The sequence below is a fragment of the Strongylocentrotus purpuratus genome, unplaced genomic scaffold (genome assembly GCF_000002235.5).
Source record: "Strongylocentrotus purpuratus isolate Spur 01 unplaced genomic scaffold, Spur_5.0 spur5_scaffold_8, whole genome shotgun sequence".
Classification (NCBI taxonomy): Eukaryota; Metazoa; Echinodermata; class Echinoidea; order Camarodonta; family Strongylocentrotidae; genus Strongylocentrotus; species Strongylocentrotus purpuratus.
Genome location: NW_022145614.1, coordinates 728,068 through 800,156, shown reverse-complemented (window position 1 = coordinate 800,156; position 72,089 = coordinate 728,068). Strand labels below are relative to the sequence as shown.

Here is a 72,089-nt window from a genome sequence, read left to right as displayed (position 1 = left end):
TACTTACTTCAGTCTGAAAACCTGTTCTTTAGTACATCTATGCACTGAAATGATATACAGTACACAAATTATAATACAAGCAAAAGATAACAGAATAGTCAGTGATAAATGATTAGGTTCAAGAAAGTAGTTCTACTAATGTGGACATTAACATTATGTTTTAATACTTTAAATTTTAAGGTACCATTGAACTTTTAGTGTGTGTGGATCATATGACACAAATTGATAAAAAGTAAGTGATATATTAGTAGGCAGGAACATACCCTAAGCAAACACAAAGCCCAATATTTCTCAAAAAAACATAGGAATTTTCTGCACACAACGATTGATGTTATATAACATGTAAATTATCAAATATCAAGAAGAAAGTATCAAATATATTGCACTTTTTATTACAATGGAAGCCAGATTCTGGAATAATAATACTTCAATTTGATATTAATGCTAAAAAAAAAAACTATTTCATGGCTACTAGGGGATCCTTTGGTCACGATAAAACAAGTGCATAAACAAACACATCAAATATTGACAACAACTGAATGCATCATACTCTCATAATTTATGAATAGTTACATTGTATATATCCTAACAATGTACACAAAACAAAGACATGAAAGAAGACTTATTAAAATATTCAAAATGGCTTGATTTCCATTCAAGAGGCACAAATGACAAATACACATGATTTGGATGGATAATGTGATATTACATTTGCTGAACAGCTGTGGGGGTTTTATTCTCCCAAAGGGATAATATCTTAATGCTATGTACATTGTTCAAGAAATGAAAATGTAGAAATGTATTCTTTAAAATTCAGTCATGATTCATACAAAAACATTAAAAGTGGAATCAAGAATTCAAGATTCAAGATTCAAGATAATTTATTGTCTGATTTAAAAAAAAATACAGAAATTTGTCCTCCACTGGCGAGTGACGTACATACATGAATACAAATACAAACAACATAAACAATATATAAATACATTCGAGGATACCGATACAAAGAAAATACAACAATAATAATAATAACAATAATAATAGCAATAATAGCATTAACAAAGCTGACACATAAATTTAAAACTGACATTTAAAAATGAATCTTGATAAAGCACAGAATGCATTGAATAAATTAATTTAAAAGTGCTCTGAGACATTCACCCCTTCGAAACATCGATCAACAACATTCTTCCTAAAACAATTGTCTTACATGTTGCACATTTTAAATCACTTTAGTGAAAAGAGGTTGATTATTTAAAAAATAAAATACATTTGCAAAAACCTTGACAACCTTCAAAACCCTCAGGATTGAGACAAAGACTGTCTTTGGTTCATGTCTGATTGTATTATCCCTTCATACGCATTCATGTAGCTATATGATCATTAAGTATTCTTAACCACATAAAAAAATCACTTCTTATAAATAACAAAGACTACAATGTAGTGAATTGTTAGCCCTGCATACATGTACATGTCGATTATCAATTTCGTGACACAAGAACAAAAATGATTTACAAAACATTTGATATCTATATGATTTCTGTCAAAATACTATATTTCCGAGGTACTTTCTTGGGTAGAAGCAAACTACTAAACTGTTTTGTTCTTGTTATCTTTTATAGACCCGGACAGCGGTCTCTGATTTAGATTGTCTGAGAGTTCTTGAATTATTAGAATCAGCAGAGAGGTAGCCATCAGGACTTGGTCCTTTCAGACTTGGTAATGACTTGGGTTTCTTCCTACTCTGCTTCAACCAATCATTCTCATCTTTAAGAATGTTCAACTCTCGTCTCATCCCGACAAACTCCCTGAATCCGACTCTCTCCTGAGTAGCTTGCCTATCTGGTTGTCTTGAAGCAAGCTCTTCCTTGAGTCTCCTGCATTCCTCCTGTAACTGCTGCAGGAAGATCAACAACTTCTCCTTGGTAGAGGTCTCTTGATCCCGTTGATTGGTCCTGTCTTGAAGCTCCTTCTTTAGATCACTCACCAACTCTTCTAGTTCCATGATCTGTTGTTGGTAGCTTATGATCTCCTTGCTAACCTGTTCAAGTTGTTGCCTCAGTTTGGACTTAGCAGAATGTCTCTCTTTGGTTTGTTGACCTACAGCACTCAATGCTTCCTCTAAGACCTTTACCCGTAGCTCAAACTCGTGCAGTCTTTGCTGGACTTCCTGAAGCTCTAGTTCCAACATCTCCTTCTCACCCTCTACCTGGTGGATCCTCTCCTGGTATGTTGCAGCATGATTGTTCTCAACTTCTTGGAGCTGCTCTATCTGAAGGTTCAGCTGCTTATTTGTTTCTTTCAGCTCTACCATCTCCTTCAGAGACTGATCAAGGCGTTGATTAACCACCTGATAGAAAAGAAAAGTGAAAAAGATGACATGTTACAAAAATAAACACCACATGGTCACCATCTCTGCATTCTGATTGATGTGGAAATAGAATGTTGTTCATATAGTAATAATAATCCGTTCTTGTACATTATATAACGTCCCTATGCGCAAATGTAGAATGTCTTGCCACAAGACTCAAACCTTCCCAACCAATTTCTTAAAGCTCCTCCAAGATGTGATGTAAATGCAGAAAATAAATGCAAGAACCCTCGAGCTCCAACCCCCCAAAAAGATATCCAAGAACCGCTCCTACCTCAATGGCATGGATGGCAAATACTGCCAAATAATGTTTTAAAGTACAATTTGTTGGGAATAAGAATGTCTAGTTTAAATTTTTTTAAAAACAATATTGCTAATGTACTATTTTATTTCATGCCAAATTTAGCAGTGAAACAATGAATGAAAACTCAAAATATGGGTCTAGCAAGTTCATTAATGAAATTTGTTGACACATATTTAGAAGTTTGAATGGAACAGAATGGTCTCCTTGAATGGACTTACATCTATTTTCAGGTCATGTTTCTTGAGGGCTTCTAGTTGGTCAGTTAAAATCGCATTCTGTTTCTCATGTTGATCCAAAAGCTGCTGCAACTGTATATTGAAAATACAATGAATAAGTACCGTAATGAAAGAAAAGCAAAATTCCAGTTGGTGCAACATTCAAAGCAGGTCATTGTGATGTTTTCTCTTAAATTTCTGTTAAATAATGTGTCATTTATAACCGATACATTTCTGTGTTTCTTTCATCCTAAATTGTGGATAATCACAATTTGTGTGCATTTTCTTTGTCATAGTTCACAATACAAACTGAACTCTGTGTGTGCCTAATACTCCTGCAGGCATGTTTGTTGCTGGAAACAAAAAGGTGGTAATTTCTGGGGGAAATGAACTATTTTATTACTCATACATGTAGATGGTTCTGTTTTGCATTAAAATGCCTATTCACTTGGTAGAAACCGAAAGTAACAAATCAACAGCGCTGATGAAAAGTTACAATGATGAATTATAGAGAAAAAGAGACAAATTCCCAATTTTCGCGACTGGAAATGAAGAACAATTTGATTCTTTTAAAAGAAAACATGGAATGGGGTGAATAAAAGTGCTTCCTCTCATTAGTGTCATTTTTTCCTCCAGGTTTACTGGTGCGGATGAGCGAGAGTCACCTGTGCGTGGGTTTGAACTCTAACAAAGATTGCCAACGCATTTAGACAATTAGGAGAGGAAAGAACATATGTCACTAGGAGAAGTTTCAAAAGTAGACAACTATCCCATGTTTGTTATCTTGACTTCTGATCATATCACGGTGAGTATCGGGATAGACCAAGGCTTAACGTATGCTGCAGGGTTAGAAGGAGTGCCTTATATCTTCTCACTCAAACTGCAATTACAAGATTTCCAATTTTGATGAAGTCCATTTTGATAAATGAAAACATGAGTTAAGAAGCAAGATGCAACTGATTTAATTTGAAATAAACCCAGTTACCCACACGCCATGTGTTCAGACAGGTTGGTTATCCAGACAGATGAATTCAAACGGGAATATGAAGAAGTGGACAAGCATTATTTCATAAACAATTTAAGACGTATGTTGGACCATATCATAAAGGACAAATATTTTATTTGATGCATATATTGTGTTAACTCTAAAGATAAAAGAGAGGGCTAAATTTGTATAAGCTTCTGGACACAAAACCCACATCATACTGAAAGTACAAAACTAGGATTCATTAGGAATGGAAAAATAATTGTGCAATTGTTATGACTAAAAACAATATCTTGAAAGTAAAGTAACCCTTTCTCTCTCTCTCTCTCTCTCTCTCTCTCTCTCTCTCTCTCTCTCTCCCCTCTCTCTCTCTCTCTCTCTTTCCCTTTCTTCCTCTCTTTCTATCTCTTCGGTCTGTCCCTTCCATGAGCAAACTTCCATTGTGTCACACACAATTTTATATACACATTTGAATTGCCATATTAAATCATAAACATTTTCTTTTGTATGTACATATAGGCCTAAATTTCATTGTGTTGAAAGATGAAATGCCTGATATGTCTAACCTTATGAAAATATACATGAATATATTGATATGACTGCAATCGTCATAGTAATACAAATAAGAACATTAATCAATTGTCTCCCTCCATGCTATTTGAGGGCATTCTATAGGGCTAAATGTCTAAGGATGCTTTTTGATTAATATTACTTTATTCTAGATAGTCTTTGCTGAACATGTTTCTTGCACATTGTTTTGAGTCACCTTACTAGGGAATATTTGAAAATATGAAATAAGGTTTGCATCCCTTGGTACCTCCAGAGACCAAGATGGATTAGGAATGATTACAATCTATGATCGTATCATGTAGGAAAAGGTATGTTAACCGAAAGCTAACAAACATCAACTCTGTCACAGATCATGTTTCTGAGTATGTGAGTATCAACAAGATCAATACTGTGACTGAAATTGAAAGCAGACTTTCAAACATGTGCAGAATACATTTGACCATGGAGTTAACACATAATAAGCATTAGATGAAAGTCTTTAAAAATATATGTTGTTTGCAACATTGCCATTTGAGATTTATCTGAAGACTGTGAATTACCATTGAACAGGGCTTGACACTAACAGACGCCTGGGACACATGGGCACCCAAAGTTTCAGTCTGGATCCCAAAATTTCAAAATATTTACATAAGGATCAAGTTTTTAAAAAAACCCATAAACACTGACTTCATGCCCTGAATTAAAAATCTACAAATGTTTTTTTATTTTGCTTAGAATTTCAGTCTCAAATAAACCAATACTTAGTTTAAAATTCCTCATACAAAAGTCTCCCATCTAGTTTTTACTAATCCTCATCAACAATTCTAAAATCTCATGTTACTGTCCAGAGCAAGTAAGTGTGAAAGTTCGGCTTTAAAAAAAGAAGCCTCCTAAACTATTGTCTAGAGTGTCAGAATGTCTGAGATTCAGGCAAACAAAATACCTTTTGTCCCATACATCATTGTTCTCTACTTCTCAATGCAATTAATTATTTTAGGCCTACCTCGATGCTAATGCTCATTAAAAAGTAAGTCTATACCAAAGCAATTTTCACTGTTTTTTGTTTGTGGGGATTCTACCACTTTTGACCACATATCTGTTTTTCTTCTGTATACTGTTTCAAGGACTTTGGGTTCTAAAGAACTTCTTCAAAACACAGCTTAGGACTGATACAAATGAAATAATGGGTGGAGATTATAGCCATAGTACTAGAATGTTGATACAGATTGCATAGAAAGAAAATGGTTATCTATAAGAAAGGCAACTTACCAATTGCACACAAATACTTCACTGAATTGTTTCCCTTCTTGGTTTTAGTTTGAAGATGCCTGTCTGAATGAATATTTGCTTTGCCCAAAGGTACTATTTTGAATTGGGTGTGAAAGTTGGTGATTATTTATTATTTTAAGATTTAAAGCATGAAAACAACCCTGAGAGTTTTAAGAACTGTAATCTACATTTAGTATAAGGGAAGATAACAGTCGCCTATATGACTTATTTTCTACAGGAAATTTTGTTAAAGTTACATAATACCTTTAAAGGTAATCTGAATTTTCTGTTAATCAAACTGTAATTGCACAGACTGAAAAATGATTTTGAGTAGTTAAATTTAATTTCATACACAGAGTGAACAAGAATACCTGGTATTTCATGAAGTTAATACTTATATTATATACTGCATGATTCTATTGTATCAATATTTCTGCTGAGAAAGGAGTTCAATCAATCACTGAAGAGATGGCTGTTATTCTAAAGTCATTGATTTCAATCAATCTCAGGTGGTTTACTTTCAAATTTATGGGCATGTTTTCTATGATTTTAGCACTCACATGAGCCCAGTTTTAATGTTCACATTCTTAATGGTTCCTGGTTCATTAATTCTCATTATGTTCTAAATCCCTACCAATTTCCCAGGCATACTGTGTGGTCTATAGCCTCCAGACTCTTTTGTCACCTGTTACAGAATCCAGCAATAGTAAATTACCCTAAGCCATATGGAGGTCATTGTAATTAACATAGAGGAACATTGTTTCTCAAATATCCCTCTGACCTCCAGTCTCCTCTCATACTATGATAATGTGCTCTCATGAATGCTTAATGGACAAAAATTATAAGAAATCAAAAGAGGGGAAAAGAGAAAAGAATGAATTAACATGTGGAAGTCTCACAATTCAGGCAGTTTTTTGACTGCCTTACTTTTAGTGTTAAGATGGATTATATTTAAAAGAGGAAAAAGGCGGAAAAACATTCAAACAAAAACTAAAAGAATCAAGCAAAGATAAATGAACTTCACGTAACCATCACTCAGATTATTAGATGAACATTCTACAAAGATAAATATGAATGTATGTCTTGCTAAAAATGCATTGTGAGAGAAGATTTGAGAGTTTTAAAATAAAGAAGATAACTTAATTTGTTAAAACATGGATCTATGGTGTAGTACTCTCTAAAAAAAATCGAGTGATCACGGACGTCACTCCTCTGGAGAGTGGAAATGTAGTGAAAATAGAGTGAACATTCACTCTTTTTTTCTTAGAGAGCACTCTAAAATCAATCGATTTTCACTCCTAAACAAGTGATCACGGACGTCACTCCCAAGAAAGTGAAAATAGAGTGGAAATTCACTCTTCTTTTTTTAAGAGAGTAGAGCCACAAAAATGTGTAGAGACTCATTAATAACAAGTGGAATGAATAATAAGAATTACTCACTCGTTCTCTTTCTTCTAGCCATTCAGTTTCTGCCTGTAGCTTGGAACTTATGAGAGACATCATCTATTAGACAAAAGATAAATCAAAATTACATTAAATGTATGTAAGTTATGTGTATTATCAATTATGTACCATTATTTCTGACATACGCTTTATTCCATTTTTCATTTTGTTGAATGTATAATTTACTCAACATTCATATAGATCTCCTAATAACAGATTTTTACACTTCTTAATTATATTCATATACATGTATGTACATGTAATATTCATTACTGAACACAAGATGGCAGCAATTTACAAATGATAGAGCCTTCGATACACACACTCAAACTGTACAGACACACACAAAAAAAAGATTTTTGCTGAGGTAACCTGTACATCTTTCACATACTGGGCATCAGCAAAGATACAGAGGAGTAATTAAGATTAGAAAGTACAATTATTATTTTTTACCCTATCTTTTTTTCCAGTATGATTCCAGATTCTTTTGAAAAAATTCAAACATTCAGCCATAACCAAAGCTTAGAGTAAGATTTTGCTTCCTGTGGTCTAGTCTAATTCCTACAATATTCTTGTTTGAACACAAGATGGCAGCAGTCTACATGTATGTACAGCCTTCTACACACTTACACACAAAAAGAAACGTCATTCAAAGTAGACCTACATATTACTCTCTTGTTGAGTGATGAAAAGTTGAAGTTTGGTGGTTTTTGTTTTTGCTATAGTTCAATAAAGCCAGTCAAACTTAAGAAACACATATTTTATTATCTTCCATTTATTTTCATGAATTTTTTCTATTTTTCTGGAATCTATAAGCAGTTTTGTAGAGAGTGGTATAAAACTGATGTTATTACATTACAGAGTGATGAAAAGCTCTTGATATGCAAATCAATAATGACACTTGAGTCATGAATATAAATGAGGTATACCTCATCAATAAACCCTAGCGTGTGGAAGGTGAGCGAGGGCGCATGGTAGAGTAACATGAGATGAGTTCTTGAGTACCGACTAAAACGTGTGCATCAGCCATGATGCCCACAAGAAGGTTGCCTCCATATTGCTTCTTCAATGGAATACATAAATTCACTTCATAACTCGGTTGGGAAGGAGAGGATTGTCGATGGGTAGCGTGTGAGCGTAATTATGCATTACAGTTAATTGACTCACAAATTAGCTTGGCTATAGAGTAAACACTCCAAGCTTGCCCATTTAAGATGGAGAGGATGATTCAACGTGACCTGTATGATTGATGCTAACAGGACAGCGCCATCTAGAGCTCACGTATCTCAAACACAAGAAATACAAAGGAAAATTATCTTCTTCAGAACTTTTCTCTTGTGAAAATGTAAATATGACCTTTAAATTTAAAACATATAAAATAATAGTTTGGTTGGTTGAAAAAGGCAGCACCATCTTTGACACCCCCACCCCTTTTTTTCTTTCTGTTTGACCAGGGATGAAATGCTACAAGCAAATGTCACATTATCTTTGTTGGAATGCATGCTAAAATACAGCATTAATGGGTAGAAAGAGAAAATATGACTGCACACACATGTATGTTTGTCTTTTATCCATAATACAACTTGTAACTTGTGGGCTGGCAATTTAGTAGATCAAAGTTTACTGTCAAGTGTTTTAGAAATGGAACTGCATCTTGCTAGGAAATTGATAGAAGTAATAATGTAAACACAAATAAATGATAGGTGGTTTGGGCAACAAGTTCAATTATCTTCTTTTTTATTTCGTGGTTTTATATGGAGGCAAGGAAAGACTTGTATGTGTGTACTTTTTGTTAAATCACTTCCAAAAACAAGCAAATGGTGAGTCTGTTGCAATACTTTATTAGACTTGCCCCACTATTATGGCCTGGTCACACATAGACGACGCACGGCCGGCGCATTGAAAATCAGAAAAAAGTTGTGAGCCCGACTTTTGTCAGGATTTGGGAGAAGCTAGCGAGCTGACACCTAATGCAAAGCGTGTTGCTAGCACTGCGCATGTACAGGGCGTGTGCTCCGCGTATGTCTGGCATTGGTCTAGCGCTTCGTGCATGTCTGGCGTCCTTTGGCGTGAACATTCATGCGTCAAGTTCCGCACACACTTTTGAGCATGCTCAAAAATCCTGACACACACAGCGAATGACAACGAATGCATAGCGTTGGTCCAGCGTGCTCAACGAACAAGTATCGAATGATCACGCGCACACCTAGCGAACGACAACGCACTGGCCAAAATTGCAAATTTCCAATGCGCTGGCCGTGCGTCCTCCATGTATGACCGGGCCTTTAGGAACTATTTGGCATCCCCTGTGCCCGAGTGGAAAAGTGATTGGAATTATTGTAACCCTTACGTCCCCCCCCCCCCCCCCCCTGTATAAGTGAGGATGTGCAATGGCTGGTACCAACACACCAGGGTACCAACACACTAGGGTTTCCCCTATATTGCTGTGGGTTTGCAATGTACATAGATGGTGACTCTCTTCCCTATGGGGCCTCCATTATACATCCTATCTGTGGGACAGGGTGTATTCAACTCAAACAGGCTACAGTCATCTGCATGGGTTGCATCCAAACCCAAGGGCCCGAATTCACACAGGAGGTTTGTCAACAAACCTAGGTTTATATACGTCATATGACGCGATTCGATGCATTTCAGACAAATGTTTATACAAACCTTGGTCTGAAACGCGTCAAAACGCGTCATATGACGCACATATAAACCTAGGTTTGTCGACAAACCTCCTTTGTGAATTCGGGCCAAGATCTTTGGTTTGACAGGCAGATTCTATGCTGACTGAGCCATCTTGCCTCCTCAATGGTGTTTAGTAGTTATAATGATGGCGATCGTGATGTCATTATGTAGGTAATACCTCTTCTTTGTGTTTCCTGTTGAGTTTCTCACTGTTCCTATCAATCTTTTTGAGGCAATCATCTTGCGCTTGTTGCTTAAAAGCTTTAGCATCCTTCGCAATCCGATGGTATTCTTCACAATTTGACAATTCATCCTGGAAAGAGAAATGGAAATAGATTTAAAATTTTAATCATCACATCATTAGAATAGTGGAAAATATATGGATGCTTGTCAATCTTTGATGATATGAAGACAACATAGCAGTGTACATGCAATTGAAAGCTTGGGTTCTACATGCAAGATCATTGATGTATGCACTTAAAAAAAATTAAGTATATTTATAATCCTATTACCAGATTTTGACTGATCGCAATCAGATATTGAATATAGTTATCCTCCAAGAGCAAGCACTTTTGAGGAGTGAAAAACAAGGATCTTAACTTTTTCTTCAAAATGTCATGCTTTTTAAAATAAAAATCCCTAATTTGTAAAATATGTTTTGATCACAATTTTAATCACAAGTATAATTGTTACTGATTGGAAAGCAATCGCTCTACCATCATTAAAGTGATTATAGAAATAACAGTAATATCAGTAATATGACTTAAATAACAATAACGGTACTGATATCGATAATTATACACTCTAACAATAACAGCAGTAATAATGATATTTATAATAATAATAACATATAATAAGAGTAGTCCAGGTCATGGCTCATAACTGCCAAAGCAGGGCATACAATACAAAACATATAAGACATAAGGATGCCAAATTGTTTCGTTTCAGATTAAGTAAAATACACAATTTATAATTCACTTAACTCAATTAATGTATACAAATGCTTAATCGTTTTGGAGGAATAGAGGGCTCACGTGATCCAACAAAATATAACATGTTCAGTGGCATGCATTCAGCCCACGGTTGCACCACGATAGCCCTCTTTATTACTTGTAAGCACTATTATTTTTGTTATTATTATAATTATTATTAGCTTTATTATTATCTTTGTTATTATAATTATTATCATCACTATCCTCATCATTTTAATTATCGTTATCATTATTATTGTGTTTATTTTTATTATTATCATCATCATTGTTGTCATTATTATTATTATTATTATTAATATTACTAGTATTACTATTTTTAATAATATCGTTATTATTATTATTATTATTAATATTATTATTCATTATTATCATTTAGTACATTGTACATTGTACATTGTATAAACAGTATATTCTTTCATATTTTGTATTGATATGAAGCGCTGTGAAACATTGAGTTTGTAAGACTGCTATACAATAATAATAATAATAAAATAATATGAACTGCTTTCTCAGTAAAGTCTCTAAGTCTAAGCGCTATAAAAATGTACTTACTGTATTGCATTGAAATATATAATGATGAGGATGATGATGATGATGATGATGATGATGATGATGATGATGATGATGATGATGATGATGATGATGATGATGATGATGATGATGATGATGATGATGATGATGATGATGATGATAATAATAATAATAATACATAATAGTCACAATCATTACCCCATGTCATTGGATCGATTCCCTGATCAGCATGTAGGCTAATGGTGCACATGCTCCACTCCCTTGGGAGTATTCTGGCTAGGTGCTATTTTACATGCCACACATGCCCATCCAACCACATTAATGTTTGTATTCTACCGGGTACCCAGGCCCATTTAACACCTGCGTGGAGTGTGGCAAATGTAGAATAAGGTCCTTCCAGAAGACATTAATGCCTTGGACTGGTAGCGCGGACTCATGCGATCCATAGTCCGGGCTGGGGACATGTTCACTAGACCACGACACCCCGAAAATATATCATTGTTTTGTTTTTGGTTACCTTCTTCAAAATATGGGGGTCAGATACCAAATACCAGTAAATATTCCCCATCCCTCTGCCATGCCCTTGGAATTCTAAGCCAGAATCATGAGAATAGACACTGTAAGTGTAACAAAAGTAAATATGTCATAATATTAAATGTAATAATTACTAACTTGCTATTGAATTAAAAAACAAAACATGATTTGCATCAATAAAAAGATCGCGATACAGATCATACCTCCAACTGCTTTAATTGCTTTTTCAACTCCTCATTTTCTCGATGAATATCTTGCATCAAACCCAAGGCTTGAATGTGTCGATTGGTTAGTCTGTTCTCTTGCTCGGTATATTCCTCTCGGCTTTGGTCTCTTTTCTTGTAACAGTTGTCAGACATCTTGGAAACTAATATGTAAAGAATTTGTCTTCAAATAGTCTGTACATCTCGAGATTGACTACATCGAAGTTTCATGAGTTCGATTTACATGTACAAATGTACATGATTATATACCGTACTCCTACTAGCTCCACAGGCCTTATCGCATTAGCCTACCATTGTAAATTTGTGTAGGCTTGCGTGCATATCGGCGGTGGGTACAGAGGTACAGCGTCCTTCACAACGGGAATCACCTGTTACCATTATGAGGCCGTTGCCGCTGGTGTGGCAACGGTTTTTGTCCTTCCGCGAGTTGCGTCCGCGGATTTTAACCTTTTGCGTTTGTCCAATGGAGAGAGCGGGCGCTGGTCGCCACTCCCAAAAAGTATATACTAGTATAGAAATAAAAATGCGTATGAAAATGACCTTCTCCATAAGATATTGTCACAGTTTGTAAAAAATGTATAAGTATAGGGGGGAGGGTCTTAGGGTGCGGTTTCCCCTTCAAAAAAAAATAAAATTAAAACATGGTTTATTTCTAATGCGCTATGCAGTGCTAAAATGACATGACTTTTCGTGTTTTGTTTTTTCTCATCTTTAATTTTGTGTGATTTTCCCCTCTGATAATTCCCCTTTTTACTTAGACACGCGCTCCCTTTCTTTTCTATATAAAAGGTGTCATTTTCCCTTTGGATATGTGCTCCCCGTCCCTTCACCATGAAGTGTGCACATATTTTAAAGCGACTGAGTGCAAATTTTAAAATTAGCCCAAAGCTTGCTCGAATTTAAAGTTGTTCTAATTATGCTTCTTATTAAATATATTTTCAGTTGTTCGTGATCACATTGTGCTTAAAACCCCATTAGAATTTGTTTTCCCTCTTTATAAGATATAGTTTTTCGCACTGCGATCTCACAAATCTACTTCAAGCGCTCGCAAATAAATATATTCAGACCATCACAACTAACTGTAAATCACGATGCTTATTATAAACAGTAGCTTGGACCATGTAAAGAGAGAGAGAGAGAGAGAGAGAGAGAGAGAGAGAGAGAGAGAGACAAACATTGAAATCATCCCTGATAATGTAACCAAAATGTAGGGGTAGGCCGATATACCAATGTTTATTAAATGGCATATTTTCACTTTGAGTTTTCCCTTTGTAGTGCCCCTTTTTTTTCCAGAAAGAGCCCCTTTTTGGTGCCCCCTCCCCACTTTGTAAGACGCTCCGTGCACCGCCCCTGGATAATGGATGGGTTATTAACTTAACATCGCATTGCTCAAAGTGTGGAAAACATTAATATAAGCAATCAAATAATTTGTTATAGATGGGTAGATGCAAAGTACTCCAGCCTCATAAATAATCAACAGAAAAAACAACCAGTTCACTATAGCTAAATAGTAGGTTGTAGGCTCACATCTTGACCGTTATCGTCAATATCCGCATTCCCCCTTTACAAAACAATAAGCCAGTTCACGGTTGCAGTCTGAGCATGAGCAGATCAAGGTCATTGCAGAACAAATTGTGAAATACACGGAGACGGAATACTGGATACGTGCTCATGAAAGTTATGTAATCATTATTCATTTATGCACAAGCAGAGCACTCCATGATACACAGGTGGAAGTATTCTTTGAAAAGGGGAAACAAAGGCTAAGTATGCAGCATCTCCATCGCTGTAGGAGTGATAATTTCAAAATGTACAAAGTGGGACCTCTTCATGTTTTGAAGATCTGTGGATATTCGGGGTCATTGCAGCCATGTGCTAACCGTGAACTGGTCTATTGCCCATTATGCCATCTGGTGGTGATGCGGATTTTTGTCTGCCCCTCCAAAAGTTTTTGCTCATTACGCCTCTGACACACACGACCAAAGCTTTAGAATAGACTATACCACTATGACATAAGAAAAGCCTCATCTATTGCTGTCTTCAAAGTTTTGTTGAAGAAGCAATAGTTTTCAAGAGCTTTTCAATGTTTTTTTGTTTTTGTTGTTGTTGGTGTCTTTAAAGTAGCACTGTTGGGAGTTTCATCACAGCGCAGTATATAGAATAGAATATCTGCGCTATATAAATTGATCTAATCATGATTAATTATCATTATTTTGCCATTATTAAGATGCGTATATATATAGGTCTAATATAGACAAGGAGCAAGGGTGTCATACATGCCCACGGTCCATAACGTATGGGGGGAGGGGGTGGTTGGAAAAGGGAAAAAAAGGGGTAGGAATGATGGTGCAAAAATTAAACAAGACGAGAAGGGTGTTCACATCTCCGACAGCATACCCGTATATCACGACACCTTTCTGATGACTTTGAGAAATTATTAATTGGATAAAAAGCATAGCATATGTAGCACGGGGGGGGGTGCAGTCCGAATATATATTTCGTACACACGTTTTGCCACGTTTAAAAAAGTAAAAAATAAATTTAAAAAAAAGTAAAATAAACGTAATAAATAAATAAAAGTATTTAAAAAAAATTATTTATTTATTTTTATTTTTCGCGCTTTTACTCGAAAACTTTACACTTTAAAATAAGTTTATCTTCACAAACCATAGGTCTATGCTCAAACATATAGAAATATTGAGTCCCCCAGTAAAATATCAACCCTACATATTATCATGAAATATCGAGTTATAAATTTTGGGAAGCAAATGAAAGCCTGAATTCATGTAAAGCCTCCTGACACTAAACTTGACAAAAGATGGCGCTAAACAATTCTTTGACTCGACCTGAATAGACCCACAGCCACTGCAGCAGTTTGTATACCGAGGTGGAGAAACGGATGATTTTCAATTCCATTCAATTCAATAATAAGGGTTTATTAATTCATATGACGTTCTGGTAGCCAAAGCTGAATTGCAGGTCATTTATACAAGGTAAAAAAACATCATGATGGTTAAAATACAGCATTATACATAAAATAAAATTTACTAGGATAAATATACTAAATACATTCATACACGTAATAGGCAGCATCATTAAACATAAAAATACACAAAATACATGAACCTTACTTTATTGAAAAATAATCATTTAAGATGCGAACAAAATAGGGAATAGAGCTATTATTAAAGCGATTGGTTTTACAAATAAATTGAGAATATTTCTGTACATTTCGTAAATTAAATTCATCAATTCTTTGACTTGGTAGCCATAAAGAACACGATTCATGCTTTTCTAAGTTAATGGCGAAATCAAAACAAAGTTTATTCCTAGGTTCTTCCAATGTTAACACAAATGCAAAATTTTTATAAATGATATTCTTATCTGCTAAAATTTCGAATCGGAAAGGTTTTTTAAAGGCCCACTCAGGCGCGGATCCACGGGGGGAGGGGGGGGGGGGTTAAAGTTTAAAGTAAGTGATCACACAATCCGCTCCCCCCCCTCCCCCCCCCCCCCCCAACTGAGCGAAATATTGTTCGGCGCGAATTTCTCATTTTCGGGGTCAAATACGGAAAAAGAAAATTATGCTAACTACCCCCCCCCCCCAACCCCACCCCCACCACACTGAGCGATATATTGGTCGGCGCGATTTTCACACTTTAGGCCCCCCCCCCCCCCTATATCGGCAAATCCTGGATCCGCCACTGGGCCCACTCCCCTACCTGTGCTGACAAAAACTTGAGTTCTGGTAATGATTACAGATTCCAACAAAACGTAAACAGAATGTTCAAGATTACAACTAAATGACATGTACCAATGGATTTTGGTAAAAAATGCAAACGGGCCGAGTGATGAGTTTAGAAAGATGAGGAAATCAAGGTAAGTAGGTCTATCTAGAAGGTGCATAATAGTAACCTTCGTAGTCAGTTCTGTTTTATTATAGTTAATCTTACTTATGGGTGCCCTCAGAACTCCTTGGTTTGAGACGACGCATGCAGAGGCAATGAAAGGCGCCGTCTTATGGATGCAAAATAAGGAACAGCAAAGAGTCATTTAATTACCCTGGCACGAAGCCACTTGGGAAGGGAGGGGCGTATCCATCGCGCATGCTAAGCGTGAGCTCTATATAGGGCGAAAAGAGTTAATAATTATAGTAAAAGAAAAAGAAAGAGAAATGAGAAACGGAATGGAAAGGAGGAAAAAAGAGAGACGAAGGGAGAAAGGGATGAAGAAGGGGGGGGGGGGGGGATAAAGGAGAGAGATTGAAAGATGAAAAGGACACCGATGTACCAGTGGATTCCGAGTGGAAGACGAGGCGGTCGTTTCATTATGCAGAATCACATCAATTTTGTTCATTTTTTGTAAAATAAGCGGCAGGTTTGGTGGTCACGCCCTATTATAAGCAAATTTGACTTAGGGTCCGGGATCAAAAGAGAGGGCGGCGACTACATGGCTATTTACTCTCATTCATGAGCAAAGTATTAGTAACTATGATAGGCCACTAATTTCCTACAACTAAAAGATATTTATTTTTTAGAATCCATTTAGTTATTTCTTGAGAATTGAAAGGCTTTCACCATTAGCCGGAATTTGAGTCAGAGAGCTAGGCGGCCGATATATTAATACAAAAGGTGAGATGTGACTCACCGTCGACTATATTTATATCAAACTACTTTCTCGGGGTGATGGGGGTGATGGTGGTAGGGGGGGGGGGGTCTTCCATCACTCTTTGTGTAGGCCTATACACAGACAATATAATTTTCCATCGTTTTGTGCATGTCTAATTCCTCAGGGTGGAAAGCACCCCCACACCCTACTTTGCATTGTCCATCATTTTGTTTTCTGTTTTAACTAAGATTTATGTAACACACTAATTAAAGGAAGGTGGGAGGGTAAGACAAAAATTGTATAAATAGGTCAACGTTCAAAGAGGTCAATTTCTGAAATTTTGAGGTTTTAAGCTTTTAATTGCTATCGCTATTATCTAAACTAGGTGACCGTAGCGCTTTTTTATCAATTTAAATTTTCAGGCTAGTAGGTCAAGAATAAGTCGTTGGTTGACATTTGATTATACATTTTGATCTATTATATAGGACTTTTGTTTTCAGTGTGATATGTCACGAATAATTCAGTCCATACTAAATTAAGGGCACCCCATTGGAAATAAGCTCTCGAGCTTTCGTGGGTTATCCTGTTCAAGCTCAGGGCGGATATAGGGGGGGGGGTCGGCGGTTTAAAACCCCCCTTGCGCGGCCAAGTGAAAAAAGGGGAAAAAGAGGGGGGGGGGGGGAAGAAGAAGAAGAAAAAAGTAAAACAGTAAAACGGCGCAATTTTCGGAAAATCCTGGATCCGCCACTGGGTCAACCCCTCCCCCCCCCCCCCCCCCCTGCAAAAAAAGCTAGATCCGCCCCTGAAGCTGACTTAATTTTGATCTTTTATTATTTTATGTTGGAAGCTTGGCGAATAAAAATGAATCAATCAATCAGAGGCAGTCGCGTTTTGTCCTGTTTTGTTTTTTGATTAGTTTGGCCCCGGAATTTGGCACGCGCCCCTGGATTTTATAGGTAAAGAATCTGGACAAGACTTTCGAGAATCAACGGGATTTAGACGGTAGTGAATGTGCTGCGCATGTGGAAGCGCAATAATTTGTGGTTGGTGACCCGACCCCCTTTCATGATACAAACATTTTCTTAAAACTATATCTTCGATCCGAGCTTGCCTTGCACTACACATAGCGGCTATAGCTACGATCAACCAATCAAATCTCACCGTTACGCGTCTGAATAGAGCGCCCGATATGACATCGAAAATATGGCAGCCTTCTCAGCTCACCGAAACATTTCATTATCCAGCATCACAATTAGTAGTGAATCAATAGTGAAAATAAATTGAATTAATTGGAACTCTTTGGTTGTTTCAATGAAATAAAAATGGCAGAAAATGGACGTAGTAGATCGCGAACCGGGGCAGTTTCATCATCGTCTGCAAGGTTCGGACAAATTAGCAATGTACCACAGTCTCAGCGGAGTGACACTGGAACGAGACGCCCAGTCACAGGGCTAGGGGAGGACAACAATTCGTTGTCCCGCTTGTCAACCGACGGTATGTTGAGAATGCAGTCAGATTCGAGGAATTCCGTTAGAAGCTTGAGTATGGCGAATGAAAGTATGCAAAGCCTGTTGTCTGATATAAAAGATGTCTATACAGAGCGACTAAGGAAGTTGGAAGGCTCAGCAGAGCTAGGCGATGATACAAGCAGGGTAAGAATCTAGACTCTAGAATAAGATTGGCGAAAAATGAGAGTTTGAGACAATGTAAAAAAAAACACACCCCCGACAATAACATGCCCCAAATTGGCCAAATTAGCGGGATGAAAAACCTTTGTAGGCCTAGAATCTATACTTTGTTGTTTTAAATGAATCATTGTCACTACATAGTAGTCTAGATCTACAATGATTTATCATTTTATTATACAACCCGGCATTATATTACAAAACAAATAGATCTAGCAAAATTTTAGGCTACAAATTGGTGCAACAAGAATTTTTGTTGACATCATGACATCAAAATTCTTCTTCTTCTTCTTCTTCTTCTTCTTCAATACATGTCGACAGACTTGTTAGTCCATATAAAGACACGGATACGAAGCACATGGTCATGGTCATGGAGGACACTTCCGACAGGACTAGATCATCATCTAGATCTGGACTAGGGACTAGATCTAGACCAAATTTTTCTGTCTCTTTCGTTCGTTAGCCTCTGATTTGGGTAGGTCGGCTCCCTCTGATTTGGGTAGGTCGGCTCTCTAAGGAGAGAGCCGACCCTACCCAAATCAGAGGCTAACGAACGAAAGAGACAGAAAAATTTGGTCTAGATCTGGACTAGATAAAGTAGATCTAGATCTATACTAGACTACTAGATCTAGATTTGTTCATGGTTCTGATCCTCGGATAGGATGTTAAATGGAGGCCTTGTGTAGAGGAGAGTCACCACCTTTGCACGTTAAGAACCCACTGCACTATTCGTATAAGAGTAGATCTAGGGGAAAAATATAGTAGTGGTCCACCTGCACACAGTACAACGTACTCTGTAAGAGGGATGTAGACCTACTCCGTTGGAAGAAGAAGAAGAAGAAAATGTGGCAGTGTCATTTTTTTACAACGCACAAGCGCGAAAACATGTAAGTTGACATGACCATTGCAGAACACTCATTGAATCATTTTAGATCTTGGCCTAGATCTATACTAAATTCACAATTTTTGATGTGGAAGAGAAAAAAAAAAGACGAGAAGAGAAAGTCTAGCCTCTCTAGGAGAAACTGATTATTGATGCAAGATTGCATCATCATCATCATCATCATCTGGTACAGGAAGAAGGCATTGGACTGTAATTCCCGGTCACTGCTTCTAGGTTTAGCCTATTACTAAGTGTATGCGCATGCACAGGAGTGGAGTCATGGGAGATCAAAGCGATACTCCCACCAATGCTTATCTATGTGTCTTTTGAATTTATCAGTTGTTGCCAAGACCACTATATTTTCTGGCAAACTGTTCCAGTCTTGTATTATTCGTCTGCTGAAAGACTTACTTCTAACATCCAGTCTGCAGTGTTCTTTCTGGATTTTGAGACAGTGCCCTCTCGTGGATCTGCTTCTACTTGCAGGTTGGGAGAAGAAATTATCTTGTGGGATGTCAACTAGTCCGTGCATGATCTGGTGGACTGCGATCATGTCTCCTCTTCTTCTTCTGTAGAACAGAAAGTACATGTTCATGTATTTAAGTCGTTCTTGATATGGGAGGTCCTTGATTTCTCGAACCAATTTGGTAGCTCTTCTTTGCACTCTTTCGATTTTCTTTGCATCTTCTTTATATCTGCTATGCCAAAGAACACTCCCATATTCTAGGTGTGGTCTAATTAGGGTCTTGAAAAGTATCGGTAGTGTTGTCTTATCCAGTTTCGAGAAAGTTCTTTTCATTATTCCCAGTAGTTGGTATCCCTTACTGACCGCTGATGATACATGTTGATGGAATTTCAGCTGGCAGTCAATTGTCACTCCAAGGTCCTTTTCAGCTTTCACTGATTGCAGATGTTTCCCTTGCATGTGGTAGTTTCCTTCAGGATTTCTCTTGCCGATGTGGAGGACTTTGCATTTGTACTCATTAAAAGGCAACTGCCATCTCTCAGACCGTCTGTGCAGGTTGTTTAGGTCATCTTGGAGGTCATACAAGAAAGTATTATCAATGTATTCATTATTAAAGTAACCTTTTTCTCATCTATACATGTATGTGCAGGCCTTAAATTTCAATATTTTTAGGGCAAGGCCACTTTTCTGTAGGGCACATTCCTATATTACAGCACAAATAGGAAGAATTGGAAAGGGCACAAAAAATCTCTAAGGCCGATGGGAAGGGCATTGAGGCCACTCAAAGGGGCATCCACGGTCATGGCCTTGGTGGCCTTGGATTAATTTAAGCCCTGTATGTGCCAGTGTGCTGCCTACAGTACATGATATACTGCATCCGACAAATGCATTTTGTGAGCTGCTGCTATTTTATGGATGTGCGATCAATAGTGGCGGTGCAAACAAGTACCAGTGATGCTGTTCTTGGCTTTCTGCATTTGTGGTTCCCTCCCCCTCCCCCTCCCCCTCCCCTCCTGATAGGATTGCTTTTACATGTAATTAAGCAAATAATGCTTTATAGCTTAATAAATCTACCTGCCTGATAAATGTGTATGTACATGTATGTAGCAGGCAGGCATCAACCGGGTAGATATATGCGTTATTATGCACTAAAGATGTGAACACTTTGTTATCCATAACAAAAAATACACAGTTACATAGTTGCTCATGCAGTGAAGCGTGCCCCCCCCCCCCCCCCCCATACATGTCGCTGGTCAGATCAATTGCTCTGTAGTATATTTATAATTAAGAAACTTCTTTTTGAGTACGTGTAGTAAATTAAGTTTGCTATTCTTCATCAAATGTATATTGCATTGTGGCTAACTGAAATGCACTGCGTTTAATAGTACATGTAGATAAGTGAATTTATGGCTTTCACAGTATCATTATTATGGAGAAATAATGAGATATGAGGCCAAAACAAATTGTTTCCAAGTTTCTTGTCCCAAACCGCTTCCCTTTTCTCTCCTACATGTACATGTACATGTACTTCCTTTAGATTTTTTGATTAAAAAAAATAAAAATACAAAATAATTTGTTTTAACTTTGTAAAAGAAAACATACCGGTATACTAAATAGTCTTATTGTACTACATGTAGTACAATATCAAAAATAACCTGCAGCTAATGTGAACAGGGACTATTAAAGGCAAATTATATGTATCCCTAAGTTACTATTTGGGCATTTGCAGATGTACATGTACATGTATGAATAAGGCTAAGTAATGAGAGAGAGAAAGAGAGAGAGAGAGAGAGAGAATTAGAGAGAGAGAGAGAGAGAGTTAGAGAAAAGTTGACGGGGTAAAGACAGGAAGGAAACTATGATTAATCAAATGAATGCATCATATCATCTGAGAAGCTATAAAGGAAATGTCAAATGAAATGCGGTGTGATGAAATTCACAACGTTGATGAAGTGAATAAGATTTGGCATGAATTAAGCCTTATTTGAGGCCCATTCAGACATGAGAGAGTCAGTCGGCTAAAATGCTGATAAGCTTATAGGGCTTCACATCATTGTGGACTACGGTAATACATGTACCGGTACACAGATAGCACAGTGCGTATGCGTTATTTTTTCTGGTTATCCTTTTCCTGTCCTTATTAAATATTATTATATACCTCACTTAAGAAATCCAGCCATCTGATTGGTCAAATTGCATTCATAAACTTCAACTGTTCCTGTAAAATTCCCGGTAACCATGCATAAAACATTTAATATTTTTAATAACCATGGTTATTAAAAAATAGGTCAGCCTCCATGGTTACCCCATAAGTTTACATGTTAAAAAATGGTTTGAGCGATCGAGGATACCGTATGTGTGCGAAGGATTGGTCGGTAATTTCAATACAATTGAATCTCGATCGATCTTACCGACAATTTTATCTTGCATTGTTGACATGAAGACGAAAATAAACTTCCAAAAACAAAAAAACAACATCTGCCGATAGATCTTGATCTAAGTTCGTGCCAATATGCATTGCAAAAGTAAAAGAAGGGTGCTTTTGCGAAGCATTCATCACGCCGAAGCCGGTTTCAATCCATTTTAATGTATATATTGTACAAAACTGCCAAGCAGGTGAACAGCGCGCGATGGCCGAGTGGTGTAAGGCGTTGGTGTAAGATTCATCACTCTTTGTACGCAAGAGTTCGACTCTCACCTTCGACAAAAAAAAAAAGTATTTTTTATTTTTTATTTTTTAGTCTATTTTTTTTCGGCATATAAAAGTATTAATGACTGCTTTAATATTCGAGAAATAGTTGTTTTCATACGCTCTCGGGAAGGTTAGAATTGGGCTATTCCCCTCGGCAAGCCTCGGGGAATAGCACAATTCTAACCTTCCCTTGAGCGTAATAAAACAACTATTTCTCTCAAAGCAGTCATTAATACTATAATATTAACCAACCTGATGCCATGCTAGACTTCCCTTTGAATTTTTTGTTATCCAATTGTAGATACTAACTAGGCACATGCCATGTGGTTTGTTTTATTAATCACTCTGCTCTTCTCTGGCTGTCTTCCTCTCATAGAAAAAAGTTCGCATACTACAATCGTACGTGAGTGATCTCTCAGAGCAGAATGATATCTTGGTGAAGACGGTGGAAGAACTGGAAAAGGAGGCCAATGATAGAGTCATCATTTTAGAAACAAGACTGCTTCAAAACCAAAAGGTAATCATACATACTTGTGTAGAACTTGAAGTAGATAAATTATTGATGAAGTTTCTAGAGAAATAAGAAATTTTAGTAAAGAAAACTATTTAGTATTTCCTAAGTTATTGTTGTATCAATTTGAGTTTTAATTTTAAACATGTACATGTGGACTGTACATCAGCAAAGTAAAACAATTATTAAAAAAATCTGTTTAACTGTTTTTAAGTATTCTGTCTGATACTGCCACATGATGTACAGGTGTACACTTCCCAAACAATCAGTCAGCTTTCATTGAGCGTCTACCTACATGTACATAGAAAGACCACTACATCACAAGGTTCCCTTTTCCATAACTAGAGGTTTTTACATGTAGGTACATGCACATGTAGATTCATTTACATTTCAGGTCATTGTAAGACCAATCAATGTCAATTCTTCTTGCTTTTTGGGTGAGTATTTATCATGACCTAACCAGAAATGAGTGATTGTAGGTAATTGTTTATGAGTACTTTTATACTTTGAAGTGTTTATTAGACACTCATTCATATGAAGTTTAGTTTGCTTGCATGATAATCTCTCATGGATGTCATTGAACCTTGTGTTCAGTTAGGCCGGTCAGCTGCAATTCTGTCCTCTTAACAAGTGATTTCCAACCCAACGTATAATCATCAAAAGAGTATTAAAAATTACATGTACAGTACATGTATGTGAAGATGTTAAAGGCATCGTTTAACAAAGTTAAATCTGAGATGCACGGCCCTACGTGATATCAGTGCCTGTGATATGGTGTAATATTAAAGCCCTAAAAAAATTGCGCTTCAAAATGATCAAGAAGTGCCTCAACAAAAGTAAAAATCTTTGAGTGACCGGTTTTACCATACTAGTTTTCCTCAATAGACTGTAGTATTATGAAAACCGTTTGGCAAACGGTTTTAAAAATTTGTAATTCCAATCATAAATATCTTGATAATCAGACAGGCGATCGACTTGTAAAAGTCATGGGGTTCCTGGCTGACCTAAAGGTTTATACTTATCATTGCAGCATGAGCTAAATCCAGGATTTTGTTTCAGAATCTGCGACAAAGTTACCGGATCCCTTTAAGGAAGAGAGATAGGTATGATAGAGAAAAAGATTCAAGAGGTTGGGGGGGGGGGGGTGGGGGGGGGGTGCAACAGAGAGAGAGAGAGAGAGAGAGAGTGATTTCCAACCCAACCCCTATTCATCAGAAGAGTATATTCAAAATTATATTTACAGTACATGTATGTGAAGATGTTAAGGAAGAGAGAGAGAGGAAAAGATTCAAGAGGTGGGGGGGGGGGGGGGGCAGAGAGAGAGAAACAAAAGATGAAAGAAGAATTATGAAACTTGCATAATACATTTAATATTCATGTCCATTGTTAGTATTATTGAAAATGTTGCAATTTATATTCAACTACTGTAGATTAATTTTCGTGCTGAGCAGTTGGGAAAATTCTAAAATGGTTGGGAGACTTGACCGTGAATCATTTTTAGAGAGTGTTGCACAGTGACGCCTTCAAAGAAAACCATAAATATCTTTGTGGTTTGAGAATTTTCTCCAGATTTTTTGCCTGTTAAGAGAGTTACCAGTACAGTAAAAGGTATATAATAATAAAAAATTTCATTAAAAAATTACACAGATTTTTCATCAACCTACAACAATGTTACCGAGTCACTTTAATGTACTGCAAGTATTTCTACTTTTACAGTACATCTTTATGTTGATTTTAGCCTATTTTAATGTTTAAATACATACATTTTTGTAGGTGGATATACATGTAATTACATTTACACATTTATTACAAAAACAATGTAATTTGATAATGTTTGTTGAATAATAAAACATTAATTATCATCGTACATGTACATGTATTGTTTACAGTGACAGATCTGATAATTAGCACACATGAAGCATCAGATTTCTAAGCCCATTGTGTTACTGAGATTTCAAACTTAACAGATACATGTTCATCTGAACAGATACGTGTTCGTCTGAACACACAATTTGTATGTGTATGATATATTTGTTCATGTATTCTGTGTTGTATACTACATGTACTCACAATACGCTTCTGTACAATACACAGATGGTTGAATAATTTAAGTTGCTTAAATTAACTGAATTCATGTGTATACAGATTGATAGAAATTATTAATTCATGCCTTTTTCCGAAAGCTGGAGAAACTGTTATTCATTAGACACAGGTATACTGCATGATCAATCAAATGTCTGCATAAGACACACATTCTGTCAACACACACAAGTGGTAATATTTCCTCTATTTTCATTGCCATGGTAATCTCACGATATTGATTTTTTATGACTTGCCTATTAAACATTTCTCAATTAGAATGGTACCTTGAAGTTGATTGTAGGCAATACAAATATACACATACTACAGCTGATGAAATCATGGAGGATGAAACTTGTTCTACAGTATGCATAATCGTGTTTGTGTGTATTTTAGAAAGGGAAATTTAACCAAATCCAACACACACAAAATATTAAAAGCAGTACATGTATTATGTATAACAGACTGTGCAACCAGAGAGACTGGGCAGAAGTATACAGTATAGGCTAAATAATGGGTCAGGGATAACAACTCTTTGCACTCAGGGAATTTCCCTTTGAAATTTTGAGAGTTTGAGATACATGTATGCAGAGAGATGATGTTAGTAATAATGATTTAAAAAAAACCCAGATGTGCCGTTTGAGCTGTTTGTGAGCATTTTAAAGAATTATACAACTTGTGAAAATTAACTAGCATGTGCTTGTGTGAACTTGAAAGTAGCCTGTATTTACGTGTAGTTATATCAACCCCTCATACACACACACACACACACACCCTGTCACACACACAAAGAAACCCAACAACTTGCAAAAAAGTCAATTTTTCCTGCCATCCATGAAAATATCTGTATACATGCCAAAGTAATGGCCTATACAGCATAATACCTACCGGTAGATATTATTGACATCTGTATTTCATGACAATTAGAGAGAGGAAATTACTGTAGATACATGTTTATATGTAAACCAACTGCACAATGTAATTTTGAATATGAATCTGGGAGGGGTTGGGAAAAAAATAATAGATTAACATTTGTTTTGATTTTTTCATTAAATATGACAGTGTAAGGGCACAAACATGTACATGTACATGTGTAATTTGTGATTTCGTACTGCACAGAAAATAAGCTAATAGTACAAGCTATGCCAGAATGAAGTTTTTTGAAGTACAGTAGATTGCTGTAATGTGGAACATATTGTGTAGTATTTTTAGACAAGCAAACTTCCTTCTGAATGGATCTACTCATCTTGTTAAGAGTTGATGATTAAATACATTGTCTATACAGCCAAACTCTTAAAGTTGATTGGCTTGAAACCAAGCTATGCTAGAACAAAGGTGTTTAAAGTAGGTTGCTGTAATGTGGAACATATTGTGTAGTATTTATAGACAAAGCAAACTTTCTTGTGAATGGATCTACTCATCTTGTTAAGAGTTGATAATTAAATACACTATACAGCCAAACTCTTAAAGTTGATAGGCTTGAAACATATACAGTACATGTACATGGGAAGTATAATAAACATGCCATGCTAAATTGTTATTTACATGTACACATTTTCATTTTTTCCTGAAAAAGTAATTGCAAGGGTCAATTGTGAACACAAAATTCTGCCTACCATCTTACAGTACATGTACATGTAGTTAATATTTCATTTATATTATTTAACATTAAATCTCTTGCATTCATAGTAAACAGTTTATACATTGTACTTTCACTTCCATTTTTAAAGAAAGACTTTATGTATACCAGTATCTCTTCCTAATAAGCCACTGGGGAATAATTTAGAAAGGAGACAAACAGATACTTACATCTTATCTAGATAATAATGTCCACTCTTTTTATTCTCTTTCTCTCACCTACCATCCATTCCTTCCCCTTCACTCATTATCTCTTGTGCCTTGCAATGATATCTTGTTTCCTAGGAAACGGCATGCAGGCAGAGAAGCATGGAGCATGAAGTTAAAGCCCTTGCTATTGAGAAATCATCAGCTTTCCAGACCCTGGATGTAAGTTCAGATTAAGATAAGATGCTCAATACAATTTATTTAATATAATAGCACTGTGTGTTTTGCAGATTGTGATGAAAGCAGTTTACATTGTTGCAAGCTAGTTTTGTATCAAAATTGTTAGGATGCTACATATAAACCTTCATGGACATCTACTCTGTGTGTATTAAGATTTTATTTTGAAACTTGATGATTTGTAAACCATTGTACATGTATATGATTCTACTTTTTTGGGAATATCTTTTGATTCCGAAATGGAAAGAGGTACATTCTTTAAAGATGAACATGTTTTAATTAATTTGGCTTCATAATGATAGCTCTAATTCTTCAAACTTTCTGAAAATCAGACGCCTGTCAGTTTACCTTGTTCTACAGAACATGTACATGCAATGATGGTATATGTGCAATATAATTCTGCTCAGTGTTGAAATGATGAACCATACATGTACTTTCATCATATCTTCATGTATTACTTTTTACGTCATTTGGAAAGGTATTAATTATGTAAAAGTACTGTATCGGAGTGCATCCTTTTCGCTGGCCAAAAATATATACTTGCCTGGATAGAATAGCGTGGCAGAAAATAACATTTTAAGAACTCCCATCTAAAATTTTGAAAAATATGTAAAAGTACTTGTCTGCAGATGGTTGGGTAACAGGCTATCAACCCTTTGAGAACAGAGTTGTAATGTTCAAACTGGAATCTATGTAAGATATGAACAGAGTCTAATTTGAAGATCCTTGCTACTACACATAATATGTTTTTGGATCATGTTTTTGTATTCTTCTTTCTGTTCAGTTATCAAACTAAAATTGTAGACTTTTTATTATTCAGGATGATAGGAGGGGCCCTTTTGTACATGCTTTATCATAAGCTTTTTAATTTAACATGTAATAATGAAATCTGTCATGGTACATGTACAAGAGATATAATTTCTTGGCACTGTATACACCTATAAAATGAAAGATTTTATTTTGTGATAAATGATTTTGATATTGTTTTTCAAGGATTTACGTCATCGCTATGACCGTGTAACTGAAGATACAGCTGGCTTGAGAGATGAAAACAATGACCTCCGACATGACCTCAATGTTCTCATTGGGGTCATCACCCAGGCCAGAGCTACAGGAAAATGGGAGGTAAGTTCGATGCTATTGTATTGATCTATTGGAATTTACACGTACAAAAATATTTTTATTGTTCATGATGAAGCCAAATTTTGTCATAAAAATGAGTTGATACATTACATACATGTACATGATACATCTTTGTGTTACCCCACCCCCCCCCCCCCCAAAAAAAAGTTGTATGTATTACTATTTAAAACACAATTATATAAAATTGAGAAAGGAATTCTTTTGTCCATTGAAACATAACATAAAAAAGTAAAAATCCAGTTGTAAACTACATGTAGTACTGCATGCTCCTATAACCTGCTTCTATTATGTACATCTACCCTTGCAGTTTTCTTCACTTGACTTACGAGTGGTTCAAGAAGAGCAGGTCCTTGGCCCTGTATCACTCCGAGATAGCATCAAGTCTTCAGAGCAGATCTTACAAGGTCATATTGGAGACTTGAAGACACAGCTTGCTAAACGTGATGTGATGATCGGTGAACTTCAAGAACAACTTAAAGACATGAGAGAAGAACAGAAGACTGCCATTGATCAAGTATGTACATGTCTCCTTTGAATGTCTTCAAGAGAAATGTTTTTTTTTTCTAAATATCCTTTTTAAAAATTATTATTATTTCTAATTTTTTTCTGTGATCAATTTTGATACTTGATTCTCTCACATTTTGAAAATGTATTGTTGTATGGTACTTTGAAACAACAGTTTAATAGTTTTTAGGATCGCAGTATGATTGTAATGATTGCATTGCATTGTATTGTAAAATGCGTGTCTTCTATCAGTGTGAAGTGTAATTTTGTTTATGATGGAAACTGGTTCATCTACATGTGAGTCATACTGCCATGGTCAGTTATTTTTATGCATTACAACTTATTAATATTTCATTTTTGCAATGTCCTCTTTATCTTTATTTATGGTTACCCGGTACTTCCAATTTTTGCTCCGTCTTTGATTGTTTGCAAAATACTTGAATGTTTTATTTTACAGAAAAATCTCAGAAAGACTTTGCAGGTAATGTCTTGTTTAAGTGCTGGGTTTAAGTGTTTGGCAGCTAATACGATATGCTATATTATGTACTTGATGGCTGAATTTGTCATCACGTTTCAGTTGTCTCTTTTACTCATTATATTTCCTGATTTCACCTTTAAGAAATCCAATAAGCATTAATAGCAATAGTACATGTACATGTTTATGTAGTGTAGTGAAATATTTCTTGTTTATACTAGTTGGCAAGACGAGACGTAGTGCTTGGATCAACACAGTCCAGTCTAGCCAGCATGCATGACCGTGAGCAACAGAGGATGGTCAGTGAAACGGACAAGGACATTACTATCATGAAGCTAAAGACAGAGCTAAGGCAGTCTGAACAGGGCCTTGCTGATGAGATGGAAATGGTAAGTCTTGACCGATCAGATTGACCTTTCCTTTGTGTGTAGGAAGAATGGAGTTCATTAATTGGTTGCTAGGATAGCTCTAAGGGTCTTCGTTTATTAATGAGGCTAAATGCTTTATAACCTACGTACATTGTGCGTAATACAAATAAAAGTAAATCAACTAGAGTGTATCACATGTCCTTGATTAAAAGCTTTAGATGAGATGAGATTTATTTCCTTGGCATTGTTTGTTAGATGTAATCTTGTTATAGATCGTTTGAGTGTTGACTGTAATGGTAAGGTAATTTCCTTGTAACTTCACAATTTTTTTTGTTTTTGTGCAGAGGAAGGACCAGGAGAAGTCCAATGAACAGCTTCAAGCAACAATTCAAGAGATAGAGAGAGAAATGAGCCTGCTCGAATCAGAAGTAAGACTGCATTTTTATCTCAGATGTATTTCTGTTTTTGTCATACCTGCATGTTCAAAACACCCCTTCTTTGGCTGATTTTTGACATGTTTGATTAGATATTGCCTTTTTCTTCAAATATTGTTTTTATTTTGTTCTATATAAAACATACAAATGCTTTGTTGACTGTACAAGATTGAAATGAAGAAGTAATTCCTTTAGTTTCACTGTAAGTTGTAAGGTAAATATCAGCTTATGTTATAAGAATTTTTTTTTTTAATGTAACAAATATTCATGGTATAAAAAGAGAAAGAAGAATTTGCCTTTATGGTCATAAAGAATCAATTAGCAGTGGTATTAGAATTGTTTGAGTTCAATAGCAATTGACGTCAAAACTTAGTGTAATTTTCTTTTTTCTTTATATTTTGTTATCTTCCCTTATGCGACAATGGAGGGAGGGAGGGAGGGGGGAATGAAAAATCAATATTATTGTGTGTAGGAAAGGTGTAGAGATTTAAAGAAAGTAATTAAAATAAAAATAAAACATTATGTAATGCACATTAAAGGGAAGTGTCACAAAATAGGATGATCTTGCTCATTTCCTATTACCAAAAGCAATTTCTAACAAATTGTAAAAAATATGAAAAGGAATATAATCATTTTGTAAAACCAAAACGAGATTAGGAATTAACATATTTTCAACTTATTTTTATCAATGAAGAAGACCTTGTAAATTTATTTGCAGAGATCTTCTGAAATGAGAAAAAAAGTAGAAAAGGTGTAATAGACATCTTATTAACTAAACTTAATGAATAAAATGTGTAGAATGCTTGCTACATGTAGATATATGAAGTGTGGGATTGATGGATCACTAAAACAACCCTGGCTTCCCATCCTAGCTCTTCTACTTTGTAAGTCATACAACACGTACAATATACACACTGAAGTGGACCAACCTTTACATGTGTACATTAGATCAGTCAACCCCAATTAATAATTTAATAAATAAGGCCTGTCAAATTACTGATCAGTCATGAATAATGAAGATTCAACATCACACAGTCAACAGTGTACCCCTAGATTCTTTAACCTGACTTGACTGTACCAACAATGTATTCCATTGTTGCATTGTCAATATTTGTCTTTCTGGCATTCAGTTTCATCTCATTTTTTGAACAGGTGTCAACACTTGTTGATATATAATCTGTAATGATCGAAGGTAGTATGATATTAAAGGTTGATGTTTTCATGGTACCAGTGTAAATGGACATTAGATATCACTGTAGAAGGAGGGATTGTGATTTAGATTAAGAAGATGCCATATTTGAAAACTTTTTCCTTCTTGCAGTGGTTTAACTACCGGTAATGGTTCCGGAGTCTTACATTTTGGCAATCGGTGTGATTCTGATTGGTTGAAAATCATTTTGAACTTGGGGTTAATTTTTCTTTTTTGATGAGTGTAAATAAAACACAGTCCTTGATGCAAGAACTGCCAGGCCTGAGTTCATTGTAATGCTGCAGTCTTCATTGTGCTGTTTGTACATTGCTTGCTCATATTTGAATTATGCTGAGTTGTAGATTCAATACGAAGTTTATCTTGGTTATCTTGTCCACACACTTTGTTAATTGTTCCTATTACTCATATTTTTCCTTCACAGAAATCTAACCATCTTCAGACCATCACAATGTTGAACACAAAACAAAGGGAATCTAACATGGAGGTAAGTGTTTCATAATGTTTGTCTTGCATGGATAAATAATGTCATGATGTGACCCAAGTAGATCAAAATTAGCTGTGCAGGACATCCTAGCTAGAATCAAGGAATTTTTATAAGATTTATCTACACTACCAATCATGTTAAAACAAGTTCCATTCAAATTTTTTGTTGCATAAAACAACTCACAATTGATATGAGGATATGAATTCAGTTTCAATCAAATATCTGACCCTTCCTGAACTGCAGAAGGTAAATGGTTCAATTTGCACCCAATTTTATTATTATCTTTTGAAAACTTTTTTTTAATCTAATATTTTTGAAAAAGGAATGCATAATATTCCCTTGAAATCCAAAGTTACTTTATAAATGGTAAAGTTAAATATCATACGCTGTTTCTCTCTCATGAAAGTTTCTACATGTCTTTAAATTTAGCACTGTAAATGTTAAAGGTTGAACATAAAAAGGAAATACTTCAAGTTGGAAGGGGAAAATGAGTAGATTAAATTGCAGTCAAGTCAAGAGCTTGTCATGGAGCATGGCTTGCCTTGATGTGATATTTAAGAGCATATTTCTAGCCTTTTTTTTAGAGAGAAAGAGTAGAACAAATGTGAATTGAAAGGTGAAATAGCAAAGCTATACTTGTTGAAAACTATTCTGAATTTTGCAGCATTAATTGCAAAAACACTTTGATAAAGTTTGATTTTTACATTGTAATTTTGCAATAAAACAATCTGAGATTAATAGGACTAAAGGTACATGCATGTAGAATGCAAGTGAATTGAAATTCAGAGCTAAATGTCATTTTGGACCCAGATTGTGTGTGTTTGGGGGGGGGGGGGGGGGGGGGGGGGGGGGGGGTACTCTTAGATACTTCGTGAATTTAAGCATTTGCATATATATTTAGTATTTAGAAGCCATTTAGCTTATTTGTTTGGACAAGGACATATATATTTGTATGCAAACTTGGGTTAATTCTGATTTACTTAGTTCTTTCATGATGATACCATTGTTATTTCCTTTAGTAGTCTGTGTGGGTAACTGGGTATCGCTTGAGGTAAACTAATGCATGCTCAATTTGGATTGCTAACAGTGTTTAATGTACCAGTCTATTAATAACATGGGTTCATTCATTTTGGGCTCTCATTTGTCATTGTAAAAAATGACTGAGAAATATTTTATATTAACTATAACCACTTCAGTGGTTTCTTCCTGGTTTACTGAAGGGCTTTATGAGAGTGGATTTGGAAGTTTATGCATGATAATATAGACTAAATGTGATTTATAATGTGCAAAATAATGTGTTGATATAAGTTTTGATGTACAGTATCTGTGTTGGTAACAAACTCTTTGTTGCCATACAGTTCTTACCTGTAGGATATTGCCTGTCTTTCATCATGAAATTCGGGAAAATAGTATTCCTCCCCATTTTCTTGCATTAGGCACGATCTCTAAAGGTAATTTCACACAATCTGAATATGAACTACCGTGTCCATAAATGATCCACTTTAGATAATCTGGGGAATACAAAACAAGCACTGTGAAGCGAATGTCTAACTATATTCTTTCTTCTGTTAATGATGAAGATTTAAAATCAATTTATTAGGCATTGTTGTGAAGTAATTGACTTGCTCCTAACTAAACCACGCAGCTAGAACAAGTTAAAAGGGAGCTGGAACAAAAGCAGTATGCAACACAAGACAACCACCAGATTTTGAAGGCTGAGGTATAACTTGTTTACCCACACTAATCATCACCAGTGTTTGTTTATATCCATATATATTTACCACACCCTCCCAATGTTATATCTCACAATCACCCAAGTTACATGCATAATACACTGTATATCCAGCACCTCTTCCCTACCCTCTCTTTTGTATCTCCCTGTTCATGTTTTTATTTTCAATTTTCATGTTTTAAACAGAGTTTTATTAGAAAGCACATTCACACATGTAATTAGTATTTTTTCGTCTATCACACTGTAGATTAGCAAACATTCTCAGCATCAAAATATCAAATTTAATTGATAGCACCACATTCTATTTCTACATGTATATTTGTTACATGCAAGTTTGAAAATAGTTTGTGTTTACAGCTGTATGTAATGCACATTCACCTGATGGTAGTGTATACATGATTGTGCACTTGCACTTGTCAAGAAATGGTTGCGAAAGAGAAAAAAAATTGTATCTGAAATTTTTTTTTAGAAGGACTACCGTAATTAACGGTGTATTAACCGCACCTTTTTGCCGCCGAAAACAATTCAAAGTCGGGGGTGCGGCTTATACACGGTACACCAAAAAAAAAAAAAAAAAAAAAAAAAAAATTGGTGTGTTGACTCACCACTCGGAAACTAGAACAACACTCAAATTTGTCTGTCATCTTGGTTTGAAAGTAATCTTTCTGATAGATCTTAATATGTAGTTTATAATAAAAATTCCTCCTATTTTTCTTCTATTACATGGTGTACCACAAGGTTCTATCCTTGGTCCCTACTGTTTTTTAATTTACATTACCGTAATGATCTTACACACACAAAAAAATAAAATCTCGGCAAATTTTTTTTTTTTTTTTTTTTTTTAAGGGCGAAAAAGAGGGGTGCGGTTAATACACGAGCGCGGTTTATACAACGTTAATTACGGTATGAAAAAATTTATCTGAGGCATTAAGAAGAAAAATATTGAGGTGATAAAACACTTTTACTATTTTATAGATTATTTTAATTTTTATTTCTACTTTTTCTTTTTCTTCATTCATTTTTCATTAATTTCTTCTTCGGAACTGTCAGGTATGAGCAGAAAGAAAAAGCAAATCAGTGTTGCAATTACATTTCTATTGGATTCCATGCATGAATGTATTCAAAGCAAGAAGTGGTTATCCTTAAGTGTTTTGTTCTTGTTTTACATTGTGGCAAGTTCATGCTTTTCAGGGTTATGTTTTGTTATACAGGAAGTGTTAGTCTTGTGAAAATATTTCTTTATGCACTGTGCTTTTTGCTGTCACTTCAAAATGTCAATGTAACACATTGCCATACATGTAGAAGCAGGTGTTTTTTCCTTCTCATGTGCAAAGCAGAAGAGGCTTTGGAAACATGCCTGGTTACGAATCATACAAATATTAAAGACGTTTCATGTGAATGTAAATTTGTTCAATGTACAATGTAAGGTTTTTCTATCTAGACACTAATGCAGTTTCATGCACTGCACACAAAGACGTTAAAGCTAAGGAGTACAACACATTTGATATCTTGAACCTTCAAACAATCCTCAATTCTAAACGCATTAGGGAATCCCTGCATGATTCTCTATTGTTGACTGTTTTCACATTGCTGTTAGACCCATTTTATACTGTCAATGTTACATTTTACTTTTCACAATTTAGTTCTCTTATTTGATGTATATTTGATCTATCACTATTAAAAGTGAGGGGGTCAATTTAACAGTGCCAGCCAACAAATTTTCTGTTGCAAGACGAAGAGAATTTGGAAGATAATAGATGGCTATATGATGCCTCTAACTATTATTTCATCAACCCTTTTAAAATTGAATATGACATGAGTTATAGTTTAGCACTTTAGCAATCATATCAACGAAACACGTTTTTCTTAAAATAAGAGTTAACACTGTATTTTGCACCCACACATCCTCCTTTGTGTAAAACTTGACGCTTGCCTTTACAAATTGCTTTTCAATGTGCATTGCTTTAGTTTGTTCACATGCACACTCTTATGATTGCTTGTGTGACAGAATGACTTTTCTCCAGCACTTGTAGTAAGTTGCTCTCTTGCACATCCTAGCCATGTTCACATTTGATGCTATAAACCACCTCAGAAAGAAAATTATTTTGCAATCATAGAGACCATTTTACCTTTAAATGTATGCCAAGTGGAGGTAAAAATAAAAATAAAATGAGATGTGTGCAACATAGATCTACAGTGTATATATATATATATATATATATATATATATATATATATATATATATATATATATATATATACATGTACCCACTGATATTTGTCTTTTTTATGGTTTATTCTTTGCAGCTTTTAATCAAAAGTGGTTAATTGTGTCATATCTGAACAAGGCTCTTGTGCGCATATATACTTGTACATAATAATGACATATGCTAATGTTTTCAAAGTTCAATGTTGCTTAACCTGCTTAGCACAATGACTACCACTAGTGAATTTTCTTATTCAGTTTGAAATGGTGGATACCAATTTTAATTTATATTTTTAAAGCAAAATTTTACTATTATTATATAATGGTTAGGTTTGCTTCAAGGAGTAAAATGATTTCCTTTACATATTCATTAAAAGACTTGTTATATCTCTATGATTTGAGAACAACGAGATTCAGCTTTCAATTTCCTTTTTAATTGCAGTGTATTGTTTACATTGATTTTTACCACCTCTTTCAGATTGGATGAAGTCCATTTCTGTTTTCCTGCATTTAGAAGTTTTTACAAGTGTTTCTTGCTCTTTGTCTTGTTTGTATTCACACTCAAATTAAACAATATTTAGCATGATTGCTTTGTATATTGGTGTATTTGCATGTTGCCATTTATATTCAAGAGGAGATATCCAGGCGGTTAATGACAAACCAAGATAGGATAAAAATTCGGTCTATTGATCTTTATATCAGTGAAACCATACCAAGGAACACCTCACCAGCCTCCTAAATTGGGAGGTGGGACCAAGATATTTTTTTTTCTTCACAATTTTCATTTTTTCCTTCTGGATATTTCCTTCTTACCTCTAACTAAAGAGATATTCAATTTATTTGTATAAAGTTACATACACACATGTACCAAAGAATGCATCTTCAAGTTTTAATTGCTGTACCTCATATTACCAATTTCAAATATTATAGCAATGGTATAGTGATGATTTTTATATTTCTCCTTTAACCAAAGTAATATGTGGTAGAGATGAAAGTTTTATAAAATATGGATACATGTAAATATATATATTTATGAAGCTTTTACATAATGAAAAATAATTAATCACATTCATAATCCCCCCCCCAAATATAAACAAATCATTGCGATAAATAAAGAATGTGACTTTTGATTTCAAATTATGAAATAATCTTTGCAATATTTTCCCAAATTTGTCCTTAGATCATAATATACATGTACATGCATTTATCTTTGGTACATTTGTTAAACCTAATGTATCAAAGCAAAAATTTCTGTGCATTTATAATAATGATATATTTATATAACAAATATAAAATGTGCCGGTAAGAAGACATCATACTTTTAAAAAGCTTACTGGAAAATTATATTTAAAAAAATGTTTCATGGTGCATTTGAATATATACTAATAATTATGATTATGCATGACACACAATGGAAGTTTTGATAAAGATACAGATTATCATCTATTCTAGTGGACAGTACTAAAAAACAGACCAATATATAGTGTATTTGTGCTGTTGTTGGTGATGACAGTACATCGTTTTTGTGCATGCAGTTTTCTATCCTTTCTTCTCATTGCATATATGTGCACTAAGAACAGCTGATGATTCTGTATTGAATAGTCTGTATTATTTCTACAACTGAAAGATTTTAAATGATTAATGATGTGGTAAACAAATTATTTAAAGAAAGTATTGTTTTCACATATACAGGGTAAGTTTTAAAACGCAGTTTAATCGACTCTGGTAACAACTTATGGTCGATGTTACCTGTACATGTAGCTGCATGCAACTTTTGTTTCCTGTAGACTTTTCTCTGCATGTCTTTCACTTGTGCCAAACTTTGATTGTAGGTGATTAGGAGAGATGATACGATTCAGAAACTCCGCTCAGATGTGCTCAAGCTGCAAGAAAGATATGAAAACTCTATTGCTGAGGTATGTGCAATGTAGCAGCAGCAGCAGCAGCTCATTGCAGGCAAACTAGCATTGCATGAGCATCACAAAAGAATGATTGTTTAGATGTTATAGGAAACATGCATGGGGCATCAAGGTATACTATGTTGTCAGATTCATTGCCTTGTTCAGGTAGAGAGAGATACATGTATTTCCTCAACAAAGCAGTTCATTTGAGCCGGCCTCTTATTTGTTAACTGTTTTCTTTTTCATTTTCCATTATTTTGCTTTTTTTCTGTTCTTTTAGTGATGCACACAAAATGAAAGGGTTGGAAAATAGTATATTTTTTATGCATGCAAGAAGATTTCCTAAAGCTCTGTGAACTAGCTAGTCGTTTCTTCCATTCTGCACGGAACTTTGACCTGTTAATTCATGCATGCGTGGTGATGGTCTATTAGTAAATTGATTCAATGCTGGTGAAGACTTTAAAGAGTAATTAAGCTAGCTATTATACTGCAGAATCAATATAATTGGTTTATTTATTCAATGTTTAATGCTGATGTTTAATTTTATATAATGAAAACAATTCATGTACTTTGATGTAATTATAAAATTGCTCTTTGTTCTGTAAGAAGTGTAAGCAGTGTGTAGTCACTGTTATATCATTTCTTTTGAGGTAGAAATATATATTAAAGAGATCACTATTTAGAATGAAAATGTATATGAATATTACAATTTACAAATAGGTTCATCATACCTCATTCATTTGTCAATGCACACTGTGTTAAATGTATACATATTTTTTTCATTATGTCTTCAAAACACATCACTGGATATTATTCACGTATACATTATATGTTAATGCATAGACCATATTAACACCTCCACATGTACATAATGCATTTCAAACATTCTCAAGGAAAATTCAAGAAAATCAATAATGAAATTACAGTGCATCAACTTATAATGCAATATAAGTTCCTTGATAGATTAAGGTGTGGTGTACTAATAATAATAACACTGATGGGGTGTACTTACATTTTAGATTTGGAAGTGAGAGACACTTTTTTTTCTTACGTGGATTTGACTAAAATACAGTTCCTGCAAATGTACTTGTAATTGAATATGTCAAGGTATTTTGGTGCTTCTAATGAGGGAAAGTTAAGGAGTGAAAGTTTAACCAATGGAACACTAATTGTCATTTCTTCATCTCACAGATTTATAAGCCTAAGATCTAAAATGTCAAATTAAGATTGAATATTCTCTAAAAAACCTGGCGTAACGTTGACAACCCTTTGAATAACTTTTCCATATTTGTATGGCCAGCATGTATATCATTATCAGGATGATAGGATAACAATTATTTCTTATATGATTTAATTAGACTGAGAGACAAGAGAGGAAAGTCAGGAGATTGGAAGATCAGATGCAGCTAAAAATAGAAGAGGTGAGCTACTACCAGAACTTGAATGAGCCCATGTAGTAGCTGTTATGATGACCATAGTCAAATATTAAGAATCAAAGGACCATATTCAATGAACCATTTGATATTGTACTTGTATGTGGTGTATGTAAATTTCTCATAGATTAATTATTATTAACTAGCAACCTTCTGTGACCTATTTTATTGGACAACCCACTTTATGAAAAATCAATGTCATCAACAAATATCAAACGCTCGATGGATAGTCAACCTGTTCGAAACGTCGAGCCACTCCCGCCACCCATCCTCTCCAGTTGGCGCTATAGTTCTCCTTAGAACTATAAGCTAAGAAAGATAACCAACAGTCTTTTTCAAGACTATACTAACAGTCCTTTTCAGGACTACACATCCTCAAGAAGGATTACAGAGTCGTTTTTAGGACTCCTCAATCCTCCCCCTCTGTCTCACATGGTGCAACCGCAAGCCTACTGTATATCAGTCATTGCAAATGATCAGTCTATGTCAGTTAAATAAGTAAGACTATGACATTGAGCTCCTTGTCACAACTAAGTCCATATATGAAATATTGGCATCTAGATGTATCCAGAATGATCTAGGACTCTAGGTCTGTTCATATATAAAACAGATGAGAGTATGATATTCTTTCTGTTGCAGTTGAAGCAGCGAGACAGCAAGATAGAGCTTCTGACGACAGAGCTAACGTCTAGCAGACAGGAGAATACCCAGATTGGAATGTCTGTCAAGGACTTTGAGAATGAGCTTCAACTCAGTCGTCAGAAGTATACCAATCTTGGAGCAGAGACGGAGAACTTGAAGGCGGCCTTAGAGATGTCTAGATCATCCTCTAGAGATGCCAAGGATGCACTCTCTGCCGAGGTAGGTCAAGCTAGCCTTCTGCTACGCAAAGTTGAAACAAATTTACTCAACAGACATGGAGGTCTTGGTGGTACTTGTACACAGGGCGCGACAAACCCGCTTGCCCGACGTCCCGGGGCAACCAAATTGAGCCGTCGGGCAAGTAAATCAAATTATCACTTGCCCGATTCGGGCAAGTGATACTTTTACAGTAATTTCCTAGTGTCCAAGAACTCTACCATTCACCCGTCAACTTCTTACCCGTCGTCAAAATCCAGAAGCAAAAAAGCGATCGTTCCGATTTCGAAAAAACTTCACAGACAGCTAGCCAGCTCAGCTAGCTCAGCGCGCATGCAACAGTGACACTTCAAGCCATGAATGCCGCTCCGCCTCCACGCACGGCCGGCCGTGAGCTAGCTAGAGACAGCTAGCGCGATCGTACCAGCTGCGAGCTTATTCGCGCTCTCTCTCTCTAGCTCTGCAGGCCGCACTGACAGGCCTTTGCTATTCTCTGATTGCCGATTGGTTGAATCACGCCAAATATGACGTCATTATTCTAGGGAAATGAACACGTGCGAATCGGAATGGAATAAACAACAGGGATTTTCTAGTAAGTACAAAAAGTCAAATGTTTGATATTTATTCATAATGACTGTTAATGATTGTGAACATATTATTTAAAACTCGCTGCTCATATAAATCAGATGAATGTTTTTGTCTCGTTTTCAATTTATTACTGCGGTCTCAAGATCCGACCGAGCGAGTCATTTTGATAATAGTATCGAGACCCCCAGAATATAAGCCGTTGTTGTTTTGTTTTCATGGTTTTAGCGACGTTGTTTAGTCTAGTTTTCGCATACTTATCCGAGATTTATCGTAAAATATCTTCAATATTATTATTTAGTAAGAATTTACAAATTTTGGCATGATATTTATAGCAGTGAATGATGAAATAAAAATGTCCGTACTTTATTTAAAATAGTTGATTACCCATTATTTACATGACGTTTCTTGATGGAAGAGTTGACCCAAATTATTAACAGCTGAAAATTAGCCTACGTTTCCAGATGACCTTCAACCATCCTTTGTTGACCATTTTCTTTGACATATTAGGTTATTATTCAGTACAGTTACACTGTACATGTATGTGCATTAATTTGCTATCTAAAACACTAACTTATCATTACGAGATAATAAATGCTTTAACCTCGAGTCCTTTTTCGCTTTAAAGTTTTGGGCAAGTGGAAATATTGTTTGGGCAAGTAAATTGAAAACCCACTTGCCCGACAGGGCAAGTGGTGAAAAAAATTCTTGTAGCACCCTGGTACATCTAGTTTGATTCCATGTAGTGAATGTTTAAACAAAAAAAGCTGAATGTTAAAAATGTGTAGAAAATTATTTCTGTATTTGTCAATCTACATATCCCAAATACAGAGGAAGACTACCATACAGTTACGGTTAATACGCAACATGTGTGAAGACTGAAGAAACCCTTATAATACCTTCACTTTTTAAAGGCAGCTGGGCAAAGGCTCCGCTAATAGCAAGAATTATTCCTGCATAGATTTTCTCGGGTAATTGCCATTCAAATTATTGAAAAGTCCATGTCGACTGATTCAATGTATTTTATATATATGTATATGTGTATATATATCTTAATATAAATTCTCGCCATTTTGATGTGATATGAAAACTGTAATTTTCAGGAGTGAAAGCTCATCTTTGACAGAAATATTTCAAGATGACTCATGGAAGTATCTTGCTCTACTCCCAAGCTCCTATCTGTTTCTTGGAATGACATCTTTTCTTACCAAACGTACTATGAACCTCATCTTTCTCTGCCAGGAATCACAATTAAAATCACCATTACTATTGTCTACATAGGTTGCTGAAAGGCATGATGCAATTCTCAAACTGAAGAGTGACCTGTCAGAGTTAGAGGTCACACACAGGGATAGCATGATCCAAATGCAGCATAGGGGTGAAGTCATCACACAGCTGAGGGATGAGGTGGAGAGATTAAAGTCACTGGTATGAATGATTGTTCTTAACGCAAGTGTGGCTTCTAGCATAGTTTGTAAATATGTATTACATTATAAGCCTATAAAATCATAATAGATAATACAGCTGTTTTCTAAACATCCAGGAAGGACATCAAAAATAAAAATAAAAGTGTCCATAATCCTGTTTCTAAAACCTTATAAACCGGCTTGTACCACAGATATAGAACATCAAATTTACTTGAAAATTTTGTGCGCTGTAGACACAATTATTTGTCACTTGTGTACCTGCAAATCATTGAAATACTAATGGAGATTAATGATATGGCTCATATTCTATCTAAGACCGTATATTTTAAGAACTACTACTCGGAAACCCAGTGCTATATTATGTTAATTTACTTGACTGTCAACCTGTATGCTGACACAAAGTTCCTGTATTGAATTTGATTTGCAGTTGGAAGAAAGTCGACATAAAGTGAAGAGAGCAAATGAGAAGATTAAAACACAAGAACAGCAGAGAAACAATCTCCAAGAAATGGTAAGATTGAATTACAACACTGGAAATTAAGTTGATTCGCACAATAAATTAATTGTCAGAAGTAGCTTTTTATAAAAGTAAAATATCTGAATGGATGTGAGATGTACTATTTACCATACTGTCTATTTGGAGCCAATATGATGTAAACTAGTGTCCTTCTAACTGATGATTTATTCTCTATTGACAGGTGAACAGACTGAATGAAGAACATGATTCAGAGCATAGTGAGATTGTCCGTAACCAGGCAGACCTCAGTGACTATCAGCAAAAGCTTCAGGGACTGCAAACTGAATTAGTCACACTCAGAGATAGACTCTCAGAGAGTCAGTCTCAGGTACTAAATGCTACATGTAATTGCTAGTTTTAAGGGTCAGATGATGGAAGGTTAAGTATTCTGAAAGACTATTGCATTGACAACAGTTATTGCTTTTTCTTGCTGATTTAAATTTGATCTATCAGTCCGAGTTCTATCTCTTGTTTTAAGACCATGAAGTCTAAAAGGGACGTGCATATGAAATATTCTGCCTCAATTTGAAGGCTCATGAATTTCACATTGCCAGCTTAGGGTAGCAGATGAAATGTAAGCCCATATGAATAAATCTTCACTAATCAAAACAGAGTGCCTTTTCCCTTCTGCTAAGCCGGAGGCCAAAATCTATACAGTTGTACCCTTATCATCGGCTGCCGATACACATTTTGAAGTTCATCTTTAGGATTGATTGTTTAATTGATTTTATTTCATTTCATATAACAATTATTTGCACAATAAAGAACATAGTTGACAAAGTAAGATCAAAGTTGATTCTGACTCCGATCCAGATCCTTTGTGGAATTCACGCTCACTGTTGGAATAAGATGAAACTGAGTGTGGATCCTCCATGATAATAAACTTAAACAAATGACTGGAAATGTTAAGGGGAAAAAAAAAAAAAAAAAAAAAATCTCTGTCAACATGAAGCGATGCACTCAGTGATAATGGAGTACCAAGCTGTATCGCGATTGTCACCTTGTGACGTCACGAAAATGACGGCATTTTTTATTCGCTCATTCTCCATTTCGGGGGGGGGGGGGGGGGGGGGGGTGGGAGGGGGGAGGCATTCACAAAATTAATCTTCAGGTCCTCTTATAAATTTTTTTAATCAGTTTCCAAGTGGAAAACAATTTTTATATTCAAAATCCTCATGAAAATGTCCCTATGTCTAAAATGTCATTTTCAGCTGATTTTCTTGTCGCCCGACTTTTATTGCTCGCATTCATGGGTCATCAATGACTTTTCTCATTTTGTTTTGTTGAAATCTCAGGTATCCTATAGAGAAGAATCTATTGACAAATTACAGAAGCAGCACAGAGGTGCATCAGATTTGATGTCAAAGAAAGAAACAGCACTGCAGAAACTTGAGGTACAGCTCTTGACTGCCAGAGAAGAGAAAAGGAGATCACAAGAAGAGGTAGGAAACGAGGAGAGAGAGAGAAAGCATGTGAGAAGGAGAAAGAAATGTATGTTGATCATGACAGAAGAGATTAATATAGGCACACTGTGAGTGACAGAGAGAGAGAGAGAGAGAGAAAGGGGAAAACAATATTGAGGAAAGAAAGTTAGAGTGTGAGATAGTAAGCATGACTTGGAGAATGAAGGGACAAATTGAAGTGTGCATATTGGAAACCATTGGGAGAAAAGGACAAAGAGCATGAGAGTGGGTATCAAGCTGAATTGGTGTGTAAACCTTGTCAGGATTGTGTTTGGACACCACTCAGTGGCAATCTCCACTGGATTTAAATCAACCAGTGGAAAACTAATTTCCTCATATGAACAATAAATTATATACTTATACTTTATGCTCAGACCATACCGAGATTTCTGTTTTATCATAGCAATGTGTTTCCATTGTCTTTCATAAAATCACGATTTAAAGCTTGCACGGAAAGAGACCTCCCTTTCCCAGCTTGAGACAGACCTGAATACAACCAGACAACAATACAAGGATGCTGTGGAGGAGAATGGAAGACTAGCTGCACGCATCCAAGCCATGCACATCACATCACAGAGTGAACATGAGGTCCTCTCTAATGAGGTTAGATCTATACGTTCTACCACAGCATGTGTATGTTGATGTAAGATTTGAATATATGACAATGAAACAAGGGAACATGCAGTTTTATGTCCTATCCATGGGACCTCGTAGTCATATGTTAGTTTGTATATCACATCACAGAGTGAACATTATGTCCTTTTGAGGTGAGATATGGACTACTTTAAAACCAAAACATTCGAAGTGCAAGAAAACTTTTTTTGCAAATTTCTTGATTAGTCTAAATTTGTGAAATTGTTAAAGTTGCAAATAATAAATATTAAAGAATATTTAATTGCTGCAAATTTCTTAAGTTTTGTGCCATGAGAATGGTTGTCTTTATGATTTGTGAAACATTCATGTTCCACAAGTTTCTGGCTTCATGTAATTTTAACCAAAAAAAAGAATCACCATGCTTTTTCATCTAAATAGACAACTGTCTTTTATTCATGTAAACCTTTCTTGACAGGCATCCAAGAAAGATGAAGAAATCCAAAGATCCAAGTCTGAACAAGCTGCTCTTTATGAACAGCTACATAGAACTGAAGAAAGGCTATCATCACAGGTAAGATACTCTTCTACTCACATACAATATCTAAGCAACAGAGTTATGAAACTGTATTTAGATCACCGTTTATTTCCTTCTTTGTTGTGGGGCAAATCCCACCTAGGATACTGATGGAGTGCTGTGTGTTTTGTGTCAAAATAGCCAGATGTTCTTTCCTCAAATAAAAGCAAGTACATTTATAGTGAAGTTTGATCCAAACATCAGGGCACCGTCTTACAAAGAGTTACGTTTGATCCAAATCAATCGCAAGTTAGCAGTCTCCTATCTCTTATGTACATAGTTGCGATTGATATCAACTCTTTGCAAGATGGGGCCCAGATGTCTTTTGTGTACTCTGAAAATGAAGCATCTTTTAAATCTAACATTGTATGTGATAGTTCGTTTATGGAAAGTATTTGTAAACTTAGTGGCACAGTAGGGATAAAAACAGTTATAAAGTAACCGTGTTCATTGTGAGAAATGACATGTGCCACACATCCAAGGGGACTCTGATTTCAAATACATTAACATGTTCGTCTTACATGAAGTAAGTCAATGACAGATAGGTATTTTTGTACAATATATCTCGCACATTGATTAGAATATCCAGATAACAATTAACTAACTGTTAATATGCATATGCATATGAACTGTAAAAGTACTTTATTTTCATAAATGTTTAGGTAGTTGAAAATTTAAGAGTTTGAGGTAAACATTTCAAACTTGGAAATATTAGTTTAAATATTAGTTTCCAGTGCTTCAATATGTCTTTGGAGTAACAGTATGTGTAAATAAAGAACGTCTCTCATAGTAGATATATTTATTGACCCTGACAGGAGCTGTCCCTGGAGCAGATGAGACACAAACTACAGACCACTACATCAGAATTGAAGATGAAAGATGACACTATTGAGAGTCTAGAGAGAGAACTGCAAGATGCTAAGTCAATGCACAGCACAGTCAGGGAAGAGGTGAGCATAATAACACATAATAACACTTTACTTGTATTAGAAGATTGAAGAACATATTACTATTTTTGATTTCAAGTTTTCTTTGATTTTGATTTCTCTTTTCTTGTGTGGAGGTGAATGAGGACATTCTTGTCCAAATTTATTTGGATGTATGATTTTGAAATGTGTTCAGAGCACACCGTTATTCTGACAATTGGGATGTGAGATAATCAACCCATGTCGCTATTAATATGAGGATGCTTGTAAGCTTGTACAAAAGACATCTCCATGCCATTTTGAATTCTAACATGTATGCACTCTTGCATTGTTTAATAATACTTCTATTCTTCCCAAAGGTTGAGAGACTGGAGAATACTTTGCATGAAATCAACTGTGATTACCAGTCCCTCCAGAATAAAGAAGAATCTCTCACACAAACTGTAAGTTAAATGTTAACATCATGTTTAACAATGCTATAAATTGATTTACAACAATGACATTTATTACAATTCCTGGTTAGATTTGAACAAATGATCAATTGCTCAATTTCATTTTTTCCATCCTCTATTGATAAAGAGTTACTAAGACAATTCTGGTGCTCACAGCAATCAAGGAATTTCTTCCTATAAAAGTAACCTGTCTGAGAAAGGAAAATTATGCAAATAGAATGCAAAACCTCATATCTCAATTGTTTGAGATTTTGATTTTTTTGCATAAATTTGTACCTAATGGCATACGAAACCACCTGATAAATCCATGGAACGCCTCCTTCTCGGTTTTTTCACAATTTCCACACAAACACCCTTAAACTAAACCTCGTAACTTTAACCCCCTTTGACAAAACCTCGTAACATAAGATACGTAATTCCTTTTTCTTGTAACTCACACAAGTACCAAAGTTAGTGTATTCAAATCCTCGTAACTTATTCAACCAAACCCTCGTAACTCATTCAGAGTTGAAAGTAAAAACTTGTATCTCAATTTGAATACAAACTAAAAACTTGTATCTCAATGTAGATAAACGCAAAAACCTCGTAACTCACTTTCAAATATAAAAACAATTATTTTACTGTATTTCAACTATGACATTAAAAATTGTATAAATATTCCAGTTTTAAAAAGAAAGGACGGTGTCACAGCACCAAATTTGTTGAGACAGGAAAGTTTTTTCGCTCTCCTGAAAATTCATGATTTTTGAGATACAAGGTTTTGTCACCCCACCGACGATATGAGTGTAATCTGTAATGAACCCATCAACATGACATTACAAGATACGAGGATCTAACACAACCTCTCTGACTGAACTTGTTATCATTGAAAGTATAAGAATATATGTATGACAAAGTATGTCAGTGCCAGACAGTTTGTTTATTATTATAATGCATGTCTTTATGCAAACAATGATTTGATATTATTACAGATAAGGCTGAAGGATGACCTGATTTCTGAACTCAAGAACGACACAGAGACCATGCATCAACAACACAGAGATCTCTTATCAAAGGTGAAACAAAATTTCAAAGATATTACATTTTATAGATTTGTATTTTTTTAAAATAATGATACTTTGTTTCTTAAAATGATATACAGGCAAAATGTCATTTCTCCCCTAAAATTCCTACACTTTGTGTGTAATATAAGGTTTCTCAGCTTAAAGAGGCTGAAAATAACTTAAATGAAATTGTAAATATAAGTTGATAATAGCAGTTTATTTGCCCCTTGTATGGATTGGCCAGTATCTGACCAATTGTACTTGAATTACCGGCTAATCTTATCTCATTTTCAACTCCCCCTCTAATCATTTAGATGTCTGAACGAGACAACTCCATCCAGAGACTGAATTCAGAGAACACCAAGTTTAAATCCAAGCATCAGAGCAAGACATCTGAGGTGAGAAGAAGACTCTTATCATAATCATTACTGGAACCTCGAAAAGCAGTCATTGTGTCACTTCCTGGAATTTTTTCACGATGTAAATGAACAAAAGAGTAACAATAACGATAGTCATTACTTGTGACTGATAAAGCAATTATGGTAATAATACCTAGGATACATGTTGGATATTGTTTTGAATAGATCTGGCATGAGTCAAAGATGATGCTTAGGTCAAAGCGTTCAATGTCTTAAATTTATAGTGTGATTATTATAAAGACGAGTTACAAGAACTGATATAATCTACTGAAATCAATGCATTTGATTGACTTGTGAGCAGATCTGTTTCTTCAGTGTCGCACTTGTAAACCCAAAGTTTGATAAAAAAAGGGCTCAGAAGTCACATTTGAAATGGCTATCATGTAAAGAGAATTGTATTTGTGTTGTTTGAATTCCTAGATCCAGCGTCAGTCTGATATGATGAAGAAGCTTGAGGACTCTCTCACCAAGTCTCAGCTGGACATGGAGAACATAAGGAGGAAACATCAAGAAGAGGTTAGTGCCATCTCTCATTTCACTAAGTATTCTTTTCTATCATGAATTTGTATGGTGTCATTCTGACCTCAAGAAGAATTATCACCTTTTAGGTAAGTTCAACGCCCACATATTCATGGATATTAAAGTGTTAATATGATTTTATTTCCCATTTATTGCCATCAAGTATTTTTTCTTTTCAAAAGTAAATTATTGAGGTATGGTTTTAATAGTAGAAAACTTACTAACCCATAATGCCAATCGCAGTTTAGCTTCTTTATTTTGACCATTTCAAAAAAAAAATAAAAAAGCAACATGTACAAGTTACTTGCAGTGTGTTTTGTGTGTTACAGTATATTGTATGATGGGCTTATTGTAACCCCAAATCGACCCCAAGCCAACTATATACATTACCCCTACTCACTATTTACTTTCAACTTCATTTGAACAGAGAACACTAAGATATACTCTTGTGTTTTAGCCAACAGTGTTTACATCTGTTTACATCTGTGCAAGCATATAAGAGAATGGCATGACTTTGTACACTTCATTCTTCTATCTTTCCAATATGCATTTCTTTACTAATCATTCCTTTGTTGTACCAATATCTTATTATATAATCTTAATAAGTAGCTTTTCTTCTCTCTTTACTTTTCCTATGCTGTCAATTGGACGTATCTGCTAACTTCAACAAAACTATGCAAATATGTTGTTCTTTCCCTCAAATTCACTGAATGAACACTATTGTGACATGGCGTTTAACTTATTTTGTTCACTGGTTGAATTATACCTCCCAACTTCCTGGCCTATTCTCCCTACATTTTTATATGTGGCACAAATTGTAACGATGCTGTCGATGGATTCGTTTATGGTTTGTTGTCATCCTTGCCTGAAAATGGTTGCCCTTTTCTGTGCTCCTTCATGTGTCTCTGCAATGTAACTATTATCCTTTTGCTTGTATGACATCTTTATTTGGAATCTAATTGTCCTCATTATGCTGGCTGCTGGATGTCATCTTCATGCATGCATTGAATGATGTAGTTTGTCCATGATTTGTTGGTAGTTCGTTGTCGTGTTGTCTTGGTAACCAGTCTTCTCCGCCTTCTCATAGAGGAGCTTGATTCTACCTTCTCTACTCCATGTAGCACTGAAAGCAGACAACTTGTATCAAGATAGAGAGACGTAGTTCTAGATATGGCAATGATCATGTATCTGTGGGATCCCATGTAGGATGCACACTAGTCTAGAGACTCTTGTGTAGAGATAAAAATACAGAAGATTTAGGAGAGAAGATAAAGATTTGAAGGGAAAATAATCAAGTATTAAAGGAAGGGGAAGTAAATGCATTATCTGTGTTAATGAAAACAGCCATAAAACTTCATATCTTAACTACCAAATGTTGACAATACTTCTTGTTTGTGTCATGGTATTCAAATTACTTGTTTTGTATCTACCTTGTATGCAAAACAAATTTATTAGAGAGTTTGCTAATGGCTACAAACCTGTCAACCATTACGATTTAGTCATATTTTGTACGATTTTTAGAAGCAAATACGACAGTACGATTTTCCTCTTCATTTTATTTTTTATTTTTTTAATGTGTGTACACCAATAGCAAAATGCCCATTCTGTCCTGTAAAGTATCCTACAAGCATCTCACATCGGCAATTTGGGGATGTTCATTGGTTCATCGAACACACCAGTTGTGACGAAATCATGCATAGTCAACCAATGATCCTTAAACAAATTCTTCCTGTATGTAGGAACTGTAAGAGGCATTGATCTGTGTAACAGTCTTTTTTTTATTTTTAAGAATATAACTATTGTCAGTAAAATACAACTTTGGGATTAAAAATACATTTTTGAACTCCAGAGGTTGGCAGGTCTGCAGTATCATATGACATGTATGTGAACAGATGTGCAATATGTAATCTGGTTTTGTATGGTATTTTGCATGTATAAGATATATCACATCCCCGGTCCTTGGTTCCCTGGGCATATCCATTGTGTGCATTGTCATAACTGCATACATTGAGGCTGAAGGCAACCTTCTGTAATTGAAGAACAATGACTCGAGGAGGAGAAAGGCATTGGATCATGAATACCTGATAGTAAATATGGCATGCCTACATATTGTATTTTATACAACACCTAAGTAGATCCTTGTCATTCGATTGGAGGATTGTTGGTCACATGATATTCAATAGATAAACTATTGCACGGGCATGCATTTTTGGTGCTATTTGCCGTAGTACTATTCAACGAGCGTGCATTTTTGGTTATATGCAGACTGCGCTTTACAATTGTATCTTTATACCTTGGCCTGCAGCCGTGATCAAACTTAAAAGCATGAAGGAAAATTATTATTCCTGTTAAAATGTTTTTTATATCGAACTCAGAATGCAGAATGTAATACCAATTCTGTACAAAGTATAATACAGTGCCCACATACTTTCATATATCAGCTCTAGCCTTGTATGTATATGTATCACATACAAACTTGTACATACAAAGTGTGATATAGCCTTTAATCAAGGTGCTTGTGGCTGCCTTCACTGAATGCTGCACAATTTCTCTGAATGTGAAATGTCCACTTTTATGAACAACTTGCCTTGAGCACCTTCACTATCCTGTTAGCCCTGCAAGAACGTATTTCAAATGTTTTTTTTTTAATTTTTAGTATAACTGTCAGTCTTTTTTTAATGACTATTCAGCTCCTGGTTGGGAAATTCTCACCAATCAAAACATAATTACGGACTAAAATTTATGTTCCTAGTGTTTGTTGTATGGCCTTATTTGGTACAATTATCAGATGATTCAAGAGTACTCCGTCGCTCACCTTGTCCAAGTTGATTATCGATTATATTTCAAAGGGTAAAATGAAAGTCTAGTAAGTTGTTAATCACATACCCGCAAACTTTGTAGGGAGAAAGAAAGGGAGCGATATTTGGAAAATTCCAGTTTGTACTGAAAAATGATGATATACATGTGTGAATTTCATTATATTGTTGTGTTGTATGGTTTAGAAATCATATCTTAATCTAACCTTGTTTAAAGTGCAAAAAATCTGTATTGTCGTTTAGTGTTCAAAGGCTTTTAGTTTTGGTGAAAAACTGTTGATATATACTTATTATTGAGTAGATTTGATAGTTTTATTTGATCCAAATCAGTCCTTTTCAATGTTAATTGATAATAGATAGGTCTTTTGAATTTTTCAAATCTAACATTATATTTTCATATAGTTTAGAAAATTTGAATGGAAATACCTATTTCACCGAAATTCATACAGCTAAAGGTAGATTGCATATGTTATACATATTAACAAATCAAAATATGGAATTTATTTGTAGGCCTGTATGTACGTTTATGTTGTTCACCTAGTAACAACACTCCATATGCTGTATTTCCAAATAAATGAAACGCAAGCCACCAAGTTTTATTGTCTTATTGTTTTTCCCCACCATTAAGCTTTTCTTAATGGACATCACAATGTCCAGATAAACTGGAGAAATATTTTAACAAGAAGGTCCTTTTTAAATATCTGATTGATTTTCAGCAGTTTCCTGTTGAAGAGATATTATCATATATTGTAATGTATCAAGTATTGTGTAATGGTCACAAATGTTCTGCTTCATTAAAAAATCATGTCTTGTGGTGTTCAAGGTCATGTATTTGTAGTTCTCAGTCATGTAAAATAATAATGTTTTCCTTTGTAAATTTGTTTCTTTTTAGAGTAAAAAAAGTGCCTCACCATTAAAGGCATCATTTAACAATGTTAAATCTGAGATGAACGGCCCTACGTGTTATCAGTGTCTGTGATATGGTGTTATATTGAAGCCCTAAAAAAATAGCACTTCAAAATGATCAAGAAGTCCTCAAATAAAGTAAAAATCTTTGAGTGACCGGTTTAACCATACTCATTTTTTTCCCCAATAGTGTTATGAAAACCGTTAGGAAAACGCAAAATTTGATTTAGATTTCCAATCATAAATATCTTAATAATCAGACAGGCTTGTAAAAGTCAGGGGGTTCCTGACTGACCTTAAGGTTTATAATTATCATTGCAGCATGAGCTAAGTCTAGGATTTTGTTTCAGGATGTGAGACAAAGTTACCCAATCCCTTTAAGTTGTAGGTTAAAAACCAAATTCATCTGTGAGATGTTCATGATTTAACTGTATCTCGTGTTGTTTATTGGCAAGGGATAAATTATTGTGGTTTATCAAAAATACAAACATTTAAAGACAAACTTCTAGGGTTTGTGTACCATGCTTATAGATACAGATGTATCCCCCAAATTGAATGGAATCTATTTTTTATTTCACCCCTTCAACCTTTGCCAACTATGTGCATTACTTTGATTGTGTCTTCATTGCTTATTTCTGGAAAATAATGCCTTTTCACTTTTTTTTTATATGTTTATATGAAATGATTGAAAAATATGTTATATTTATTATCAAAATTGATGTATTAAATGGACTTAATGGATATTTAAATTAGTTTTTCACTGGCTCTTTCTTTCGAATCTCTGTTCCTATTATGTACAGTCAAATGTAAATCTGCATCTTTTAATGTTTTTTAATGAAAAATATGGTGCCATGTAAATTTCATGAATTGTCATCAATTCATAAACCCATTTAAATCTGTTAAATACTGATTGTATATAATTATTTTTTGCTCTTAACGCCAAGTTTGTGATAATTAGGGGGCAAACCTTCTTTGGGAATTCAGTACTTATTCACTGTAAATAACAATACTATTCAAATACTTGCTTGTAAATGATAAGAATTGTTTGATGGTTAGATGATAAAATACAAAAAGACATACCATACATAAAACACACCCAACCATTTAGGGAAAGTGACAGTGATCAAAGACTGCTCCCACTTGTGTTTGGTGCCTGCATTCATCCACTGCTCAGTGGCCTGTACACTTCGAGTAGCTTGGAAGACTATTCTTCAGGCTACTTTGTTGTAGACATGAATTAGATTAGAACTTGGAATCTCTATTACAGGACTGCTCATTGATTCTGAGGTCCATTGAGCTGTATAGTATGGTTTAATACCAGGAATATCACAAACTTTGTTCCATTTGATGCACCATTACTTGTGATGTTTTCGTTTGAATTGAGACTGCAAGATAGAGTAAGTTTTCATTGTGATACCTGTAGTAATGTTTTGGTGCATGCTGTAATGTTGTAGGAGCACAGAGCTAGTGTAGATCAGGTTCAAGATCTACATTGTAGCTATCATAGATTTGCAGTCCAGGTAGCACTCATGGTCATTATTTCAAACTTAGGATTCACTTGGATGTCTACATGTTCATTTAGTCTTTAAGGAGCTTTGAAGTCTTGGAAGTTGTTATACATTGTTCTTCACTGCTTGCTACACCTATCTGTGAACAAGTAATGTATTGATGTCAATATGTTCCTTATATACACACAAACTTTCTTAAAGATTTTTTTACCAGGGAGTTGTTTCGCTAAATTGCCATAAGTAAAGGATCAACGACATCTCAATGCTGTCGGTCCACTTGTCTGCTAAGTGTTTCACAAAACCATATTTGCCGAGACGAGTGACCCTCAGGTGACGTGGGTCAAGTCTATGTGGTTATATGTGTAGGAATTCTCTTCCTAATCATGCTTCAGTGTCTTGTGCTGTCTGTGGAATGAGAATATCTGACCAGAACTTTAAAAGAAAAAGAAAAAAAAGTTCTGCAAAGATTTGTTTCTTTGCTCTTTCCAATTATGCTACTACCGGTAGCTACTAAGTGTGTGGAATAAAAAAGGAAATCTTACATTATATGACCACAGGCCTGATTCTAATCATGATTGGAGACCTCTTTCAAATATGCCAACATGACACCTGTCACCACACTGTTTCTGATTAGTATGACCCAAAGCAGCTTACACAGTCTGCTGGGTCCTCTCCTCCCTACCAATTTTGAAAAGTACCTCGTATCCATTACGATATTAATACTGGGATCTTATTGAATAAGGTTGAGTTTTTTTTACCCAAAGATTTCTTTGATATCTATCTTTGTTCCTCTCTTTTGAAGCATAGCTTATCCAGCAGTAGATAATAATGACTAAAGCAAGAGAACCACAAAGGAGAAAAGAGAACAAGAAAGACTGGTAAATGCTTGAGGAATGCATCCCAAGGTTAACATTCTAGACACTAAATAAAGTTTGCTGCATTGTCGTTCTAGCTTAGTTGCATTTTATCATAATGCATGAGAATATTGTGAAGCATCAATTGATTTTGTTCTACCTTGTTTCTTTGCATTGTGTATGATTCAGCCGCTTGTATTATGTATAATGCACCCAATCCCACCTAGATGCATGCATGTCTACCCTTGTCCTCATGTCTGTCCATGCATGCATGCATGCTTTCTTATTCTCTCTCTCTCTCCCTACCAGGCAACAAGACAGGTGGAAGAGATAGCTCATCTTCAAAGAGAACTCACAGAAGCTCAGCAACAGTATACATCATGCTGTGAAGAGGTTAGTGCAATTTATCACAAATCTTGAAACTTAAACAACAAAAAACCTTTGTCTGTGCTGTTTGCAGCAAATTTCACCTGCAGCAAAGTGTGCTCAATTGTGCATGTGCATGAAGTGTTTGAACTAAGATGCACATGTAATATCTGTTTTCTTCTTTCAGATTTTATGCCCAACATGAAGATGAAATAATAAACGGGTCAAAGTTGAGATGTAATTATGATGTCTTGGTCCATGCAGATATGCAGCCAACCAGGGAGACAATGTACCTATTTGAATTCATCCAAAATTCAAAGAGCAATATTTGCAATCATTGTTCTGTTTGATAGTTGATGAAAGCTGAAAACCTGTTGGAACTCACCAAGTCCGATGCTGCACGTCTGAGCATGCAAGGAAGACACGATGCTGATGAGCTCCTGAAGCTTGCTGAGAGGGTCCAACGACAGGAGCTGGATCTATCTGTTACCCTGGAGAAACATCGGACCTGTCAGACAGAGCTAGCCTCCAGGGATCAGAGTCTCCTAAGGCTACAGTCAGAGCTGGATACAGTGCAGCAACAGTATCAAGGCGGTATGGAAGAGGTAAATGGAGGATAATTATGTTATCTATGCAATAAATGAGGATCTTATTCTTGATAATAGATGGTCATGTTTGGATGAGAAAAATATTACCACTTGCCAAGTTGACAAATACATTTCAATCTTATATTCCAATCTGCCATTTTATCCAGCCCTCTTTTTTAATAACAAAAAAGAAAAGAAGCAGATACCATTAAGTTTGAATAACTATCGTTCATTATGAATTTGTCAACAACATGTTGGTCAATGTTTTTTTTCTCCCCAAATTGTTATATTTGTGCTTGTAAGTTTGTAGTGGACTGTTGAAGTGCTGCTTACAAAAGTTACAATACTTTTTCCCACCTGGAAATTCTGGTTGCCCTGAGACGTCATCATATGATTTTACAGCACTATTGGTTTTCATGTTGTACAAAGTTATGACCATTGATCTCAGTGATTATTGTGATGTATTTATCCCTAGAATAAATCACTGCAAGAGGAAGTCCATGAGCAACAAGCAAAGGTCAAAAGTCTTCAGAATGAGTGTCGTGATCTCAAGGATCAGATTGAGGAGAAAGAGAGAAAGGTAAGATTTATTGCTTAAAATAAAATACATGTACAAGGCTTCATTCTACATGGCAAATTAAGAACATTATGAAAAACAAGGTTGCCCTTTTATATCTCTTATTGGAATAATTGTTCAAATGTTAGGGTCCTGTGTTGCTCGATCTCTTTTACTATGAAGCCCTGTCTGTGCACGATTGTTAAACAGTGCTTAAGTGACACATTGTGGTTGCGTTTCTTTGCAACTTTGTTTATTTTACATTACTTGGAGTTGTGATATGAAATACAGTATCACTATATTGTTACTTTTACAAAAATAAGCATTCTTTTTAGTGAAATTTGTGTTTCTTGTGCCTAATTTCATTCCTTATCACTCTTTTTAATCTTTCAGCTGACTTCAGACAGCAAGCATATCATCCAGCTGGAAGAAGAGAGAGATTTAGGCCGAAAAGATGTAAGTAAATAAATATCTGATGATTTTTAGGGAAGACGATTTGTTTGTAAACAGATGTTCGGGAAGTAGTTCTTTGGTGTTTCAATACTATATCAGTGAAGTTTTGTCAAATTAAAAATTAGCTGTTACCTACCAGTCACTGAAAATCCTCATCTGCCAACTAACTAAAGGTGATAATTGAAGAAAAAAATGATGCGCATTTTAAAATATGAATGCTCCCTGTGGTAAGTATTTCCTGTACCTTGAGCATTAATAGCCCCCATTGTATCATGATCGGTTGTTCTCAAATCATTCTGAACATGATGTCAATATTGTCAATGGTGTCCTTTCCAAATTTGCACTCTTGCACCAATCCCTGTGTTGGCCATGATATCATACATCACATGATATATATGCAGGTCGGCTTTGATTAAAACTTGTTCTCATACTCTTTGTTCCCCCCTTCTAAAATGACAGAGCTTCTCACACCAAGCCAAGATCCAGGAGCTAGAGTCTTCTAAGAAGCTCCAGCAGCAGCAGTATGAGGAAGAGATCCGTAGCTCCAACACAGAGCTAGGACGTCTCCGCAGGGACCTGGAGGAGTCAGAAGGCAAGGCTGGAGAGGGAGACAAACTGGTAGTCCAGTATAAACATACTGTGGAAGGTCTGAAGGAGGATCTAGTCAGGACTCAACAGCTTCACAAGTCAGCCATGGATCAGGTACTGTTTAGCGTGTAGTCTCTGAGCATGCCTTCATGAAACCATAGTGCAGGTTACCCACCTTGGGCTGTATGTAGTCTGACCTGACATGTCTTTGGTGTCTTGTGCTTCTTGTTTCTTAGGGGACCATTCTGGTTGAGGCACTTAAATCCTGTCAAAGATTTTGTGCCTTTTGTTGAGGAAAGGTTCAGGCACTCTTCTTCTAACTTGTGTAAAATATAAAAGGCTTCCTAATGAATATTAGAAAGTAAAACTTGCCCTTGCTCTTTAAACATGAAAATGGCTTGCAAAGATGGGTAAACTCAGAAAAGAAAATATGCCGTATTGTAAGTAGTTGATGTATATAAACATGTTTTCTTCACAGAAAAAAAAAAATAATAATATGGAAAGAGCTGATTATACAATTAACAAAGATTGATCTCTATATACCTCATACATGCAGGTTGCCCAGTGTAACAGATCTGCAGAGAAGCAGGAAGAGATCTTAGCCAATGTGCGGCAGGAGCTTGCTGGGCACCAGGATCAGCTCCAGCAGATAGAGTACTCTAGACAGGACCTCCAGGCGGAGCTAGCTAACTACAAGGAGAGACACTCCAGTCTGGTGGCTCAGCTTCAGAAGGTGGAGAATAACTCAGCCATAGCCTCACAGAAGATGGAGCAGCAGAACAATGAGCTCAATTATAAGGTATGGTTTAGAATGGAGATTTTACTTCTCGACGTCCCTTTTCATAGAGTTTAACTCTAGTTCACTTTCATTATAAATGTCAAGTTCAGGCAAGTTATCTGACCTTTCAGGATCAGGAAACACATTTTTTGGCTACAAAGAATGATTGCACATGGGCGAAGCGGGCTCTCAATTAATCTCTTCCCTCTACTCCCTCATAAAATTACACTTAAACTTCAAACAGGTGAGTTATCGTTTGAGCTTCCAACTAAAGATGAAGGTAATGATGTGAGAGGCTGAAGTAAATCACAGCAATCCTGAATGTTTTGTAGATGAGATGTAAAGGGGAGCTAGGGCAGAATTATGCTCATTTAAATGAGGGTTATATCATGTCCCTTTATACTTAACAAGTTCTAGTGACCCTTAATGTTTCCATCTTGATATGTGTAATGATAGTGATGTTTCAAAAGTGTGGACCACTTAACTTAAGTTTGGAGTCAAATCAATTTCAGACACAGTTGATGCAAGGAAATATTACTTGGTTTCAATACAACTTACTACCATTTCTCCCACTCCTGTCCACCTGATCCTATCTGCAGCTGAAGGAGCGAGAGGAGGGCAGTGAGAAACTGAAGAAAGATATCTCAAACTTGGAGCAACAGCTGAGAGAGAGCCAGACTGAGAAGCATAAGAGTGAGATGGTGATTGATTCATTGACAGAGGAACTCAAGAGAGTGCAAACTGATTTCAGAAGCACTAAGGAGAAACTAGGAATGACTGAAGAGGGGCTGGAGACTATTAAGGCTAGACTGAATGAGAAGCAGCAAGAGGTATGATGTAGTATCTTATGCACACATTTTGCATACAAATCAAGAAAGATGAAATCATTTGTAAGATCATATACTTTAATAATTATACTAATGCCTGTTGATTATATGGCACATATCACTTACATAGAGAAAATCCCTTAAAGAAAATATAAAAATAAATAGGGAAAGAAAGGACACAAATATGATAACACAAAATAAAATAGTTACTTACAAACTGACTACAATCACAAGTACAAATAATCGTTCAATGTGGCTGAAACAAAATATCAGTCATAAAGCATGTTTTTTTTATCAGTTTTAGGCAATCAATAAATTATAAAAGCAGGTAGACAATTATGTTACTCCATGGAATATAGTACATTTAGCAGTAAAGTAGATGTATAACTATAACTCTAGTGGTATATGTTATAGAATTAGAATCTAGGGAGATGTGAGTTGGTTTAGCGTCACGTTCAGCTGGTTAGCTTTGTGTCTTTGCCTACAAACTGGCTCAGGCGACCCCGGTTCGAAACTGAGTCAATTCTTTCAGATGGTAACTTTAAAGGTCGGTCCAGAGACCTAAAAAATCATATCCAATTGAAACTGGTCTGTAAAAACATAATAAAACACACGCACACATACACATGCTGGTATTATATACAACATTTGTGGTATTCTCCTTTGTTTCATAGCTGAAGAGATATGAGGATCATTCGAAGAGAGTAGAAAGTGAATTTCAAGCATACCAGGACACACATAGACACACTTCACAACAGGTTTGTATAACCGGTCATTATCTTTCTGTATCAGGGCCCCATCTTATAAAAAATTAGATTTATCTGAATCATTCACGAATTTGCAGTCTCCTATCTCTTATGTACCTAGTTGCGATTGATATCATTCGCAAGTTTCGCGATTAATCACAACAATTTTTTCGACTTAGTCCTGTTGTTTATGTATCACAACAGCGAATTGATATTATATCAATTTACAGGAGACTTTATGATAGAGCTTCCACACCAGTCCTGTTATACAATTAACAATGAATTCATCAAATGACAAAGTGAGGTATTTATTTTAGTGATTATCAAAGCTTTTATCTTGATTAAGTTGTATTTCACTTGTCCATGTTTTACCTGAATGATGTATTTTCTATATTCAAATCTGAATCTATTTTGGAATTGCCACATCAAAACATTTGATGTGAATAGCTCTATTTTTTCCAACATTCTCTTGAACTAAGAAAACAACATGAATTGATATACTGTAGTTTGGATAATGTTTAATAGTTAGATCATTTTAACAGAGAGGCTCATTTTTTGTGGAGTTACCTACATGCCTAATCCCCAAAGTCAGCATCTAGTGGTATATCACTTTTCCCCCTGTATCACGATAGGTCCTAGAGATTGATGAGAACTCCAAACACCTGGAACGTAAACTCCATCAGTCTGAGGACCGCATCAACTCCAAGGAAGATGAGGTCAGTGAACTTCAAGCTAAGATCGATGACCTTGGTTCAGAGCTTGGTACGGTGAAGGATCAGAGGAATGGACTGGAGAAGGAGTATGAGAGTCTGCAGCAGAACCTTAGACAGGCTCAGACTACTCTGGTAGATGCCACTCAGAAACATCAACAAGATGTGAGTAGCTTCATCATTTAACTCAAAGTCTCAATCTTGTGTGCTACTCTAGATCATCATAAAAGTATAGATGTGCTTGTGAATTGTGACCATGAGGGAGCGCAAAATCTTGTAGCAACCGGCATCGTATCTGACCTTCAAAAAAACGGTAAAAGCTATTACCAAGTACTACAATACATGTAGTTTCTCTAGATATGTACTTGTGAGAATTTTTATGCCTCCTTTACGAAGTAGCCGGAGGCATTATGTTTTCGGGTTGTCCATCCGTCCGTACGTCCGTACGTCCCGTTCTCGTGATCGCGTTATCTGAAGAACCGATTGATGGATTCCTGCCAAACTTTGGTCATGTATGTATCTTGCAGAGCCGATGAACTGATTAGATTTTGGGGTCACAAGGTCAAAGGTCACAGGGCTCATTATGTATGCAAAAACAGCTCGTGATCGCGTTATCTCAAGAACCGATTGATGGATTCCTGCCAAACTTTGGTCATGTATGTTACTTGCAGAGCCGATGAACTGATTAGATTTTGGGGTCACGAGGTCAAAGGTCAAAGGTCACAGGGCTCATTATGTATGCAAAAAATAGCTTGTGATCGCATTATCATTAGAACAGATTGATGGATTCCTGCCAAACTTAGATCATGGGATGTATCTTGCAGAGCCAATGAACTGAGTAGATTCTTGGGTCATGAGGTCAAAGGTCAAATGTCATGGGCTCATGTATGCAAAAATAGCTTGTGAACGCATTCTCATTAGAACTGACAGATGGATTACTATTTAACTCAGGACATCTTGCAGAGCCAATGAACTGAGTACATTTTAGGGTCATGAGGTCAAAGATCAAAGGGTCATATATGTATATGAGAAATTGCTTTTTGGTTTGTAAACTTGCTCTATGACGGAGGCATCATTTTCGACTGCGCGCAGTCGAAGTTCCATCTAGTTCATTGAAGTTTGTTAGAGATTGTGTATTTTCTGTGCATATGCAGATCACAACTATTAATATTGGCTTAATCTAGGTAACTGCTTTTCTCCCCTTGATTTTGTTTTGTATAATATTTGGAACATATTAGAATTTTAGTGAGAACACCTTCTTAATATGGGTTCAGATATTGCACCAATGATGAAATTGTCATTATTGTAACCACCAACACATAGCTGTTATGAATAGAGGTTGTATGAGTGATGATGGATGTTTCCATTCTGTCTGCAGGAGTCCAAACTAGAGGAGTTCACTCACAAACTGGAGCAGGAGCTGAAGGAGGCTAAGAAAGCTATCAAGACGCTCCAGGAGGATCTCAAGAGAAAGAAGGAGACAGTGAAGAAGTCAGAAAATGAGCTGCATTCCAACAGAGAGACTGTCAAGAGAAGGAGTCAAGAGGTCAGTTTGTAACAAAGTAGAAGAATGGAATTATGAGAAATGAAAGTTGTGTTTCTATATCAATTTGTCCTTCTGTCATGTCATACTCATTCATACTTAATTATTTGATATCCTTTTTGATATGCAGAAATTCAAAAGTTTGATCTATTAGCCATGAAGCCAAAGAAATTGAGTTATATGATAGCAGCCAACATGAAGCATGCACAGTTGTCAAAACTTGACTGAGGAAGTATTCATTTGACTGGGATTAAAATCCATAGCTTTGTGAATAAGAGTCAAGTTGACCAATCACTCCTGTTGTATGTCTTGAGATTATGCCTGTTAGGCTTTTAAACTCTAGTTTCAAGCTATTTTATTTTATAAAAAATGTATATTTAGTGTATTTAGGGTTTCATATTCTGTATTCTGACAGTCAGGTTGGAACTAAGTTGGCTATCACATTTATTTATTTTCCCAGTTGGATGATCTTCAGAAGAGACTGCGTATTCTCAGTGAGGAGATTAAGAAGGTTGAAGCTGCCAACATGAGACTTGAGAAAGAAAAAGCTCAGCTGATTGGAGAACATACTTCACTCAAAGATGAGCTAGGAGATACAAGAGAGAACTACAAGGACTGTGCTCAGGAGGTATGTTCAATTGCCATCAAGACCTTCAGTGTTTGTACAATCTTATCACCCATATATCAGCTGATATAAAAACACTTTATTTTCTGTGCCTGCTTTGGGGAAACTCTCTTTGCTAGTTCTAAATATAGTTGTGATAAGAATATATTACTGTGTAGGAAAGTCTTGTATATATATATTGTTGATTAATTGTTAAATGATAATAATTTTCAGATTGTAGTACCTTATTAATGCTCTATTTGGTTATGTAATTGTCCATTGCAATTGTTAACTGTGTACATGGTGGATGATATCCATTATTTTTCAGTATTTCTGACTTTCTCTTTTTCTTTAACAACAAATAATAAAAATAACTACCACCAGGCATTGGGAAGTATATTGCATGTTCCAACTGCACAATACATTTTGACCTCCCAAATCTATCTTTTCTTTTAGTTGGCTCACCATGAGGAGAAACTAATGATCATGGAGAGTAGCCTTCAGTCTACCCAGGAGCAGCTAAGTGGACGTGTGACTGAGGTAGTACGTTATGAACAGCTCACCAGACGTCTTCAATCTGAGCTGAGATCCGTTCAGGACCGGTGTGGGATGATGGAAGATGAGGCTGTAGAGCAGAGGACAATGGCTGAAAGGTAAGAGGGCTTTGTCCATTTGATCAGCTGAAGAGAGAGATTTTAAGGATGTGGTGCTAAATAAGTGTGTTCTTATTGAATAAATTAGGCATTATAAAAATAGAAAAGAATGAGAAAGAGGGAAAGAATGAAGCTTTTGTTTGCTGAGAGATTAAAGGTCTTAACTCACCATTCTTGCACAGAGTCAGCATATGGTTTACTAAGATAATACAGACATCATGACAGCAAGTTTCCTTTCATTGGCCATTTTGCAAATAGTCATAAAACAGGATTGCGGCTCTTGTGAAATGTAAGTTAGATCAAATAAATGTATATTTGTGTGGTATGAAAGATGCATATGTGTAGGTAAACAAACTGTATGCTTCTTTTCTCTTTTAAATATATGATTCACAAGTCAATCTCTCTATGTACTCCTATGTATTCTATACAGATTGAGGAAAGAATTGAACCAAGCCATGGAAGAGATAGAAGATATCCAGAGAGATCTCATGAAACAAACAGGAGCTAATCAACAATTTGAATCTCAGCTCATTGATTCTAATGAAAACAACAAGCGTCTTCAAACAGAGGTAAACAATGGCAATCACATTACATTCCTTACTGTGTTATGAATCCAGACCCTTTATTTGATTCTTGTAACAACTCTCATTGTTATATAGATAACCAACATACATTTTATAGTTGATACATTTTATGTATACCATACAATGTGTATGAATAAGGCATAGACAATGTAGGCATTCTTATGACGTACCAGTTCCCTGTTTCTGCATTCTATTCGATTGTAACCAGTGACACACCCAGTCATACACTCAATCTGTATTCCCTTTTCATTGTTATTGAGACCTTTCTTGTTTCCATATTTGTATGTTAGTTGATCCAGAAGGAGAATGCACTGAGGAGTAAACAGGAGGAGCTGGAGGTGGAGCAGCAGCGTTATGATGATACCTCCAGGCAGTTCCAGGAGACCAGGATCAACTTTGATCAGATGGAGGAGGAGCTAGGAGAGATGAAGAGGAGACACAAGGAGATGGACACAATGGTTAGAAATCATTATTATTATTTCTGCTTTTGTTTCCACAAACTTGTGCATAATGTCATTCATTTCCATATTGAGAATTTCCTGTGGACAATATCAACCTGTAGCCTCTCTGAAAGACAACAATTGTAATTGTCAGTTCATACATGTTTATCAGACTTTCTGTCTGTGTACTTGTATGTCGCAAATCCCTCACCACCCCCCCCTCTCTCTCTCTCTCTCTCTCTCTCTCTCTCTCTCTCTCTCTATCTCTCTCTTTCTCTTTTACTTTTCTCCCTCTCTTACTCTTACCTTTTCTCTTCCATGAACTCCATATACAGATCAGTGAGAAGGACCAGCACACTCTGAACCTAGAAGGTGATATCAGCTCCCTTCAAGCCAAGCACCACACAGCTAAAGATCAGCTAGCTAATCAGGAGAGTCAGCTCAGAGTGTGTCAGGCTAATCTAGAGATGGCTGAGAAACAGAACAGACACTATTCAGGTGAGGTAGCTCGTTACGAGGAGACCATCGCTCAGCTTCAGACAGACCTGGACCAAGCCAAGGACCAAATACAGACATACCAGGAAGAGGTAAGTTAGGTATAATTTGTGTAAATGGGAGCATTTTGAAATAATGCGGTGGTTCACTTTTGGGATCTCTGTGTTACGTTATTGTCTGCGGATAGAAAATCAAGCTTTGTCTGTTTGTCTTTGCCTCCTCCTTTCAAAATGTAAACTTCACATGAAATTTAACTCATTTCTGCTGCCATCTCCATATTATGACTTTCAATGATTCTTGTTCCCATACATCAGCATCATTTTGGCAGCTAATGCTTTAAATTTGATATTTGAGAAAAATCCTTATTTTTAATTCAAGTATACTTTGGCTAAAGAATACATGTGTACATGTGAAAAAAGTAAGTTAGGAGGGGTGTTCTGAATCACAGCATATTGAGGAATATATATCTGTCTCATATGGAATGGGATTTCTAGTATCAAAACTAAATCAACTGTCTGTATGTTAAGCCATGACATTTATTTGCATCCTTCTCCAACCAGTTGGCGTTGAGTCAGGGTCAGTTGCAAGTTGTGAGACATCAGCTGATGGATGTCAAAGGTCAACATGAGGAAGCGATGGATCAGCTTGGTGAGAGAGCTACACTGGCTGCTAAGTTACAATCAGAGCTTACCAAGGCAGATCAACAGAATCATTCATTCTCAAAGGAGGTAAGGACAATTAAGGAAAAAAGTAGGGAATGATTTTTTTTCGAAATAGGCAGTTCAATATTTTTATCAGGGTATGAAGGATATGATTTTGGGGATGATGATGGTGAGGATGATGATGAAATTCATAGTGCTGTTGCAGGTGCTGATGCTAGTGCTGCTGATGATGGTAATTATGATTAGAAAGATGATGATTATTATGATGACAGTGGTGGTGGTGGTGATAATCATGACAAATGATTCTCAAGGAAGCACATATTATAATTTTATTATATTTTCTTGCAATAGCTCTCTTCAAGATTTTGTAAAGCTTCAGATTATCAACAATTCATTTAACCTATGTGTACACATACAAATGGTTCAATAGGCTTCATTGAAACTTTGATATCAATTGAGAAACTCACAAATATTATTTGAAATCCTTTCTCACTAGACTTTATATTGTTTGTATCGCGTAGGTTGAGGTTTATGAGGACCGAATGCGCAAGCTGCGTTCTGAGCTTCAGAAGGTACAGGAGCTGAACCGACAGAGTGAAGAGGAGCTACACAAGTATGAGAGCCGCTACCAGGAACTGAGTGCTAAGCACACCCAGGCTAATGACAAGCATAGGGCTAGTCTGCAGGAGATTGCTATGAGAGAGGAACAGATTGTGGTGCTTAAGGTGGAGTTAGCCTCCATGCAGGAGAAGTTTAGACATCGTAAAGAAGAAGTGAGTCATCTAGACAAAGCTTCTCTTACTTCACTCTTCCCTTTTTTTCTTCCATCTGCTGTCTCCATCCATCCTCTAGCTATTAAAGAGTAGCTATTGCTCTTAATAAGAATTATGACGCACTAGTAGATATCCGGATTAGTATGTTTGTCAGAATTCAATGATTATACCTTTCATGGTTTGAAGTGAAGTGCAATATTCCTCTATCACAACAAAGATGCACTAGAATGAACATAGGTTTTGGATGGGTCATTTCAGAGAAGCATTATGAAATTTTACATATATAATGTGTTAACATCACTAAGAAATTTATCTGATAGGAAGATACAGTTTAAAGAAACGATGCATTATCTCATTATTGATGATTAAGCCCTCTCAAATCTTTGTTGTTATAGATTTTTATTAAGATATGATTAAGATTTCATTATCTCTCTCTCTTTATCTCTCTTACTCACTATAACTCCCTGTTATATTTAAACGTTTTTGAACCAGATGGACAGGATTCAGCGAGGGTTATCAGACGCACAACATAAATGCCAGGAGGCCAAGCTTGAGAATGAGCAGCTGAGAACATCCCTTCATGAGGCTAGGAAGAATGGAGATCGGCTTCATAAGGAGAGTGAACATGTAGTCTCTAATGTCAATACATGGGTACAAGAACAGAAGTAAGTTACCTTGTATGCCAGCCTATGTGGAAATAGAAGAGACAAAATCATATACATTCAGATCCATTCTCACAGAGAGATAAAGAGGAAGAGAACCGAGTATTTGGAGGCAATGAAAGAAGTGGAAACAAAAATGAAAGGCTCCATAATACTGGCAACATGCTATCCAGTGTCAATACAGGAAGCGTGTTAAACTTTGGGCTTCAGAGGGGGAACTGGGTGCTATTTTTGTATACAATTTTTTGGAAAAAAAGACATATTACAAAAAAACAGTAGTATGATTAGATTCAGTTGTTATTTGAAAGGTATTCTTCCCTCATAAAATTGCCACTTGTATTTTATTTCAAATTCAATATTGTGTGTATTTATTTTTCTCTTTGTAGACAAGCCAATGAGAAACTTGGACTGAAGATCAAGGAGCAGAACCAAACTATTAGGAACCTCACATTAGAAAAAGAGTAAGTCTCAACTGAGAAATTGACTGAGGAAAAAAAGAAGAACTACTTTGTGTACTTAAATATAGAAGTTAGACTTATGCTTTTAACTTTCAACTCCTTACAATGTCATATTACATTGTTGATGAGATTTAGTATTCTTAAATTGATGTCCCGTTAAAGATTTAGGGACAAGGTTTTTTCAAATTTTTTGAGCATATGTATACAATTTTAAAATTGCATTGCGAAGAGAAACATAGTTCACTTCATTGTGCAAACTATTTCTGACAATTATTGTTATGAATTGAAGAAGGGCATATCAATTGCTTTGATTATAACCTTTGACCTTTAGACACGTAACAGAGAGCCTAAGCTCTGTGCAGGAGATGGTGAATCGTCTCAGACTGGAGAATGAAGAGATGAAGATAGCTACAGAGAGGATGAAAGCTTTACAGAGTCAGTCTGTTCATCAACAAGTCTTACTGCAGCAACTCAAAGCAAGGCTAGAGGATAATGAGTGAGTCAAACACTGCATACCGTACCTTTCATTGAATCATAGAGTCATGGAGATTATTGAAAGGAGAGAGGGAGGAGTGTCATTCGCACAACATTTTAGGGTGGCTATGTGGGAGAATGTTGACCTTCACTTAGTGGATTTTTCTTCCAAAATGCACATTTCTTCTTTGTTGGTAAAACAAAATGTTCAGTTTCAATCTCTATTGTAAAGTAGAAAAGCATACATTAGTAGTTAGAAGTATCTTGGTTAGGAGAGTTAACAAACATTTATACTCATTGCATGTGTGATCATCAGTGTTGGGCTCTGGCTAAGGCACATGAAAAAGGATTGCTGATGAATGAGATTTTTTAACTGAATGAGACAACATATTGTTTGCTGTCTATTGCAGAAGATGTTTTATTTTGTCTCAAATCTGATTTTCTCTCCTTTGACATGTACATTGTCAAATGATTTCATTTTCTTTATTTCTATTCTCCCCTCCCCTTGCAGAAGTACTCAAGAAGAAGAGCTTTGTGATAAGATGGGTACGATCGAGGATCTCCATGGAAGACTGAAAGCAAACGTTGATTCTATCCAGCAGTTAAACCAGCAGCTAAACTCCCTCAATAGAGAGAATATCAGACAAAGAGCAGAGCTAGAGAGGGAGAGAGCAGCTAGACAACGTCTTGATATGAAGCTAGATGGGAGGGATCAAACTATCACTAGTCTACATGCACAGGTCAGTAAAAGGGGAGGATATATCAGAAACAACTAGATATTGATGGTAATTGACAGTGTGTGGGTGTGTGTGTGTGTGTGTGTGAGAGAGAGAGAGAGAGAGAGAGAGAGAGAAAAAGAGAGGGTTGATGTGCATCACAGTGCTGAGAGATAAGGAGACTTGACAAAGCTTCACAGAGGGAAGAAAGAGGAGATGAATAGAAAATATATGAGATTGAGCTATATCAAGAGAAGATTTGTAAGAAAAACACCTCTCTCAGTCATATGTATTGTTTTTACTTTCTTGTCATTTCTGGAACAGCTTTGATATCTATTACATTTTGATTATGTATTGCAGTCAATATCTTGCATTTAACCATAGCCATGATGCAGAGATGCCAACCGTTACGGTTTCGCCGTATTTGTTACGGTTTTAATGCTCTTGTTACGGGTTACGGCAAACAATCAAAAGGTTACGGGGAAACGATAAACAAAAGTACATTATAGCGAATGCCGCCTTAACATAGCCTCCGTACACAGCGCTGCATGTCGCACGCATTTACTCATAAGTTCACTGAATTTGACTACACTGGATAGGCACTTTTGCGCACATGGTCCGTCCGCCGCCATCTTGTTTAATTCCAAAACAACACGGCCGCCGTTATTACTGTTTTGATACTAGTATGCTACGTGCGGTCGTGCCTTTTGGGGGAGCATGGGGGTAGATGATCGTGCGTGCGGCGCCCGCAATACCCATTCATAGTATAGTAGCGAAGAGTTTGGTGATTCAGCGGGCGCATTGCAAGTGCGGTATACGGTGTGTTGTTGTTCATGAACGCCGGGCCTAGCGGCCTGGGCTGGTGTGTCTGTGGTACTGGTGAGTGTGCGTGTGTAGGATACGAGTTCTGCCATTTGACTGTGGATTCGAATTTGCCATTCAACGCTTGAACGAGGTGTTTTCTTCCTGAATATTATCATGGATTCACTCAAAAGAGCGAGTACAGGAGGAGGAGATCCTTTGACTGGAAACAGATTTTTAAAAACGTTTCTTTGCACAGGTTCGATATGCAGTAAGAGTGATTGGGTGTTTGTGTTTTGCGCGAAAATTATGCTGCGGTGGGTCTTGCGTTACGGAAAGACCCCCATTTGTTACGGACAAATATGGTTAATGTTACTGACAGCCATCCTATAGGGTTGGCATCTTTGATGATGTGCTTTATGTTAAATCAATGATGTATGAATAATAAGGAAGCTCACAATAACAATATAAAACATTGTCTTGTTTCTCTGATCAGATGGAGTCATCTCATTCTTACCCTCAATACCAACATGCAGCACTACCTAGCGGTACACCATCATCACGTAAGATGACAGAGAGTCATTCAGAATCAATCGGTCTGTCGGATTCCGCTTATGCCTCCACTCTAGCTCTAGAGAGAGGTGGAAGTGGATTATAAAAACCCTTCTTGTGATGCCAGGTAAGGAAGTAGTGTAAAACACAAAACTTTTATATGATTTGTAAAGAAGATTGATTTTTACGACCTGCACAATTCAGTGTTTGTCAAATGTGATTCAATTATTTCACTGAATGAGAATGTTGGAAATCTTTCTGGTCTACGATTAAATATGAAACAAGTTCCTGTACATAATATTTTGCCATTGATGAAATATGCAAGGATATCGGTTCATTGAAGGTTCTGTTGGAACAAATAAAATATCTCAAACAAATGATTTGGCAAAGATTGAATTTCATGCTGTGTTTTCTTGCTGCCTTTGTCAAGTAGACATTGTAAACAAGGCAACAAAGAGCAAAATTTAACTTCCAAGACAGTTACCGTTTATGGTTTTATATCAGATTGCTTTTCCTTCAACCATGAATGAAATGATTTCAAACAAAAGTAATCAATACAGTTTGTCTTCTTACTCTTTATAACACCTGCAGATCTGCACTTCTACTCCCTCACACAAGCCTCACCTGTATGTGATGATCTTTGAAGTCTAGTAGATGGTGAAGTGAACATAATGACAGAACATCCAATCTGTATTGATCATTAGGGAACCTGTTCAGCTGTTGTATTTCTTCTCTTTCAAATAGTATTTTGTTGATGATACAGATATATTCAATGTTACACAAGTATATTTCTGATTGCCTTAATATTATTGTAATGGATAAGGATTATTTAATTGGTCATTTACCTTGCCAGTTTGTAAAGAAACTTGGATTTCTCATCATACTCTACCTGATGGCGTTATAAGATGGAGTGAGGAAATTGGGTTAAGTTTTAAATTGTAAAGATTTAGCCAGAAACCTTGATTGATTAATTTGATAATGGTTATTGGTTTGTAGCTCTGACGCATGATTTGGGTTGGATTTGAAATTCATAGCAGAGTAAGATATTAACAAGCATTGAGAAATTATCAAATGAATATCTGTACCTTCCCAATTAGAATTGATGTTGGAAAAGCTACTGAATGCAAAATTCTAGATCAAAATGAATTATGATTCACATTAAATGTCTTTGAGCCAAACTGATGAACTTTCAGAATAGATAGAAAACCTGGGCCAATCAGTGGCACTTTACATGGTTGTCTTCATCGTCAACATCATAACCATTATCATCTTCATCAATCATAATTGTCATTATCACTATTATCACCTTCGTCACAATCATCACAAATGAGTTTTCAATGTGATAAATATAAATGCTCCTTAAAGCAAAGATACAAGTACTGAAATGTCATGACTATTGTGTATTCTATGGAAACATGTTAAGATTATAGTAATGTTAAATGTGTTGCATTATCCATATTTAATCACATTCCAAATTGATTTTCATCATATGATCTGCTCTTCATAGCATTTCCAATTTGTCCGTCCAATCGGCGATTCATCTAATGAAAATATTTAAAAAGGAAAAAATGTGTATGTTGAGACATGTCATGAATTTTATCATAATTTATTTGTATATATCATTTGATTTTGAAATGTATTGAAATATGTAGATAATTTTTCAACCATTATATTTGCTTCATGTATTTGATAAAAGACTAGATATTGTGAATCAGATGTATATTTGGGTACAGCCTTTTAATGTACTCATTTCTTAATTTTGTAATGCACTGTAGAGACTTTTCCCCCCATTATAACTCCAGCCATTTAGTACGTTTTCCACAATATTAACAACTTGAGGGTTTAAAAAAGCTAAAGATGAAAGTTGCATGTAGAGAGAATACGATGTGTAAGCTTAGTAGAAAAGGCTGAAACAAATTACAAGCATCTTTCTTATCTGGAGTAATAATTCATTGGATATGAACAGGTGCTACAGACTTATGTTTTCAGAGTGATCAGAATGTATAGGCATGCTCATTATTGTCAACCTTGTCCAGTTACGCACCCCCAAAGTCAAATCATAATAATAATACATGCATGATGTTCTTGTATAGCACATATCACATTTTGATATAACATCTTTATCTACTCCCAAAGGACTTTGGATGTTATAGAGCACCGAAGGTGTGACATTATAAAAATTTATTTTGAGAATTTCTCAATTTTCGTAATGTTATGAACCAGAGCAAAATAACACTGAGTTCCTATAGGAAATCTATTTATTTAGATGGTCATATCTCAGCCAATACTTAACATATTCAATTGGTTTTTGACATTTGGATATTATTTTGTATGTTTTTTTGGAAAATAAAGTTCAAATTGAGAAATTCTAAAAATAGTTTTTTGATGACGTCACACTTCACCACTCTATTATCCTAGGTGAAGTTAAGTAAATTATGAAGTAAAGTTAAGTATTATATATTTTTCTTTTCTTTTCATGTTTTTAAAAATAGTTGATTACTATTAACATTTAAGAAAGGTCTTTAGTGTTGATTCTTTAAGTACATGTATATTGATTTTTCATAAAAGCACCTTTTCCAAATGTATTATACGTTGTTGAAAAGTTAACAGCCGTTTTGTGACGTGCCTTAAATTTTGGCAGATGAAACTGATTAGTATT

General features: G+C 35.7%; 2 protein-coding genes across 7 annotated transcripts; one reads left to right on the top strand and one right to left on the bottom strand.

Moving 5' to 3' along the window:
* Positions 1-1,168: 1,168 nt before the first annotated feature.
* Positions 1,169-12,404, bottom strand: LOC576579 (myosin-J heavy chain). Its single transcript, XM_030975117.1, has 5 exons — positions 12,085-12,404; positions 10,003-10,137; positions 7,131-7,193; positions 2,891-2,980; positions 1,169-2,347 (listed from the first exon to the last, which is right to left on the bottom strand). The coding sequence occupies exons 1-5, from the start codon at positions 12,238-12,240 to the stop codon at positions 1,607-1,609; spliced, it is 1,185 nt and encodes a 394-aa protein (XP_030830977.1). The 5' UTR covers positions 12,241-12,404; the 3' UTR covers positions 1,169-1,606.
* Positions 12,405-17,875: 5,471 nt separating this feature from the next.
* Positions 17,876-70,625, top strand: LOC105441596 (trichohyalin). Of its 6 annotated transcripts, XM_030975793.1 has the most exons (46): positions 17,876-18,365; positions 22,816-22,956; positions 26,953-27,036; positions 28,045-28,176; positions 28,502-28,708; positions 29,395-29,562; positions 29,886-29,969; positions 31,607-31,669; positions 33,315-33,389; positions 37,440-37,523; positions 38,867-38,929; positions 39,581-39,802; positions 41,666-41,812; positions 42,239-42,322; positions 42,510-42,656; positions 43,624-43,770; positions 44,236-44,394; positions 44,861-44,956; positions 45,775-45,909; positions 46,245-46,328; positions 47,309-47,392; positions 47,695-47,778; positions 48,220-48,315; positions 54,712-54,795; positions 55,122-55,373; positions 55,831-55,935; positions 56,305-56,367; positions 56,824-57,066; positions 57,509-57,751; positions 58,330-58,560; positions 59,232-59,315; positions 59,936-60,178; positions 61,392-61,559; positions 62,017-62,184; positions 62,617-62,813; positions 63,244-63,382; positions 63,688-63,855; positions 64,173-64,424; positions 64,893-65,060; positions 65,516-65,767; positions 66,260-66,432; positions 66,816-66,890; positions 67,219-67,383; positions 67,873-68,101; positions 69,375-69,557; positions 70,022-70,625. In XM_030975793.1, the coding sequence occupies exons 1-45, from the start codon at positions 18,036-18,038 to the stop codon at positions 69,534-69,536; spliced, it is 6,780 nt and encodes a 2,259-aa protein (XP_030831653.1). In that variant the 5' UTR covers positions 17,876-18,035; the 3' UTR covers positions 69,537-69,557; positions 70,022-70,625. The 6 variants fall into 6 exon arrangements, with proteins under 6 accessions (XP_030831653.1, XP_030831656.1, XP_030831654.1 ...); XM_030975796.1 differs by lacking the exon at positions 26,953-27,036; XM_030975794.1 differs by lacking the exon at positions 33,315-33,389.
* Positions 70,626-72,089: the final 1,464 nt, after the last annotated feature.

Excerpts from the sequence above, each read along its gene's own strand:
- LOC576579 (XM_030975117.1), bottom strand. The coding sequence starts at position 12,240 with ATGTCTGACAACTGTTACAAGAAAAGAGACCAAAGCCGAGAGGAATAT. Across the intron at positions 2,981-7,130 it reads GGCTAGAAGAAAGAGAACGA|TTGCAGCAGCTTTTGGATCA; the intron begins GTGAGTAATTCT and ends TTCAATATACAG. Across the intron at positions 2,348-2,890 it reads AACATGACCTGAAAATAGAT|GTGGTTAATCAACGCCTTGA; the intron begins GTAAGTCCATTC and ends CTTTTCTATCAG.
- LOC105441596 (XM_030975793.1), top strand. The coding sequence starts at position 18,036 with ATGGCAGAAAATGGACGTAGTAGATCGCGAACCGGGGCAGTTTCATCA. Across the intron at positions 47,393-47,694 it reads ACAGAGATCTCTTATCAAAG|ATGTCTGAACGAGACAACTC; the intron begins GTGAAACAAAAT and ends CTAATCATTTAG. Across the intron at positions 61,560-62,016 it reads TCAAGAGAAGGAGTCAAGAG|TTGGATGATCTTCAGAAGAG; the intron begins GTCAGTTTGTAA and ends TTATTTTCCCAG.